This window comes from Chenopodium quinoa, unplaced genomic scaffold (assembly GCF_001683475.1).
Source record: "Chenopodium quinoa cultivar QQ74 unplaced genomic scaffold, ASM168347v1, whole genome shotgun sequence".
Classification (NCBI taxonomy): domain Eukaryota; kingdom Viridiplantae; phylum Streptophyta; class Magnoliopsida; order Caryophyllales; family Amaranthaceae; genus Chenopodium; species Chenopodium quinoa.
Window position 1 is genome coordinate 8,418,008 of NW_018744239.1, and position 72,089 is coordinate 8,490,096.

Sequence of the window (72,089 nt, forward strand, 5' to 3'; positions counted from 1 at the left end):
ATTTGATGTATTTAGAGTCGACTACTAGGTTGAGTGTATGTCTTTTAAACACACGAGTGCGTGAGTTGGGAGGGCATTGTTCACATTATAAGGATTGGATGGAGAGCGATTGAGTACATCTTTTACTCGCCACATAAATGAGAGTTGAGTGTGTGAGCACTAGTCTTGAATTCTATATGCTCTTGTGGTTTGCTCTATTTGACAATTGTTAGGAAGGATGAGTAGTTAGATGAATTTAATTGGTTAATTTTGATGCGTATTTGTTCGATTTTCCCTGAATCGGTTATGCTTGGTTTTGATTATTGATATTAGGGGTGAAGTATGTTTTATTCATTCATTGATGAGCTCTTTGCTTGGGGACAAGCAAAGGTTTGGCTTGGGGGAGTTTGATATGTTCATTTTATGTAGTATTTTATCCTCGTCCCTTGGTCATAGTTAGGAGTATTTTTAGCTCTTTAGAGGCACTTTTATTACTAATATATGTTTTCTAGTGTTTTCGTAGTTGTGGTTATTTTACAGGAAATTGCAGATTTGAAGCATTTTCCCCGTAATTAGTTGAGCCACCGTGAGCATTGGAGCAAAACGCATAACTATGATCATATTCCGGAGCCCAGGGCCGCGTTAGAGAAATCAACCCGGTGATTAAGGGCTCGGTGAAGAAAAGAAGAGCTCGAGCATTGGACCGTAATTCAAGACCCAAGGATGAAATCTTTTTGGGCCAAGAAAACTAGCCCAAAAGAGTTGAAACAATCCTTTGCCCGGGAGCTCTCTCGATCGGGCAAGGATTCGTCCAAAGGCGCGCCCGACCAGGCGAGAGAGATAGTAAAGGGCGAGCTTCGCCCGAACGCGCGCCCGACCGAGCGCGAGCAAAGCGTTAGAGAGGAAAAAGGCGCGCCCGACCAGGCGGTATCTCGCCCGACCGGGCGCGTGTTTACATTAGGAATTTTAATTTGTTTTAACTTTTTCTTCAATTAATATTAGGAGTTGACTATAAATACTTTCGGCTACTAAAATGGTAGCACGTTTTTAGACCGATGATCACGTTTTTCATTAAATTAATTTCCAGATTTTTGCTTAAGCTTTGTTCTTGATACTCTTGTTCACTCTACATTCTTTGATTTATGCAATTCATCCTTTCCATTTAATTTGGTAACGATTTCTTTCCTTTTTATTTTCAGTAATTTAATTGCTTTGGTTAATTATGTTTTGTTTAATTATTTTGTTTAGCTTTGATTTGATTATGAGTGAGTAGATTTATTTATAGGGTTTGTGGGGATCCATAAATAATATGAAGGGGTAAATTATTATTGTTGGTTGTTAATGCTTGATTAATTTCCTATTGATTGATTTAATGCTATACAATTAGATTTGGTCAGATTTAATTGTATGAGTTATGCAATATTGATTCGAGATTTGAGAGATGAGAATTGATGTTTAGGCTTAGTTTCAATAGGCATGTTAATCTATAAATGGTTAAGTCAAGATTCAAGAGATGCGATTTAATACCGGTAGATTAATTCTGTAATTATAATACGTTGCGAAATCCCTTTTTAATTTGATTAATTTATGCATTGATGATTGATTGTTATGTTTTACCCTGACCCTGGAATATTATTTATTGGTGAACCTATACCCTAGGCCTTTTATTATTGATTATTCCCTTATTTAATTTTCTTAGTTTAATTGTTAGTTTAATTCCCACAATACAAATTGGTTACTTGATAATTTAGATTATAATAATTGATTAGGAATAAAAGAACATTGTTTCCCTGTGGATTCGACCCTACTTCCATATCTACTTTAGTTAGAGGATTTAGGAATTACTTTTGACTAAGTGATACGACTAGAACCTGTCAAGTATTAACAATTATGGGTTGGGGTACACGATGGTAGCCCGTGACTTTCCGAGGCTTGTTTGATCAACATGTTCTCTTTTCTTTTGGTATTAACAATTTTATTTTATAATATCGCGCCCATTCTTGCATCGCGCTATATTTTTATTTTAATTGGTCATTTGGGACCAAAATGATTTGGTAGATTGGACAACCTCGTCTATTGCTTATTCCAAATTAAATTAATTAAATCAAATATAAAGTGTCAGGTGGATTGAAATTGGTTAGTGAGTATGTTGAATTGATTGAATTATTTTAGTGTGGAGTCTTGGTTAATGAATTTATGTTGAATGTTATTTACTTTAATTAGTTAAGCATGTTAGGTTTGGTGCGTTGTAGCTTGTATGTACTTAGCTTTGCTAATTGTGTGCTTTTGTGAGTTTTCTTTTGGTCAATGGCCTTCGCCTTTCAATGACCCTGTGATGATGATCCAACTATTACACTTGTATTATTGGGGAGCAATAATATTGCACAAGTTAGCTTGATGATGTGAAGTTCAGTAGGGATTTGGCAAAAGCATTGTCAAGGGATTGGTGTGATTGTGAGTATTCGTTTTTTGTGTTGAACTTATTTATGCTTTGCTATTTCGTTCATGCTTTGGATTTTGGTTATTGATTTGGTTTTAAATAAGGGTCTTTATTGTTCCAGTTTGTAAGCTTTAACTTATTGTTTTTCTAAACTATTTATTTTAAAGACTTAAATTTGGTTTTTCCGCTGCGATACTTTCATAAAGCTTTAACGTTTTTACACGTGGCGGTAACATGTCAATGGTTCTCCTATATTTTATTTAAAGTAAGTGGTTTGGAAAAGGGTGAATTATTGGGGTGTTACATGGAAAAATTACCTCCGTTCAGCTTTTCAATACCTTATTGCAACTTTCCAAACATGAGTACTCTAATTGCAACTTTTCCCAAACATAAGTACCTTGTATTTTACTTTACTCCATGATTATTCTCATTCTTGTAGCTTAAATCTATTGTTTTTTTTTTACTTTTTTTTTCCATCAAATATTTTTTATACATTTTTTGGACACTATTAAAAAAGAAAATACAAGTTTATCTCCTTGATAAATAAAATATGTTTATCAAATGGCAAAAAAGTAAATAAATCAAAATTGTCATATATGGATCCCACAGTTTTTGATTTATTTACAAAAATGCCATAATGACTAGACAAATTGTTGATGACAAGGAGATAAACTGTGACTTCCTCCTATTAAAAGCCAAAAAAAAAGTCGAAGAATAAAAAATAAAGGAAAAAAGAGAGAAAATCAATAACTATATACGGAGTACTAAAAGCAAAACTAAGCTCCTGGTTAAAACTTTTCCTGCCCATTTTACTTTTTTTTTTCCTCAAATTATTCAAGGAAATTAATTATTCATAATAATTCAAAATATCTTCCTTTCAATTAACATTCCTAACAATAATAACTCTCCATATACGCTAAACAAATACTCTATTTTAACATATATGCAATATTTTATACTATTAGGTAATCTTTTTTGAAAAAGGTAAATGTTATTAAACTATACTACCCTGTACACTAATACTATCAACTTTTTTTTCTTCCAATTTTGTTATTTCTGCAAGAATGTTTAATAATTCAATTAAAAATAAAATCATTTTGTTAACATATACTCTTACTTCGTATATGTATATAAACTTTAGTTTTCTACTCTTCAAAGTCGTATCAATAATAACACACCACACATTGGTACGATCCTTAGATTTCTATTTTTTTTTTTATTTAAACCTCATAGATCCTTTATTTTAATCAAGTCTAAGTGTCAATAATCTTTACAGGTATAAGTATAAATTCAAGTTATTTTAATTTTTGGATTAGTATTACGAGCATAATTTTTTTAAAAATTCAATAACAACCCTTTATAAAATTTAATAACAATCATGCTTTATATTGGACGGGACTTAAACTAGTTTTAGAATATATATAGAGATATATTCAAGATTATGCATAGTAATTAATCAAGAAAGAATTACAAGATCAAGCTTTGATTACATATTTTTTAGATTACATCGATAATTTTTTTTATTTTTTTGCAATATATAATTTTATATAAATAAATTTACTCCCACCTTCTTAAATTACAACTTATTACATGCCAATTTTAACTTTTGAGACATTAAATCATAAGAATTTCTCTTTCCATTCATTTTTTTGAGATTTGTGTTTTGAACTCACAATTTGTTTTGTAATTATTTGTTGATAATCTTGGGTGCATGAGCATATAGGAGAGAGCTATTTTCCACTAAATGAGAATTGAAAACAAAAGGAAAATGCTATACATAGCCCTTAGGGCTACATATGAGCATTAAATTTACACACTAGAAAATCGTATAAATTTAGGAAATCATAAAAATATAAACATTAATTACACTGATTTGGGCGTGTTTTTCTCATGAATTCCTAATTTTATACAATTTTCAAGAGTGTATTTAATGCTTATGTGTAGCCCTTAGGGCTAAATATAGCATTACCCTAAAATAAAATAAAACATAAAAAATAAAAACTCTTTCTACAAGAAAAAAAGGGGTAAAATGTCATAACTTGTTAATTTTTCACAATTTGTTAACTTTTATACTAATTTGTCGCCGGTGTTAACTTTTATACCAATGTGTCACGAAGGTGCTAACTTTTATACCAATGTGGTCAACTGAATGGGCCGGGGGCTGCGCCTTCTAAATAAAGGTTTTAAATTACAATATGTATTATTTTTATCAATACTAGGGATTCTATCGCGTGCCTTGCGCGCTATGCCTAGTCTTTGACAAGAATTTTACAATTGGCCCTAATGAATTTGCATGAAATTTTATTATAATTATTTGCATATAGACGAGAAATGTGTTAGATGTTGTTTTGGGGTTTTTTGAGGTGTCCTACGGGAGAGTTACAGCACCGGGAATGCACGCTTGACTTCTGTACCTGCAAAACCACGAAACTCCGGTTGGGTGGAGTTCCGCCTCCGAAGGTCAAGTTAGTATGATTCCGGATGAGATTACGTGCGGAAAGTAAACTGGTTGTTCTCTCGAATTCCGGGAGATTCCGCAATTAATATTGCTCGGGTTTTGTGTGTGTATTTATGAATGCCAATAAATGAGGTAGATTTCTCTATTTATAGCAGATGAGGATCTGCTTCCCTATTGGGGGTACCATGCCACGTGGCACCCATTGGTTGGATGCCCATGGTGCTATAGGGAGGTGACACGTGTCGGGCCTTTATTGGGCCACGTGTGTAGGGTAATTTTTACCCTAAACAGATGTTATAACCGTACAATATTTTTCGAAACTTTAGTAGAGTTAATTTAGATGTAGTGAGGAAGCGACAAAAATTATCAAGTTCTAAATGTTTAGATTTAGAAATATAAATGTTTGATAAACTTATAAATGAGGGCAAATATGTAACCAAACATTTTTTATGTAAGAAAAAAGAGCTTCTTAAACTTAAAAAAGGGATAAGTATATAACCAAACATTTTAAGGGGTATAAATGACCTCATATTATTCATAAGAGCTCTCTCATATCTTTTAAAAGGTAAGGATGAGAAATAATTTGTCAAACATAATGAATAGAAAATATTGTTTTTTTTTTTTTATAATTTTGTTTGATTGGAAATATTAAATTTGTTTCTATTGTCTTGTATTTTTCAGTATTGAGATGATGATTTATAGTTCAAATAGAGTCTACTCATAATGAACTTGTTTGAGATGAGGATTTGGAGTAAAAGTTTAATTGATTTTCAGATATGAAATAGTTTCGTATACTCTATATGAAATTTAATGTTTCTGAAAGATTGATTTTATTCGTAATAAAATACGTCGTTTACATTTTTTTTTTTTTTTTCATTCATACACTTTAATATTAAAAAAATAATATATGTTATTTAGGCTACAATCTATCTATTTGTCATAGGGCACCAAAATCTCATAATCGGGGCTGTGTGTGTCACCGTGTCGGTGTAGTAGATGGTGTTGTGGACCGAATATATGTTGTTGCTGCTGCTTCTTCTCATTCTATATTCCTCCTCTAATTTCAAACCCAGTCTATAATGAAGGAATTTGTTATAATATACTCAAGCGGCCCAATTAGCCTTATTCTAATTTCATGATCAAGAAGCACAAATCATTCTTGTATTATAATTATATTTTATTTAGTATTTACTAATGATTCAAGGAATTCCTAAGAGTAGAGCAGAACAACTTAAAAGAACAGGGTCTTAGTTTTATTTGAATATTATTTATAAGTTATTAAATTTTGAAAAACTTTTCCTAATAAAAATGGGTTTAAATTAGTTTTATTGATATAAAAATATTACATTTTATATTAGCTTTGAAATGGATTTTATTATCTAACTATTGATTTCTAAAATGATTTAGTGAATGTTCTAATTGCTTTACGTGAGTAAATCGATGATACTATTTATTGTTATTATAGTTTGAGGTGAATGATTAGTGATGAAAGTTGAAGTTCAAACAAAGGAGTGTTTGATATTGAGAAATTATGGTGGTGATCGGATTGTGAATAAGAGATCGTGTATTTAGAGTGTAATTGCCATATGGACTAAGGTACACACTTGTTTATTCACTTTCTAACTAGATTTAATTTGCAAGTGTTTACTTCACTTATGAAATGTTTGGAAATGCAAATAGATTTTTGGATTTGACATGAACTATGTGTGATCAAATAGATTGTAAAAATGGTTTGAAATTGTGATTTGAAGAATGATTGATATCTAAAGTATTAAGCTAAATTTAAGAAAATAATAAATATTGTGTTTGTGTTTAAAAGAGTGGAATTGTTTGAAAAGCCAAATTAGAAATTACAATGTTTGATTTAAGATCATGTTCGGTACGAGGTTTTTTTTTTTTTTTTTTTTTTTTTTTTTTTTTTTTTTTTTTTTTTTTTTTTTTTTTTTTTTTTGGCTTGGGTGGTAACAATTATCATTACCTAAGGGTCATGATTTCCACTCATTTGTTACCTCTCTAAAACCTAAGGTAACAATTACCCTTTCTCTCCTCAATCAAAAATAAAGGGAGACAAGTTCAAATTATTCATTTCCATGATTAAACCAAACAATAGAAAAGGTAAGTGTTAGGGAGTAAATGATTCTTTTCATCCCTCTTATTTGTTTCTTTCCACTCCAATTTCCATTATTCATATCAAACGCCCCCTAAGAACAATTTGACTCATGTCTATAATTTCTAAATGAATTTGAAGAAGTATTAATATTGTGTTTGTGTGTGTGAATTGAGTTTGGTAAATGATTGTCTTATGATCTAAAGCCTTGTGCTTGAATACTTTACTTTCTGACGTTTGACGTTTTTATTGTTATAAAGTATATATTTTGAGACATGTTTTAAGAATTACTTCTTATATTAGAGTTTCTATCTTATTATGATTTAATTGTATCTTAAATTATATTATTATTTTGAGGCATACTAAGCTCATTAATACTTGAATAAGATATTTAAGAGCATATGATGGAATATCGATTTTAAAGAGATGAATTTAACGTGCGATTTTTTGATTTTTCAAATGAGAATGTTTAACGGAACTAGCTTTTATTTTATTCCAATTTAAATAATTAATTATAACTACTTTAGTTTAAAGGTGAATGTTATTTTGATTGAGTTATTTAATAATGTTGTCTTGATAAAACGAACTTAGGATTTACAAGTAACATTTAAGACCTTCTTCTCCTTCTTAGAAATCAATGTAAAATCTTTTAATTTGTTTCAGGATCTTGCTAACGAATGTTCCAGGCCGTTGGATAAGCATTTAAAACACTTCCTAAAGTGGTATTAATTTGGGAATACATGTCAGAATCACGCTTCAATCGGTGTAATTAATGTTCATTTTATTTTAATATTTCTATATTTAGTTATCTTATTTAACACCTCCGAGACGTTCGTTGGTTTTTGCCTTTGTTTTATTATGATGAAAATAGTTATGATTATAAAAAGGGAATCCTAAAAGTTACAATTGTTTTGAGTGTTGTAAGTGTAATTAGATGTTATAAAATCATTTAGCTAAGTGGCATGTTTTAAATTTACTAAGATTATTATTTTCTAACGGTTATGTTTGAGATACAAAGGTTAATATAAATGATATTTACTTTGAATTGATCAATGACCAACAGTTTTAATTTGTGTATTTTATCTATAAGTAACTTGAATTAGTCATTAATGTATACTAAGTGTTTCGGGTGAAAACAATGGGACCTTGCCGAAGGTCCGCTGAAACGGAGAAGACTGGATTCGGTCCAAGTTATGCTGGGCCGAAGGTTTCCTGCACAGTAAACACACGTAAACTAGCCTCGGGGGTGTTGCCGAGGAAGGCCCCTCCGATACTAAAGTCAGTACAATGTGTAGAAAGAGAACACTATGCAAGAGAATTAGTTGCTTGAGGCTTTATTTGAGTATATCAGAATATATGAATCTATGAATATATGTGAATCTGTCAATCTGTTAATAATGTGCCTGAATGTATGAATATTGATGGCTTTTATACCTCTTCATACATGGAGAGGTTGGGCCTTAGCCCAATTGGCTTGCTTTGAGGGCTGACCTTTGACTTTAGCACAATTGGAGAGTTGAACCTTGACCTTGGGCTTTTAATTGGATCATTTAATGCCTAGGCCCAATTGGACTAAATTGGACCCAAACAACTTGCCCCCCAGACCCGATTTGGAAGGATGACGGGTCGGGTTTGATTTAATTCAGAAAAGGGAGGGAAGTAAATGATTTAATTAATCCAAAAATTTGAATTTAAACCGTAATTAATGAGATAACAACGGTTAAGGCGGATGATGGTGGAAGTTGGACGGATAATGGGCAGTTTAATCGCAAGGTCGTGTGTTTAACGGTTACTTAGTGGGGTATTTAAGAGAAATTGAAACGCGGACTCCCCGTATACCCATTCCTGGAGATATAAACAGAGGCGCGTCATCTCTCCTCACTTATTCACCAACACAAACCCAGAATTCTCGAGAGAAACCAAGAACCCGCATCAAAACTTCGCAAATTCCCCGAGCATTAAGCTTAGAAACTGAGACTTGCCACTACGAACTCGTAAATCGGCAACTTTCGCTTCAGATTAAGGTAAATTCCTTTGATTTCAGTTTATTTTTCTTCGAATTCGAACTCCTTCCTTTTTTTTCGACTTTTTTTCTTCGAAATAATCAATGGCAAGAGGAGTTAGAGGTAGAGCCCGTGCTCCAAGAAGAGCAAGGCCAATTCCCGATCCTAGGAACAGGATTGGGACCTGGAATGGACAGAGGCCAGAGTCTGACCCTGCTGAAGGGATTAGGGCGACTCCAATTTCCTCGGCTCCTCCTCAGAGAACGGAGGGGCCAAGCGCTTCTGGACGGGACGATGAAGTTCCCGCTGTCCTTTGGGATATCCTCCCCGGGTTTTCAGAGTGGGAGAATGCCGAAGTAGCTTCGGCCATGATAAAGAACCGCCCCTACTCATGGTGGGTGGAGAATGCCGAACAATATCGGTTTGCCGAGCAAATTGAGTTGCATTACGGCATTTTTGAAGCTGACGGGTATTGGTGCCGAATGCCCGCGGCATCCGATAGAATCCATCGTCCACCCCCGGGGTATGTGGGGGTGTACACAAGACAGCTTCAGTACGGGCTGAGGTTCCCTTTGGACGTATTCGTCCGAGACTTGCTGATCCATTACAATATCTCCCTATGTCAGTTAACTCCCACCAGCATCCGAAGGGTGATGACATACTTATGGGTCTGCAAGTTCTTCAAGTATGTGCCGAACCTGCACTGCTTCAAAAAGCTTCATCGGCTAGTGCCAAATATTCAAAGTGGGCACGGAAGCCATGGTTCTGGGTGGTACCGAATTGAGTCCCGGCCCCAGTACCTAACCATGTGGCCGAACGACTCTTCAGACAAGGACTAGAGAGGTCAATGGATTTGGGTTAGGGCACCCACAGATTCGGGCCACCCTTGCGTCTTCAGCGCTCCCCGGTACCTTGCTGAGCCTGATCCCGACATGGGAAGTCTAGGTCCCCCCGCAGATAACGGGCCGGATCCGAACCTTGATCAACAAAATATCTTCGGCAAGCTGCCAAACCTGGGGGGCAGCGGCCGAATGCAGCATATCCCGGAGACTTGGCTCCCCGATACGCATTATGTTTTCCAAGAGAACATGCTAGCAGCTGTTGGCCTCAGCCGAAAGTTTAAAGATGGTAAGCTTCTTCGGCTGGGGCAGAGGCTTTTTAATTATCTCTTTTTCTTCTCACTTCGCTTTTTTATGCTGTGCCAACCTATCTGAAATGACCTTTCCCCTTTTCTTTTTCAGAGCGGGACGAGACCAACGTTGGCATTAACTACGCTCGTCTTGGTGTCAACCGAGAACGAGTTGTAACTGATCGGGCCCCGTCTATCACTGAACCGAGGCATAGGGAAGTTCATCTAGACTCTTCCCACTTCCAAATTGAGGCTATTGCTCTGTATCAGAGGCAGAAGCCTTGGTGGAAGAAGAGAGACCCCTGGTTTCAGCTGCTGGACGAAGAAGCTGAAGCTGCCCGTACAGCCGAAGAGGTTGCACGGGTTCTCGAAGCTTGCGAAGGAGGAGAAGGGTCCTCCAGAGCTGCTGAAGAGGAAGCTGCAGCTAGGGCAGCTGAAGAAGACGAGGCTTTGCTGAAGACCTCGGTGAGCTTTCAGACTTAACTTTGTCTTTCTTCTTTTTTCTTTTTTTTTTTTTTTTTTTTTTTTTTTTTTTTGTACTCACATTCTTCCTCCCCCCTGTCTGTTATAGTCTGAAGAGAGTAACAGACACAGAGAAGGGAAAGCCCCTGTTCGTCCCGAAGACCAAATACAAGAAGAGTCTTCAGACTCAGACATGGACGAGCAACCTCTTCAAAAAAGGCGCCGAAGAATGGCCATCATCGGCCCTCATGACTTTCAGCGGAGGCCGATGACCATCGGCGTTGAAATAAGGGAACCCGAGGAACGCAAAGGATCGCCGAGGGTTCCCCGGCCACCACCCCAATCACCTCAAAAGACCCCTCCGCCACCTCCTGAGATGGAGGTGGATCATAGAACTCCCGAATCTAAGGGAGGGGTCCAAGAAGAAATTCAGGAGAGTGCTACTAAGCACAAAAATAAGGATGCCGTGATGCCCAGTGCTGAGGGTTTCACGGCAGGCATTGCAAGAGAGGTTGAGGCTTTCGTCCTCACCCCTGAAGAAGAAGAGGTCATAGTAATTGACTCTTCTGAGAAGGATGATGCTGAGCCATCCAAAGCTAAAGAAGCTCCATCATCATCCTTTCCTTCTTTCCAGACTCTGCAATCTGGAGAAATGGGTTTCTCGCCCCCCCGAATTCCAATCCCAGATCACATCTGGGACCTCATATGGGGTCAGAACCGTGAAGGTGCTGCAGCCTACTTCGGCGATTTTGCTGGCATGTCCGAAGTAGATAGGGCAAGAATCTGGTCGCTGAAGGCCACTGCTGGGATGGGCGAATCCAGCAGATCAGTTCCTGACCCAGCCAGGTCTAACCAACTGCTGATGATGCAGGTGATTTTCCTTGCCTTTATTTCCTCTAAAATTCAGCTCTATTTTTATTTACTTTTATTTTTTTTAACTTGTGCTCCTGTTTTCAGTTCGTGCACAATCAGACTCTCACTGTAGAGCTGATAGATACCCTACAAGATAGGGTAGACGCTGCCGAGCCCGAAAAGAAGGTAGCTGAGGAGGAATTAAAGCTTGCTAAGCTGAAGCAAGCAGCAGCTGAAGAGAAGCAGCAGAAGGGTGAGGAGTACGAGAAAAAAGCTGCTGAAGCCCTCAAAACCTTCTGCGACGCTATGGAGAAGGAAGTTTTTCCCCCACTGATGGAAGGGGAAAAATTCCTCCAGGAGCACATGGGAGTGGACGTCTCCAAATTCAAGGCTGCCGTTGAGAGCCGTATTCAGGAAGGAGCTGCTGCACAAGCTGAAGTGCAGCAACGGCTAGAAGCTCTTGAAGCCAGCAGAATGGCTGCTGAAGAGCTGCTCCAAGCCAGGGATGTCCAACTCTCAGAGGCTGCTGCTGCTGCTGAAGTTCAAAGAGCTAAACTCCATGAGGCTGAGGATCAACTGATGGCAAAAAAAGTAGAAGTGGCCCAGGCTCAGACAAAGGCTTCCCAAGTTCAGCAGGAGCTGAATGAGCTGAAAGGTTCCTCCTCCAAGCTCGCCGATGAGCTGAAGAAATCCAAGGAAGACTTGGAGGAGACCCAGAAGAAGCTGGCTGATGCTGAGGCTCTACTCAAAGTCCGTGTCTATACCCAGGAAGAATATGAAATGGGTTTTAGAAACGGGTTCAGAGTATGCCGAAGAGTCTGCCTTCATGCTGAGCCGAAGCTGGACTGGTCCAAATGTGCTGAATGGGTCCAGAATCCCGAAGACCCTCATATGAAGTATGCAACTCCAGTCGAAGCTGAAATTCTTAAGGCTGAGGAAGCCGAAGAGGAAGCTGAGAGAATGGAGTTGGAGGCTGAACAGAGGGAAAGGGAGGCTCGGCAGAGTGCAAAGCCTGCTTCTTCTGCTGCTGGGGCTGAGGCCACCATGGGGCTCAACAATGTTGATCAGTCTGATCCTCGGGCTGAAGCATAGGAACTCGGGAAGTCGTCTTCAGAATCTTGCGGTTCATCATGCGCTTAACTTTAGACTTGCCGCTTTCTGAATTTTTTGCCTTGTTTTTTGCTTCAGCTTGCCTTGTCGTACAACAGTTTATTTTTTTTTGCTTATGTACGTATTTCGGCAGCTGTTATTTTCCGCTTGTGGGCGGCTGCCGATACAGTTTAATTGAACTTGTAGCTCAATTTCTGAGCATAAATTATTAATTTGATGCTCTTTTCTTCAGCTGCTTTGTTTTTGAATGCTTTACTGTTTCTTTCATTCTGCCGAACATAAACTTGCACTGATAGTGCTTCTTGCCCCCCCAGAAATTGAAGTATGGCTTCAGCTGAATAAACAATTTCTTCACTCCTTTAAAATGGGTATCCGAAACATAGGGCCAACTGAAGGCAGTGCTTCTGGAATACAAGTCTTACTGAAGATTGACTTCAGCTGGAAAATGGATATCCGAAACACAGGGCCAACTGAAGGCAATGCTTCGGATATTAGCTTTCTGGGATACAAGGCTCAGTTAAGGCAATATCCCAGAATTGTCCATGGACTCATGACTTTGGAGAACAAATCTTACTGAAGTTGGACTTCAGCTGAAAGACCTGTGTTCTTTAAAAGACGCATATCCGAAACACAGGGCCAACTGAAGGCAATGCTTCGGATAATGGCTTTCTGGGATACAAGGCTCAGTTAAGGCAATATCCCAGAATTGTCCATGGACTCATGTCTTTGGAGAACAAGTCTTACTGAAGTTGGAATTCAGCTGAAAGACCAATGTTCTTTAAAAGACGAGTTTTGTCAGCAATCTGAAACCCAGTTACCCGAAGGCGAAGGTTTCAGACGAGGCTGATTAAACAATTTTCAACTGTTGCTGTTATCCTTGATTTTCTGTCTATCTTTGAAAAATGGATACCCGAAACACAGGGCCAACTTAAGGCAATGTTTCGGATAATGGCTCTCTAGGATACAAGGCTCAGTTAAGGCAATATCCCAGAATTGTCCATGGACTCATGTCTTTGGAGAACAAGTCTTACTGAAGTTTGACTTCAGCTGAAAGACCAGTGTTCTTTAAAAAGACGAGTTTTGTCAGCAATCTGAAACCCAGTTACCCGAAGGCGAAGGTTTCAGACGAGGCTGAATAAAAAACCCTTAAAGAGTAGATAGAACGAAGAAAACTTTGAAAGGATAAAAAGTTGTAAACATTTATATAAATGGCGGCTCCAAGGCCTTTCATTAATTCAAAATGTACTTACAAAGATTGTTCTGCCCCGAAGGGTTTACACATGGTAATTTTTCAGTACATCAGCGTTCCAGTGATTTTTCAACTCAGTTCCTCCAACTGCCGAAGTCGGTATGTCCCTGGCTGAAGCTCATCATAGATTTCATAAGGTCCTTCCCATGCAGCTGAAAGTTTCCCATGGATTCGGCCTTTCTGAACTGCAGCAGCATTCCGAAGGACAAGGTCTCCAATTTTGAGAGGCCTTACATGGACCCTTCGGTTATAAAATTTGCTGATTCTCTGCTTATAAGCGGTCATCCTGTCTCGGGCTGAGTCTCTTACTTCGTCGAGGAAATCGAGAGATTCCCTCATCAGTCGCTCATTCTCAGCCGAGAAGTGGTGCACTCGAAGGCTCTCAGAGCCAATTTCCACTGGAAGGACGGCTTCGGCACCATACACCAGTTCAAAAGGTGAATGGCCCGTTGCCTCTTTTTCAGTTGTCCGAAGGGACCAAAGGGTTCCAGGGAGCTCCTCCTGTCACTTGGACTTTTGATCTTCCACCCTCTTCTTGAGGGCATTTAAGATCTGTTTATTTGCAGCTTCGGCTTGTCCGTTACTTTGCGGGTGGCATACCGCTGAATATGCCAGTTTGATGCCGAACTGATCTGTATACCGCTTCAGCGGTAAGTTATCAAATTGCCTCCCATGATCGAAGACAAATACTCTCGGGATGCCAAAGCGAGTGATGATATTCTGCCAGATAAATTTTCTGACAGTTTGCTCTGTAATGTTCGAGGCTGCTTCGGCCTCGATCCATTTACTGAAGTAGTCAACTCCAACTATCAGCCATTTTTTCTGGTACACAGCCTCTGGAAATGGTCCCGGTATATCCAGTCCCCATTGGGCAAACGGGAGTGGATTAAGGATCGGCTGAAGATCCCTTGCTGGCTGATGGATAACTGGAGCGTATTTTTGACATTTTTCGCATTTCCGAACCAGCTCCTTAGCATCTGCGATCATGGTGGGCCAGTAATATCCAGCCCTCAATGCCTTGTGGGCTAAGGTTCTTCCCCCAATGTGGTTCCCACAGATGCCGAGGTGAATCTCCCGTAGGATATAATCTGCATCTGTTGGCCCCACGCATTTCAGCAATGGGGCTGAGAAGGACTTTTTCAGAAGTTCCCCCCTGAAGACAATGAACCTAGAGCTGGTTCTCTTCATCTTGGAGGCCAAAGCTTTATCTTCGGGAGTTTCTCCCCGAAGCTTGAAAGCTAGGATGGGGTCCATCCAGCTAGGCTCTGGGTCAGCGCAGCACACTTCAGGTGCTTCGTCGACACTTCTCTCTCGACGCACTTCTACATATACAGATCTGTTCAGCTCGATAAGAGATGAACTGGCAAGTTTGGAGAGTGCATCGGCTTGAGTATTCTGACCCCTTGGGATCAGCTGAACCTCAAAAGTTTTCAGCTCTGCAATGACTGATTTGATCTTGGCAAGATAAGCTATCATGGAGGGCTCTTTGGCCTCGTAGCTGCCACTGATCTGATATGCAACTAGCTGAGAGTCTGTTTTTAGGCAGACATGATCGGCTTCCAGGGAGATGCACAATTCTAGGCCGGCGATTGCTGCCTCATACTCGGCTTCATTGTTCGAGGCCTTAAAAGAAAACTTTAGTGCATACTCAAAGGATTTGCCTTCGGGAGAAGTTATCACCACTCCTGCCCCAGAACCGTTTTCGGTGGAAGATCCATCCGTAAACACGGTCCAGACTTTCTTTTCATTGTCTAGCGCTTCTTGGTATGAGCATTCGGCCAAGAAATCCGCTAGAGCTTGAGCCTTAATGGCAGCCCTCGGACGGTAGCTGATGCTGAATTCGGTGAGCTCAAAAGCCCACTTGGCTAGCCTACCAGATTTTTCAACCTTGCCGAGAACTTTTTCCAACGGCTGATCAGTTAAGACCACTATCTGATGGCAATCAAAATAGGGCCTCAGCTTCCGAGCAGCTACTACTACCGCGAAAGCAACTTTCTCGAGTAGAGGATAGCGAATTTCGGCATCCGTCAGTGTATGACTGACGAAGTAGATCGGTTGCTGACTTTTACTTTCTTCCTTCAGCAATACTGCGCTGATGGTGGCTGGGCTAACGGCCACATATAGGTACAAAGTTTCTCCTTCAGCTGGGCTATCCAGCGTTGGGAGTTGAGCCAGATGCTCCCGAAGCTGTTTAAAGGCGTCTTTTTGCTCTTCCTCCCAAACGAGCTCTTTTGTTTTCGGGAGTTTCAGGGCTTTGAAGAAAGGTAACCCCTTATCCGAAGCTCTGGAAATGAACCTTGAGAGGGCTGCCATTCTTCCGGTGAGCCGCTGAACATCCCGCTTCGTTTTCGGCTCAGGAAGGTCGAGCGCCGCTTTGACTTTAGAGGGATTGGCATCAATCCCCCTTTTGCTGACTATGAACCCAAGGAATTTCCCTGACTTCACGCCGAAAACACACTTCTTCGGATTCAGCTTCATTTGATGCTTTCTCAAGGTGGCGAAAGTTTCAGCCAGGTCCTTTACATGGTCCTCTGGGTTTTTGCTTTTGACGATCGAATCGTCAACATAGACTTCCATGTTTCGGCCCTTTTGATCGGCAAAAACTTGATCCACCAGCCTTTGATAGGTTGCCCCCGCATTTTTCAATCCGAAGGGCATCATTTTGTAATTGTACACCCCAGCGTTCGTGACGAATGTTGTCTTTGCTCGATCGTCGGGGTGCATAAAGATCTGATGATACCCCGAGAATGCGTCCATGAAACTAAGCAAGGCATGGCCACTTGTCGAATCGACTAGCTGATCGATCCTCGGCAAGGGATAGAAATCCTTTGGACAAGCCTTATTTAGGTCCGTGAAGTCAACGCACATCCTCCAGGTACCATTGGCCTTCTGAACCATCACCACATTTGCCAGCCATTCTGGATATTGGCAAGGTTCGATGAATCCTGCCTCCAGCAATTTTTTGACCTCGGCTGCGATGTCTCGGTTCTTATTGGCGGAGTAATTCCGCTTCTTTTGCTTAACTGGTCGACACGTTGGGTCAACATTAAGCTTATGGGAGATGAGGTCTGAACTTATCCCGGGCATATCAGCTGCCGAGAAAGTAAACACATCTCTGTTGTCCCGAAGGAGCTGAATAAGTTCACAACGGGTGTTCGGATCAAGGTCCATCCCCATTGTTACACATTTCTCAACGTCTCCTTCGGTCAACTCAACTGTTTCAGTCTGTTGGTCCATGTCCATTGCTGATGGACTGGACTCTTCATAATCTGGCCTGCTGCCAATGTCAGCAGGTGTCCCAGTCTTTTTGTTCTTCGGCTGGCTCTCTGAGTCTTGCGGCTCAGCTGAAGAGCTAGCCTTTTCCCTTTCGGGCCCTTTACCTCTGGGTACAGATCCTTGGGCCGAAGCACTTAGGCCTTTCGGCTTTTTTGTGCTCGGCTCTCTTTCTTTTTCTTTCTCCTCCTCATCCTTGTCATCTGGGCGACTATTGGATGGTTTGAGGTAGTTGCACCTTCGGGCGTCCTTTTGGTTGCCCTGTATCCTTTCGGGGAAGCCGGCGTCTGAGACGTAAATCATCAGCTGATGATAAGTTGAGACGACCCCTTGGATCTCGTGAATTATGGGTCTCCCCAAAATCACGTTGTACACTGAAGGAGCGTCAATTACCAAAAATTCAATCATGACGTTCCTGGCTGCCTTATCGCAGCCGATGGTGACAGGAAGTGTCACCTTCCCATCTGGATAAGTTGAAGCCCCGTTGAACCCGGATACCGGGTAGGGTACCGGCGTAAGATGCTTGGGCTTCAGCTTGATTTGATTGTAGGCCTTTCGGAACAGAATGTTTGCTCCGCTGCCACCGTCAACAAGGACCTTACTGACGTCGTGGTTGGCCACCATGGCGATGATCACCAACGGATCCTCGTGAGGGAACGTAATCCCCCGGCAGTCGGCGGCTGTGAACGTCATGTTCGGCACCGGCGACTGGGGAGATTGAATGTCAGCGTTGTTCACCTGGTGAGTCAAAGCTCTAAGGTGTCGCTTGTGCTCCCTCCGAGAGTATATTCCTCCCGAGATAACATTGATCGGAGGGAATTTCCCCTCCGGCTTTTTACTGTTTTTCCGGGGGAAGTCGAGGTCTTGCCGAGAGTCCTTTGCTGACTTCTCAGATTCTTTTTTCTCGCGGTGATCTGCGGTGTATTTTTTCAAGTATCCCTTCCGGACCATGTCCTCTATCTGGTCCTTCAGTTGGATACACTCCTCAGTGTAATGTCCCGAAGACTCGTGGAACTCGCACCACTGATTTTTATTTTTTCGCTGATACCACTCTGGGAGTGGTCTCGGCTTTCGGTAACTCTGCTCCTCCTTCGTCACGCTGTAAATTTTGGCGCGTGGAAGGAAGAGCGGAGTGTAGGACTCGTATCTGCCTGTGTATGAGGCAGATCTTTCCTTCTTTGGGTCGCTGGCCAAAGATTGCTCCGAGGCCTTTGACTTTCCCTTTGTCTTATGGCCTTGGCCTTCAGACAAGGGTATTTGCCTTTGTTTCCCTCCCCCAAATTGAGGTTGGGTTTTCGCTTTGTTCCATTCTTCGGCTCGGATGAACTTATCCGAGGCATTCAGAGCTTCCTCCAAGGTCTGCGGGGTATGCATGACCATGAAGTCTAGGAACTTTCCGGGCTGAAGGCCATTCTGCATTGCAAAAACGGCTAGCCCCTGGTCCAGCTGAGAGACGCTGGATGACTCGTTACTGAAACGGGTCAGATAGTCTCGGAGGCTTTCGGTTTCCCCCTGTTGTAGACTCATGAGCTCTGCAGTAGTCTTCTCTCGGCAGTTTGCCGTGGAAAACTTGCTCCTGAACTTGGAGGACAGATCATCCCACCCTGTTATGGAGCCTTGCCTTACTCCCTTGGAGATCCACGCTTGCGCGACCCCCTTGAGAGTGGTTGGGAAATATTTGCACCAAGTCGCCTCGGATCTGGGGCAAAGATGCATATGAGTCTCATACGAGGCCACGTGATCCTTCGGATCCGAGGTCCCGTCATATGTGATGTGCGACGGTATTTTAACCGTGGGTACGCGCTCTTCCAGTATCCATTGCTCGAATGGTGAACTGGCGGGTAGCATAACGGCCTTGCCCTTGTTCCTGGCCGAAGGGACCGCGCTCCGCCCTCTTAGAGTGGTAGGAGTGGTTTTCGTCCCTGGCTGGGAAGTCTGGGCCTCGGCTGCAGGGAACGAGAGGCGACTGCGCACGCTCAGTTCCTTGCCGCCGAGTCGGTCAAGGACGCTTCGGCGAACAGTCTCAGGTTCTCGGTGAGTAGATTCTGGCCGAGAAGCTGAGCTGCTGCTCTTATGCGCTTCTGGTCTTGAGGATGAGGATCCTTTTAAAAATTGAGGGTTCTTTTTCCTCTCTTTTTCATTTTTCCAGGAATCCTCTTCCCACTCTTCCAGTTCCCGGAAGGAAGGAAGCTTCCCACCATCATGGTCTAACTTCCTCCGCTGATGTCGGGTATGCGGAGGAGTTCGATCACGAGGTGGTGGCATATTTTGTGCCCTCATCGCCTCCATGAGCACTGCCAGCGCTCTTGCCACCTCTTCCGAGCTGGGCCCCGTCAAAGGGGTCCTCGGCCGAGTATGGGAATGAGGGCGCGCAACCGATGGTTGGCTTTGGGGCACTGAATGTGTCCTATGATCGGACTCACCCCTGCTAGACCGAGAGTGACTCGGCCTATAATGAGAGTCATGAATTACGGGAGAAAGGGAATCCTCCTTGTATGATCCTCCCCCCGAGCTGGCACCCTTGGGAGAGTTCCGGTCCGGCGAGGGTGATGGTGTAGGGGTTTTAGGCTTTTCGCCCGCTCCTTGACGGAGGCTTTTGCTCTTGCGGTTCTTAGCCATTGCTACTAAGATAATTGCAAGATGATCTTGGTTAGAAATTTGGCTTAAAGATTTTTGAAAGTCGTCCCCACAGACGGCGCCAAATTGTTTCGGGTGAAAACAATGGGACCTTGCCGAAGGTCCGCTGAAACGGAGAAGACTGGATTCGGTCCAAGTTATGCTGGGCCGAAGGTTTCCTGCACAGTAAACACACGTAAACTAGCCTCGGGGGTGTTGCCGAGGAAGGCCCCTCCGATGCTAAAGTCAGTACAATGTGTAGAAAGAGAACACTATGCAAGAGAATTAGTTGCTTGAGGCTTTATTTGAGTATATCAGAATATATGAATCTATGAATATATGTGAATCTGTCAATCTGTGAATAATGTGCCTGAATGTATGAATACTGATGGCTTTTATACCTCTTCATACATGGAGAGGTTGGGCCTTAGCCCAATTGGCTTGCTTTGAGGGCTGACCTTTGACTTTAGCACAATTGGAGAGTTGAACCTTGACCTTAGGCTTTTAATTGGATCATTTAATGTCTAGGCCCAATTGGACTAAATTGGACCCAAACACTAAGTTATTTTGAACTATATAGTTATATGACTTATATCGATCGAGAGTATTGATTTGTTTACTTATTATATAATTATGTTTGCAAATGTGACACTTTGATGGATAATTTGTGTTATTAAAATAGAACCATGAGTTTTTTTGGTTTTCTTGGGGAAAGTAGCTGGGCAAAGTGATGAACATCTAATCACAGCCTTTTGACGAACTGGCCTGCTGGTCATGGTACGGTCTAGGTCTTTAATAGACTCGTGGTCATCACGGGCGCTTAATAGGGCAAAATAAATGTGGTGCGAGCTTGTGGTCGTGGTTTCCGAGCTTATGCTCGTGGTCTATTGTGAAAGTCTTGCAAAGCTGTAAGCACTTGGTTTTTAAGAGGCGATAGCCCCTATAGTCTAGAAACTACGGTCTTGTGACCTCTTTTTATTCGCGTTCATTTTCCCCTACCTCTACAAAGTAGTTATGATAGATGATGATTTTAATCAAATGATATGGTTGTATATACATATTTTTGAAGTGTGAAATTGCTTGGAAAGAAAGCATATATTGAGAAAGAGTTATTGCTAAAAACATCAAACATCAAATTAGATCAGATTGCCATAACCAAATTAGATCAAATTTCCATTAACAAATTCAAAATAACTTAAGCAAAAAAGTAATCATCTTCCTATTAAAGCCTGTAAAAGCATACTCAATGAAGATGTTCAAAGCATCAATTGGTACAGAGCCAAAAAGCAGGGATAAACCTTTTAAAAATTTGTGATGCAAACTCAATAAACTATATTGAGTCGAAATGTTTTAAATAATACTAACCTTAAAAGGCGTAGTTCTTAAGAAAAAACATAATTTATAGTTATATAACATCATTAAACTAAATAAATACTAATACGATATTTTATCCTGATTAATAGTCACATGAATCCTAGTGCCTACATAACAACAAATGAATATCAATATGATATATGTCTTTCAAAATTCCATCACTCCTACCCGACCTAAATTGGTTTTTACTAAAAAGGATCGGAAAAAAGAACATATGAAGATAACACTCTCTAAGTTATCAACCCAATGAAAAGCACTTGGTATGTCCTGTGACACATCGAGCATATCATTTAGTGCTGTTAACACCCTGTCTAAAACCTGCTTTGTAAATTTGAAAATTGGAATGTCCGACGTGTCTACGAAGAAGCTAACTGATCAGTTAATTGAATAACTAATGTTGTCAACTTGTCAGTGAGACTATACATGGACATTACTTAGCTCCTTGTATTTCATTTTTGTATCCCACTATTTTTTCCGATACATGGGAATTTTCCTTATAAAGTGGGGTTCCTAAGGTTTCCCCCATTTTTCTTAACTTATAAAAATGATTTTACAATGTCTTGACCAAATTCTATGAATCTTACATAGCCTTTAAGGCATTAACTTGATTGCAATATATTTGTCCTATATTTGTGTTTGTGTGGATGAGTAACAAACACACTTAAAATTATCTTGCAACTACATATGTACTAGTAGTACGAAATCTCATAAAAAGAAAATATAAAATGGTGACATGTAAGAATTGTACAACAATATATGTGACTTGTTTGAGGTGGTCCTAATTAATACTAACCTAGAAAATTATTAATAATAAGACATTTAAAATTATGGGTATCATTTTCAGAGATTTATGTCATTTATATGGTACACCTTTAGCAAAGTGTGACTTGTTTGAGTTGCTTCCATTACCAAAAATAATTTTCCTCAGATCACCCTCAACTTTTTATTTTGAGCTTGATTTGCTTATCTATTATTTTTGAGTGGACCACTCAATCAATTCGGCATCTCAAATCAAATTATGAATGTGTTTATATATATACAGTAAAAAAATCGTGAAGGTTTAAGTCTGTTTAGGGTGATCTTTAGCATAAAATATAGTTCGTCATATATCTAGAGTATTCTAATTAATTAATAATATGCAAGTGGGGTATTATTATCAATTTAAAATTTTTATAAAGCATAAGTGTGAGAGAACAAAATAATAAGATATGAGAGTAGAGGCCATTAGGGAATATATACAAACAATAATGAATAGTGTAAGATTTTTAGAAATGGAAATGGGACATTTATTTTGGAATGGCGGTTTATATATATATATATATATATATATATATATATATATATATATATATATATATATATATATATATATATATATATATATATATAAAAGACGATTATTTTGAGTGGAAGTATAATTTTTTTTTCTAAAGAGTCGTAAAGACAAGTGATGAGAATCGATCCCAAAGAGTCACAAGGGCAAGTGATGAAAATCAATCCCTAAATCTCTTGAAATATCGGAAGCTCTAACCACTAGAGATTTGAGCTATCCCTTACTCTCAAAAGAAATATAAAATGTAAGCTCATTAAACTGATTCAGAGAAGAAATAAATGTTGTTTTGGCTGGAGGGCACTTCGAATGGCTATCCCTGTCAGAGCCAACCTGAAAAAGAGGAATTTGTGAAGATGACTTGTGTCCTATGTGCGGCGAAGCTCCTGAAACTATTGCTCATGCTCTTTTGTTATGTGATGTGGCCAAAGAAGTGTGGTATTTCTCCCCTCTTAGACTGGTTTTTCAAGATGAGAATTGTCAGTCTCTCTTGTCTTGGTGCAAGGCAAAAGGTGAACAAATTAAAGATAAACTCTGGTGGGATAATTTTTGGAGTATACTTTGGGGAATATGATTGAGGCGGAACTCATGGTTGTTTGAGAAGAAGGATACTCAGGTGGTTGATGTCATTAGGAAAGCAACAGGCATTGTTGGTGAGTATGAGAAGGCAAACTCCATTCTCCATTATGAGATTGCTAATAAAAGTCTGGTGTCTCAAGCTTGGAGCCCCCCAGCTGCTGGATCCTACAAACTAAACTCTGATGCTGCAATTTTCAAAGATGAAGCAATTGGATTGGGGGGCATTGTTCGTGACTGCTGTGGGGATGTTATGCTCGCAACCTGCTGTAGAGTTAGTGGCAGCTATGAAGTTGATATCGCTGAAGCCATGGCAGCAAGGCATAGCATTGGGATTGCTATTGATGCTGGCCTCATTAGACTCACTCTGGAATCTGATAGCCTGAAGCTGATTTATCACTTAAAGAGCAAGAAAATGGAGAACTCCTACTTTGGTCGTATTGTTGCTGACATTCTCCATCTTGCTAGGGCCTGTACGTTCTTTGAAGTGTCTCGTATTGGCAGGAAAGGCAACGGTGCAGCTCATAAATTAGCTCATATTAGAAAAATTATGTAGAAATGCGAGTTTGGATTGAAGAAGTTCCTGATGATGTAAACTCTGCTATTGCTTTTGATTCCGTTAGTGAATTTCCATAATAATATATGAGCATTTCCCGTCAAAAAAAAGAAAAAAAAAAAGAAATAAATGTTGCATATTTGACAAGATACATGATATAATTTTGTGAAACTATTTTTCTAATGTAGTGGGGTATATTAGAAACCTCCATCATGTTTACAGTTATATGTGGCTATTAATTCTCAATCAAATATACTAGTAGATTAGCTTGCAAGTGTAACAAGATCCGTAACATTGAAGTTTGTGTATAATGACAATAATATAGATGGAATATGTACTTATGCACATATGAAATTGAAGGCCATTAAGCATATTATTGGAAATTTTTATTTTTTTATATATTTTTTTCTATTTTTGACCATAAAAATCATAATTTTATTTTTACATATAGTATATTTGAACCCATTACCTTTGTCTCTTATGAGTCTTATCATTTCTACATTTTAAAAGCGGGGACTACATATTTATTTAAATAAATGTATAAATATGTCCTTAATTTATAAATTTCACTTTTAACATATTTAATTAAATAATTTAAATTTCTTGATAATCCATTAAAAAAAAATGAAAAGTCTAATTTACTCTAGAGCTTTACCAACCTCTCAAATGATTCAACTAGCTCTTGCCAAAATTGAAAAAAATAAATAAATAATTCATTATTCCTCATTTAAATAGCCCATTCTTTTTTTCTCTCCCTCTATTTCGCTCCCCTTCATCCAACCTTAAATGGATTCAGAGGTTTTCTCATGTTTTCTTTGCACTTCAACTTCCAAAACATCAAAAACAACTGATCAAATTCTAGAAAATAATGAATCAAATACATCATCTTTATCTTCAAACACCTTGAGAAGCTTATCAAAAATGGTTCTTCCACCATTGGGTGTTTCTGGCTATAACCACAATGATGTTGTCTCTAAAGGTTGGATCCTTTCTCCTACTAATTCCAAGTATAGGTATATTTATTACTCCCTCCGACCTTTTTTCTCTGTCTCATTTGAATTATTCGGTGTTCATATCATAGCCATTTACATTATAACATTAAAATAATAATAAGTTGATATATCTGATTACACAACACTTAAAAACTTCCCTATTTTTTTCAATGATATAAAGAATAGTTGGCTTAACTTGTAGGGCAATGATAGAATCGAGCACGGGCTTGATTGTTATCATATATTTTTCATTAACTATAAAAATTTGGGGTGGGTTGTTAAGTCATAGTTAAATTTTGTGTTCTTTAAATAATGTACAAGAATTTTATGTAAAACATATCTCATGATCTGATTATGAATATTGATGTAATTAGTCTATACACAAGTGGAGTAAGAATATTAAAAAAAATTCTATAAAAATATAAAATTTCTTTTTAACTCGACATTGTAAATGAGTTTATCACTAATATCAGTATTCACTATTGTCTTTACTTATTTATTTATTTTATTTATTTTTACAGGCAGAATTAATTATTGTCAAATAGGGGAATGTTATATTATTTTTAAATTCCCAAACTACATAGGTACTTACATATTAAAAAAAGGAGTAAAAAAATAAATAAATATCCGAGCCATGTTATTTGACTACTATTAGTTTTTATATGGTTGACACATGAATAATAAACTTAATATGAGAAAATGAGTTTCTTTTCAATCAAATTCGAACTTTCAACCTAACAAAAATTTGGAAATTTTATGATTATTGCAATCAATGTATTATTTTATTTGTTTATAAAAGACGACCACAAAAAACATAATGGTCCCTAAAGGTTGAATAATAATCTGAAGCAAAGGGACGTCCCTAGCTAGGTACTTAATTTCCCCACATCCGCTGGTATAGAAGACGATACTTATCTTAAGTACCAACCCACTTTTGTTTGTCCATAACTTCACTTTTATTATTCTTCTTTGCATCTTTATATACACGTATCTATAGATTTGTCACGTTACAAATATTTTATTCCATCTTTTGGCATTATAAAAGAAAATAAAATGCCATAAATTAATTTTTGTCTGATTTTTTATATAATATTTTAAGTAACTAAATAGATTAATCATTAACGTGCAAACGAAAAATTTTGAGTCATTTAAGATGTGTGACTTCCCTAATCATATCACATGGTTTCCTTGCTTTAGACCTATTTTTTTTGGTGATCTAATTTTTACTATTTTGAGTTCTAACGCACTAAATAATAATGTAGCTTCCAAATCCTAGAATCTTAAACTAGATAAATAGTTTATGCAATTATTTGAAAGCTATAGTGCAAATTTAAATAGTTTTGGTACTATAAATTTGAATAGAACATATGTGCATGATTGATTATTAAATTTACTTAATCTAGTTTTTAATTCTTTGATCAGATAGGTGAATATAGCTAGCTAAGAAAATGTGAATTATTACTATTTCAATTCATTAATCATCATAAAACTACTCAAATACAATTGCTATTAAGAAATAATAATCACATGTACAAATTTTAAATGTCGTATAAATTTTATATGTATTTTTTTTTTCTTTTTACATGCACCTTTTTTTACCCAAATTCCCAAATGTGGTCACCCTTTTTCTTTTTGCATGCACTATTTTTACCCAATTAAACTCCCAAAGGTGGTCACCCTTTTCCCATCTCCATTATAATTTAATTTTCAGTTTTATCTCTTACTCATCTAGTACAAAATTTAAACCATATATGAGTATACAATATAACCACCCTATTGATTCAAAATTACAACAATACCATATCCCACCACCCATACTAGGTAGCTAGACTAACTACTCCTACTTAATACTCACCTCAACTCACATATTATGTGCCCACAATAATCTACCTTTTCATTGCATCCAGCCTAATCAATGTTGCGAGTATCACTTTATTCTATAAAAGGAAGTTTTATTTATTTATTTATTTATTTATTTATTTATTTATTTATTTATTTTAAAATTAGTAAAGTTATATACTTTCGTTGTTTTTATCTACTTACAACACGCTTTGTTACACCGATTAAAAAAGGTTTATGGTTTGGTTAACCTATACAATTTAACCCATAACAAGCAGAAAATTCTATGATAGTCATCCTTAAAATGACTACTGTTATACTAATTTTTTATTGGCTGATTTTTAGTTTATTTATTATGTCAAAATTAATTGTAAATGTTTTTTCTTATTTTTAAAATTATTTTTTTTCTATATTTTCATAATTAATTTATGAATTATATTTTTATTTAAGTAACAATAAAAACTGAATTTTGTTAATTATTTAGGAAAATTATAAATGAGTTATTTCAAAATTAATAAATGAAGTTTAAAAATTAGATAAATGATTTATAATTAATTTTGACGTTAAAAAATAAATCAAAATTAGCCAATAAAATGTTAGTATAATAGTAGTCATTTTAAGGATGACTACCATAGAATCAACAACTTAACAATCGTTTTAATTAATTTTTCTGTTTATCTAGTCTAATATTTTCCGTAAATTGATGAATGCAGATGTTGGGAGACATTGATGGTTGGATTAGTAGCATATTCAGCATGGGTATACCCGTTTGAGGTAGCATTCATGAAAGCGTATCCAAAGAGAGAACTTTTTGTTACTGACAACATCGTCAATGTGTTTTTCGCCATCGACATTATTTTGACATTCTTTGTGGCTTATTTTGATTCTAGAACTCAGCTTCTTGTTTATAACTCCAAAAAGATTGCTAAAAGGTTTGTCTACCTTCTAATCTTTCTATTTTTTTTTTAAGTTTACAGATTTTTATAAACACATTGTTCTATCCTAACCTTTATTATCTTACAATTTAATCATATTTCTACTCTTGCTCGCCCTACTTAATCTCTACATTTTTTTTACACTGAACCTTTTTTTATGATTTGCACAAATGAATGTAAAATGAGTGAATTACAAATATTTACAAGTATACACTACCTCTGTTTTATATACTAATCATATATCGTATGCATAAGAATTAAGGTAAAATGAACAGATTAAGAGTATATAAAAAGATAGATGCGTGTAAGGAAAATGTGTAAAAGAAGTAAAGATAATAAGTGGAAATGTGTAAATGTTGTAGTTATGAGTCTATAAGGGGTAAGGTGATAAAAAGATATTGCCAATTAAAATAAAATAAAATAAATTAAATTATTATCAGAGAACATTATTATGATATAGACAACAACAAATTATGTACATTATGAAATGAATGTAGTATCGACCAAATGGGTGTCCCTTGGGTAAAAAAAAAAAAAAAACCATCCACTATATAATTTTCTATGTATCCGTTCTACTTTCATTCCATTTTGTTTTATTTTTAAAAAACTTTTTATCACTTTGTTTTTTTATTTTTGGCAAATCTAATTTACAACTCTACCCTATTTTTCACAATATATAGCTTTCCATTCACATTCTCTTACTTTAATTTATCCTTTCTAGTTACTTTTTTTCCCACTCTTTCTCTTAATTTAACTCACCACTTCAACACAGTCTCTTATTTTCTTAATTATGCTTACAACTAATTAATGTTAAGATTTAAATATAGTTGGAGGTACTACTTGATGATTAAATGAATAAACTTTCTATAAAGAAAATAAAATATAATATCAGCCAATATCACTAATTATTTACGACTTGTTACCTGTCAACCACCCAAATAAAAACAAATTTATAAAATTTATGCCACGAAAAAATATGATTCATCTCCTTTCAAACAATTTAAGTTTGTATGCTACTATATTTGTACGTTACTTATATAAGACCAAATACATACCTAACTTTGTAAGGATCTCTTCTATTCGATTTTTCTTCGTCGAATTGAGGATATTTTTATTTAATTTACTTTATCTAAAATTAATTTGCCAAAAAAAAAATAAGATTATCTAGAATGGCCTATATAATGAAAATTCATTTTCAATAATTGCCGTAAGATTGTCTTTTGCATGGGGTGAAAATGATTGATTTTGCACGTATATGGTGGGGTAGATAAACATGAAGGTCGGCAGAACTTATTATTACTTCTCAAACTACCTTCTTATATACTTCCAATTTTGATTAATATATCAATTAAAGATAATTGAAATAAAGAGTAATAATTGCGATGGTTATTGAATAAAAGGGGACTCATTGATTAATGACCAAGGTGATTTTCATTACTACATCTATTTTCAAATGATGTAATCATTTATTGCAGTGTCAATTAAAGAGATTAAAATCTAATATATATATAAATAAAGTAGGCATATTTGGAGAGCATTAGGAGCGCCACGTAAGAAATATACTTATTTCGACCAATAAGAAGAAAGATTTGTATTTAGTCTTGAATTAAAAAACTACGTTGCCACCTAGATAAAAGTAACGAATTAGATTTGATGTATCTAAAATTTTAATGCTAGATTATAATCCACGAATTGAATTATTTTAATGAAAAAAATAAAGTAAAAATATAGGAAAAGATAGATTTATTTATTCAATACTACGAGTATAAGAAATTCAAAAAAAAAATAACTAAAAAGTATATAAATGATAAACTCTTATAATAAATTTTGATACCTATCATTATAACATAAATTTATTTATAATTATTAGTTACATTGTATTTATTTAGGATACTTAACGATTATTTGTTTATATAATGACATACGATCAGATGTTGTATACTTAATATATGGATGACTTTGGTTATTTTTGGAGATGATGAAAAAATTCCAATGCATAGATTTGATTTTATATCACAACAATTTTTCATTTATAGGTAAATATATTGATTTTTTTTATATAAATGTAAAGATTTAACACAAAATCTCTAAAAAGACGGGTGCACGTTAATTTATTATAAAACGAGTTAAAGTTGTGTTAAAAGTACTTGAAGTTACCCTTTATACTACAAAAGTTATTATTTTTCTATTAATAAATTTTATCTTACAAAAAACTTGTAATGTATTAGATTAATCATATTAGTTTTTATAGTATTTTTAATCACGAATTTATAAGAAATTACAAATTAAAATAAAATTCAAACCAACGATAAATTAAAAGTTACCCTTTAAATAGTAAAAGTTACCATAAAAATAGTTAAAGTTATACTCAAACTGACCGTTTTACAATAAACTTAATGTACACTCGTTGTACACAAGACTTATTCAAGATTTAATTTATATCAATTTCAGTTTGGCTAACATTTCACGATTCAATTTATCCATTGATGTAGTAGGTTGGTTGTGGACGAGGTTGGTAATTTTATCGAAATAAAAGATATGGTAAATTTAAATTATTAAAAATTTATCATTTCACATTCAATATTATATATAACGGAAAAAAATATCATATTTACCATTTATTTATATTTAATAAATTCATTATCGATTATAGAAAAAAAAAATAAAAATTAAAATTTTGTAATTTTGTCTGAAATAAATACAGTAAATCAAATAATTAAAAATCATAGATGAAAAAACCGTACATCGCACGGGCTTCCATCTAGTCTATACTATAATTATTCGAACACCCAACCTCTCTCTTATAATAGGATGACTATATAACCATCTAAATCAATTACCAACCACATTATCAATATGTAAAAATAAAAAGTATATAAAGCACAAGGTTCAATTAAAAAAAATTACTCAAAGAATAAACTCAATAAGTATCAATGTAACTATTACCTCATACCTCATAGGGACAAAAGCCTGACCAATTCATTTATATAAGTATAATATAAAAACTATAATACAATAATATATAACGTATGACCTGGGACATCGTCCGGGCTAAACACTAGTTTAATCATGAATTCATGCTAACATGTAAGAAAAAAAAGTCATGTATCGACTTATAATTTTCAGATAGTATCTTTTTTATTATTTTTGATACTATAAAATTGAAGATATTGACGCTCACAAAAGTGTAATGAAAAAAGTTTTTTTTATTTTTTTTCTTAAAAAAAAAAAAAAAAAAAAAAAAAAAAAAAAAAAAAAAAAAAAACTAAATCAAAAGAAAAAACTAAATTAAAAGAAAACCGAGAGAATATGTGTTTATGAAACGGTTTTTTCCGTAAATAGCAATGCTAATATAGCTTTTGGCGTGTGTAGTAATGCACTTGTATGAAGCAAATCAAGAAAAAATAATTAATCTTTAAATAATTATTTACTTTTTTTGTAAGAATGATTAAGAGTTTTGACATATCAACCTTCACTATTTATATTGACCAGAATATAAAAAAATCATTAAAAAAAAAAAAAAAAAAAAAAAAAAAAAAACCCTCTTATATCCTTTATAATATCACAATGACTTTTATTTTAACATAATAACCTTTATTTTAATATAATGACCTTTTTTTTTATTAAAAAAATCATAGTGTTTCTCATATTAATGCTCCACAATAAATTAGTGTGTAGCAGCTCCATTTAAGAGTTTGTATAGATTAGAGAAAATCAAGGTGAATGCTTATATATATTTATAATACAATTTATATATTTTTTATGAGAAAAGTATTACAAGAAAAGGCCTAAAGAAAAAGTTTAAATGAATGTACTTGTAGGTATGTATCGACATGGTTAATAATGGACGTGGCATCAACAATACCATATGAAGCATTAGCTTTGATGTTTACTGGCAAATACAAATTTAGCCTTTCTTATTCTCTCTTAGGATTGTTTCGTTTCTGGCGACTCCGACGAGTTAAGCAATTCTTCACCAGGTATCTTACTCACTCTATGTACCTTTACTTATATGGCGGACTAGGGTGCAATACACCCGATCAAATACGACAACCTTTATTTAAACTAAACTTACGCTGGATTTCATCAAAGATTGATTTTAAAAGGTGGTTTTCAACAATGACATAGATAAGTTGAGAGTTGTTGATGGTAAATATATATAAAGGTTTTGTGCCTTAAATCTATGGTTGACATTATATATTTTAACGGCTTGCATTGTCAAAGATTTGATGAAAATTCGTGTCTTAATTTACTGTTGAAATTACAAAATTCATTTAGATAAATAGAAAGAAAGAATATGAGGGAGAGAAATGATGAGCAACTAGCTATATTAATGTGGATATAAGTTGGATTATTGGATTTGAATCATACTCCCTCCGTTTGATATTGATCTTTTGAAAGTGATTTGATCGTTGATCTTTCCATTGATTATCTTTTGGGTATAAATATACAAATACAAGAGATAATCTTGGCAACTAACTAGCTACAATTAAGGCTATAAACTAGGCTAGGAAATATACACTAACCATAATTAGTTATATACAATGTCAGACTAGAATATATTGCCATATATTCTAACACTCCCCCACAGTCAAAGCGGGAGCACGGACGCTAAGACTGGCACGAAAGTCATCAAACAAAACCCGGGGAAGACCCTTTGTGAAAATATCGGCAATCTGATAACGAGAGGGAACATGTAATACCCGGACCTCGCCTTTAGCGACTTTTTCTCGAACAAAAAGAATGTCCATTTCAATGTGTTTGGTACGCTGATGTTGGACCGGATTTCCAGAAAGGTAAATTGAATAGGGAAATAGAGCTCAAGCAACAAATTTCGGATCCAACAAGAATCAGAGACCACATTAGCAACCCCACGATATTCGGCCTCTGCACTGGACTTAGATAACGTAGGCTGCCGTTTGGATGACCAGGAAATCAAGTTGTCGCCTAAGAATACACAATAACCTGAAGTAGATCGCCTGGTGTCGGGGCATCCCCCCCAATCTGCATCCGTATAAGCAACAAGCTTGTTGATAGAGGACTTATACAGATGCAAACCAAAAGACTAAGTTCCCTGTAAGTAGCGTATGATACGCTTCAAAGCGCTCATGTGTGCATTGCACGGAGCATGCATATGGAGACAGACCTGTTGAACTACATAAGAAATATCAGGTCTAGTAAAAGTCAGATACTGAAGAGCTCCAGCAAGACTCCTGTACTTAGTTGGATCCTCATATGGAGCATCATGAGAAGCACTAACTTTGGATTTCGTGTCAACAGGTGTAGGACAAGGACTACAGTTTGACATGCCTGCTTTTGCAATGATGGAGGTGGCATACGGTTTCTGAGACAAGAACATACCATTAGCATCACGAGTCACTGCAATGCCCAGGAAAAAACTCAGAGGACCTAAATCCTTCATGGCGAACTCGGAACTCAGAAGACCCATGATATGAGTTCGGAGATGAACAGAAGAAGATGTAAGAATAATATCATCAACATATAACAGAATATAAGCAGTATCACTGTAATAAACAGAGAATTATCAGATCTACTGTTAGTAAAACCAATAGAGGTGACAAAATCTACACACCGCTGATACCAGACTCTAGGGGCCTGTTTGAGACCATATAGAGATTTCCGCAGAAGACAGACATGATCAGGGCGACTTTTGTCGCGAAAACCTATTGGATGATGCATATAAACTGTTTCATTGAGATAACCATGCAGAAAAGCATTCTTGACATCCAACTGATGGATCGACCAAGAGTGTGAAATGGCAATGCTAAGAACAGTACGAATAGTAGCCGGTTTGACAACCGGACTGAAAGTCTCATCATAGTCAATTCCCTGTTGTTGTGTTTTTTCATCACTTACAAGACGAGCCTTATATCGCTCAAAAGAACCATCAGACTTTCGTTTATGACAAAATATCCACATAGAACGAATAACATTCACATTAGGAGGCCGAGGAACCAAATCCCATGTATGATTACCAATAAGAGCATTAAATTCTTCTAACATTAAATTTTTCCAATTAGGGTCACGAATAGCACTAACCGGGTCCTTAGGGATAGGAGAAATAGTGGTAGTGGTCATCATGTTTAGGCTGGAAAAATATTTCGGGTTAGGTTTTATAATGCCGTCTTTGGATCGGGTGGTCATAGGATGGGAGTGGGTAGTTGATTAGCTGAATAGGGGTGGGGTGGAGACGGTACTGCCTGTGGCAGTGGGGTTGGATGGGCTGCTGGCAGATAAGGAGGAGGAGGAACTTTCACTTCGTGAGGAAGTGAGGAGTGGGCTGTCCAAAGGGGGAGGGAGAAGGACTGGTCTATGCTGGGCCGTCTGCTGGGAGCCCACAGACTGAGATGTGGCAGGAGGAGGGGAGTGTGGGCTGGAGTCAGTAGAGAGCCCAGAAGAGATGGGAGATGTTGGCTTCCCATGTGAGGAGACGGGCTGGGCTGGGGATGAGGGAAAAATGGGTTGAGTGGTGCGCAAATGGTGGTAGTGATTTAATGGACTGTAGTCCAAAAATTCATAATCATCAATTTTCGGGGTGTGATATTTGGAGAACGAAAACTCGTTTTCAATAAATATCACATGCCGACAAATGATGATTTTACCATTTGATAAATTATAGCACTTCGAACCACGATGATTAGGCGTAGGGCCAAGATAGACACACGGGGTGGACCGTTCTTGCAACTTGGTTATAGAAGTGGAAGGGAAGAGGGGAAAACATAAGCAACCAAAGACTCGTAAACCCGAATAAATGGGATCACGGTGGTAAAAAGCTTGAGTAGGAGATTTATAACCTAAGACCTTGGTTAAGAGAATGTTTAGGAGATAGGTAGCCATGGCTAGAGCATGATGCCAAAAAGAATGAGGCAAAGAAGCATGGGCAAGAAGGGTCCGTATAATGTTATTGATTGATTTTATGTGACGTTCAGCTTTTCCATTTTGTTGAGATGTGTGTGGACAGGAAAGACGAAAGAGAATGCCATGATTTTCAAAAAAATCTTTAAGAGTACCATTAACATACTCGGTGCCATTGTCACATTGAAAAGTCTTAATGTTACGTTCAAATTGAGTTTGGACTATCTTATGAAAGGTTTGGAAAATATGTTTAACTTTAGATTTCTTTGCAATAGGATAAGTCCATAAAAATTTGGTGTAGTCATCAAGAAACAATAGATAATAACAATGACCAGAAGAACTGATAATTGGAGAAGTCCATAGATCGCTATGAATTATATCAAAAGGAAAAACAGTGTGCAACATAGAATCAGAAAAAAGGTAGTTTAACGTGTTTCCCTAAAGGGCATGAAGAACAAAAAGAAGTACAAACCTTATTACATTCAATAAAATTTTGAGTACTCAATTTCCTAAGAACAACATCGCCAGGATGTCCTAGTCGATTATGCCAAAGATCGGAAGAGATAGCAGTAAAATTTGAATGTGTGACTGAGTTGGCTTGATTGATTGGGAAGAGAGGATATAGGTCACCGGTACTGTCAGATCTCATTAGGTGGGCCCCCGTCTGTAAATCATTCACAGAAAAACCATAAGGATCAAAGGAAAGAGAGACCATATTGTCAGTTGTGAATTTTCGGACGGATATCAAATTTTTAATTATTTTGGGAGCATGCAAAACATGATTTAGGGTAAAAGGTGGGTACGGGGATGGCAAAATAGCACTACCATGACCAATAATTGGAACTAAATCACCACTACCAACAACAATGTTATGATTTTTAATGCTCGAATTTACATAGGGTGAGAGAATACCTTGATCGGCCGTCATATGAGATGTGGCGCCGGTGTCCATATAATAATTGGTATCCGGACGATGTGGATTAGCAAGCATTTGCATAGCAGCAGCAATGTGGGTAGGAGTAGGATTTGGACCATTGTCAAGAGCACTGAAAGCTTGAGGAGGTGGACCAAGAATCCCGGGCCCAATTGGCCTTGAGCCTGTTGAAGAGGCAGCTGTCCGTGGTGTCCAAGACTGAGCTGGATATGGGCATGGTGGACTAGGCCACTGGCCCAGCCAAGGGTTCCAGGCAGGCCACGAGTACGGGCCTGGATGAGGCTGACAGGGCTGTCCAGTTGTTGAGCCAGAAGGCTGCTGGGCTGAACCAGAGAGGCGCCCTTTACCAGAAACCTTTGAGACTGACTTCTTCGTGTTGAGCAACTAGCTATATTAATGTGGATATAAGTTGGATTATTGGATTTGAATCATACTCCCTCCGTTTGATATTGATCTTTTGAAAGTGATTTGATCGTTGATCTTTCCATTGATTATCTTTTGGGTATAAATATACAAATACAAGAGATAATCTTGGCAACTAACTAGCTACAATTAAGGCTATAAACTAGGCTAGGAAATATACACTAACCATAATTAGTTATATACAATGTCAGACTAGAATATATTGCCATATATTCTAACATCTTTCTATTTTGACCAATTTTGTACGCATGTTTTATTCGAGGAATGGTGTATTTTTTTCTAGGAGTACCTTCTAACTCTTGGCCAAGTTTTTTTTTTTTCTCTAATTACAAAATATAATTGTTTTGCGAGTTTTTTTTCAATTTTTTTTTAACTGGCTTTAAATTATAATTGTAGGCTTGAGAAAGATATCAGGTTCAGCTACTTTTGGGTCCGATGTGCTAGGCTTCTATTTGTAAGTAAAAGCATCCTAGCTATGTCGTGTTAATGCTATTATGTTCATGTTTGTTTTGAAAAAAAAAAAAACATTTTTAATTTTTAGAAGAAAAAACAAGATTAACATTCAAAATTATTATTATTTTTTATCTAATATAGACACGTTTATGTAGGTGACATTGTTTTTAGTACACTGCGCCGGATGTCTATACTACTTGCTAGCAGATCGATACCCTCACGAGGGGAAGACATGGATAGGAGCAATAAATCCAAACTTCAGGGAAACAAGCCTTTGGGTTCGTTACATTTCCGCCATTTACTGGTCGATCACCACTATGACCACAGTGGGCTACGGCGACTTGCATGCCAATAACACCATTGAAATGATTTTTATCATCTTTTATATGCTCTTTAACTTAAGCCTCACAGCCTATCTCATTGGCAATATGACTAACTTAGTTGTTGAAGGAACACGTCGTACCATGGAATTCGTAAGGCCATCACTTTCTTTAATAGTACTATGGAACAAATCGAGTAATACAAGTATATAGTTTGTGAATGACTCGGTGTTAGAATTTTTTAACTGCAGAGAAGTAGCATAGAAGCAGCATCAAGCTTCGTAGGAAGAAACCGGCTACCAACAAGGTTGAAGGAGCAAATATTAGGGTATATGTGCTTGAGATTTAAGGCTGAAAATTTGAATCAATTCCAACTAATTGAACAACTCCCAAACTCCATCTATAAGAGCATTTGCCAGCATTTGTTCCTCCCAACTGTTGAAAATGTATACTTGTTCCGCGGTGTCTCAAGGAAAACTCTCCTACAACTGGTATATACTTTTTTAAATGCATCACTTTTTTAAATTAGCCATTTTTTTAAATGAATTTGGGTGAGTATATACAAGATCTATGTTAACAAAATATACTTTTTAATAATAATCTAAAAATTTGACCATATGTATGCTTCAAATAAGGTAGCAAGAACAAAGGCAGAGTACTTGCCTCCAAGAGAAGACATAATATAGTATATACAAGACCTATATATTGCTATGCTCTTTTTCTTTTACGAGCAGTTTCTTATGACGATTCATGTTAGTCAATCCATATCATTAAATCATTTTGGTACTAAGGCTTTGTTGTTATTGTTATTGCTGTTGTTGTATCTACAGTATGTTAAGTATACTTTTAAAGACTTAATTCATAGTCCAAATAATCTAAAAATTTGACCATATGTATGCTTCATAAAACAAGGTAGCAAGAACAAAGGCAGAGTACTTGCCTCCAAGAGAAGACATAATAATGCAAAACGAAGCAGCAGATGACATATACATTATAGTATCTGGAGAAGTGGAGATGATAGATTATGAAAGTAATCAGAGAGAGATTGTCGTCGGAAGTTTGCAAGCCGGAGATATGTTTGGAGAGGTTGCTGCTATTTGTTCTACTCCACAAGCCTTCACTTTTCGTACGAAAACACTTGCACAACTTCTCAGATTAAAAACTTCTAATCTTATTGAAGCAATGAAGATTAGACAAGAAGATAATATTGTTATGGTTAACAACTTTCTTCTGGTTAGTATTACGTACTCCATCGATTGTTTTCAGTTAGTTTACGCGGTTAGTTTGTACCTTTAGATATGGTGATCGAGTTTATTAACATGTACACGTATGCATAATTCCATATTATTGACAGCATAATAGGAAGCTTAACATATTGAGAGTGGGAGAATGGCTAATTGAGAATGCAGAAAGAGATGGTGAATTAGTCAAAGCATTGATTTTATTGAATGTTTCTGCTGCTGGAAATAGCATTTTTCTTGGCAAGCTTCTCAATGCAAACTTTGATCCGAACGTTTGCGACTCTCGTGGAAGAACTCCATTGGTAATGTTTAAGTCCATTTTAAAGCCTCAAACATTTGGGTTCATTTCATCTTTTAGAAGTTCAAAGTGAAGAGATTGTTTCCTCTATTTTAAGTAGCTATAACACAACACTTTGACATAAATGTTATTTGATGAAATGATTAGAGAAAGTAAACAAACAAATTAATTTGAATAAGTTTAATTATAAATTAACTCTTTTCTCTTATTGATGAGTGGTAAATTTATTTTGATTAACTTGTCATCACTATGATTTATTTAGCATGAAGCAGCTTCAAGGGGACATGAAGAATGTGTTGTTGTGCTTCTAAACCATGGATGCAATGTACTTTTACAAGGTATATATTACAAGTACTTTGGACTTCTTAGTTACATGGACGAATATTAAGCATTTTAAAAACTCTCCTCGTAAGGAGGGTCTCCTAATGTTTTTTTTTTTTTTCTTACCTTTAAAAAAAGAAGTTACAGATTTACGTGTACAATAGCTATGGTGTCCGCTGTTAGTTTAAAATCCTGGATCCGACTGTGCTTTATTAATTTCATATCACAGAATTAATGCCTACAAACCAACTCGATATCATCTAACATATCATGAATTCTTACAGATGTGAATGGCAACACAGCTTTATGGGATGCTATAACATCAAAACACTACAAGATATTCCAACTGCTATACAATTATGCTACTATTTCTGATCCACATGTAGCAGGCGATCTTCTTACCACAGCAACTGAACGCAACGAAATCGAAGTGATCAAGGATATGTTACAATGTGGATTAAATCCTGACTCGAAGAATATTCATGGCTTAAGAGCTCTTCAAGTTTCCTTAGCAACTAATCATCTTGAAGTAGCAAAGTTACTAATAGCCCATGGTGCAAAAACTAGTGACCTTAATGGTCACACATTTTCGTCGATTTTCACCGCTGGTGATCTATGCGTGCTACATAATAAGGTGCAAAAAATAAATCCTGGATATAAAGAAGTAAACTTAGTGAATAGGCAGAATGACCAGTTTTGTGCAAGGATAAATTTATACAAGGGGCATCCAATTATAAGCAACACATTTGATAGAAATGCAACTGGAAGGCTTATTAAATTGCCAAGTTCTTTTGAGGAACTCAAAAGAATTGCAGGTATGGTTTCTAGCTTAATATTCTATTCCCTTTTGTTAGAAAAATATTATTAATTGGTTTTTTCACCATTAACGTATTATATTTGAATTCTAGTTAGTAATAAAGCTAAAATTATACGAAATAATGTGAATGTCAACTACCTTTGTTGGTTAAAGTCTTTTACTTCCTCCGTTCTTTTTTTATCGCATCACTTACTACTCTAGGAAGTTTACTTATTATTACATCATTTCCTTTTTTGGATAAAAAATATATATGTTCACACTGCAAATACCCAACATACCCTTACTTTTTATTTTATCTTACATTACATTGACAATTTTGTATTTTTACGTTTCTCTCTCTTATTTTTTTCCACTACTAAATTTTGCCTCCAAAATCCTATGATGCAATAAAAAAAACGGAGGAAGTATGTGGTATTCAAGACATGAAATCAAATCCCTTCTATATCAGTGTCTTTATAATACATCTTTTTTCACATAGAGTTATTACATAGTAGAAAAATCAATAATAGTTGCGAAATTAAATGTTAGCGCCAATATAAGGTCCGGAGAAAATTAATGAAAAATCAGGTAATGCATGAATATAATAGAGGAAACTAAGCGAAATTGGATAATCAATTTTTTTAAAAAAAAAAATTGAAATTAATTTAGTGTAGCTTAACAAAAAGGGTACCCTTGCAATTTTGGTATTTTCTTCAATCTGCTATATGAAAAAGATGATTTAAATATGAAAAAAGATGTATGTAATTTATTCAGTTTTTCATTGGATCAAATAAAACTTATTGGTCTTTGATCATTGTGTATGACTTCCTTATGATACAAGTTTGTCCTTTTTTTTTTTTTTTTTAAATTATTGATTGTAATTAGTGATTTGATTTTGTTATATGAATGACAGGGCAAAAGTTCGAAGTTAATGCAGACAATATAACAATTGTAAATGAAGAAGGGGCAGAGATTGATTCCATTCAAGTGATTAGAGACAATGATAAATTATATGTACTTGAAAATGAAATTTCATGACACATTTGTGTGTGACAAGAATTAAAGATGCATCAATGATTAAAATGAAATACTTAGTATTAAAATTTTCGCTTCAACTAGAAAATTGTAAATATAGAAATTATATTTAGTTAAGACAATCAGGATACAGAGTAATTTCTGTGTGACCGGAGTATAATTTCAAGGGTCATAAGGAAATGAAGGAATCATAAATCATTCTTAATTATCCTGGTTATTACATAAATCATTTTAATAATTATGCTTAATTTTGAAGCAACATAAGTACTATGCCTGCAAAAAATTAAGATTTGCTACAAAGCTTCAGTTGGTCTAGGTAACATGCTATGCATCACTTGGAGCCCGGTGTATACCGCACCCCCCTCCCCCACAAAACCACCTCTTCACCAATCCATTCCCACATCGGCACAATATCAGTGATCTAGCCTCATGCTCTCGCCCTTCACCCCATGTCACATGGTCGAGTGGAGATAGTACACTTTCATGTCCTCTATAATCTCTTCTGATATATGGCAAGTGTAACAGACTAACAACTTAAATTTTGTCAGGAATATGATGCCCACTACATGACATCTCAGGCCAACCATGCTTACCTATAGGTAAGTAAATCCATGAAGTGGTACATTAACAAGGTAGACATTGGGTGATGACGGGCACAGCCACACGGGCAGAGTTAAGAAAGGCCTATCAAAGTACTAAGTGTCACGGAGACAGAAACACTTGTATTTGTAGTAGCATAATAACACACATATCAATAGACTGCTAAAAATCGAATATTGAAATATAAGAAACAGAGCAAGATAAGTTTATACAAAAAGGTTTTATACAATGCACAGCAAAAACCTGAGAAGTATCGTGTGAATGCTACAAATGGTTGTACCTTCACCATGGATTAGAGATTTTCTGCTATAATATTTGATTGTTCCCCATATCATCATAACAAGGATTTAATCAAATTTCTAATGAGGTTAAAAAGGTTAATTAACTTATACTTGAACCAAGAAGTTTGCAGCAGATCTTCTAAAGCTACTTCACAATTCGGAACATTTATTTGGTCCCCTTAACTTTTTTGCCCAGTCTGATCCATCAATTTTTGAAGAATGCTCTGCGCGCATGAACAGCATTTTTGTATATCAGATGTTTTATAAAGCTATCATTTGTCGGACATAACCTTGATGTCAAAACATTCAGAAACAGGGCATAAAAAAGAAACGAACCATTAAATATGTTTCTGCACCAGAGAAGCAGAAGTACTTAACTACTTTGCAGCATTTACTTACAGTGTGTTTGGATAGATTATTGGGAAGGAAAAGAAGGGCAGAGAGGGGAAGGGGTGGGAAGGGAAAGGGAGATCAATTTTACAAATTACCCTCCATTTCTCTCCCCTCCAATTCCCTTCCTTCCTCATTTGTTCTCCAAATGAAAGATACTCTATCCTTCCATTTCCTTTCCTTTCCCTTCCTTTCCCTCCATTTCCTTCAATCCAAACAAAGTGTTAGTTAGAAATTAATACAGCAAACACGATTGAAACATTTAAACTTACTGGGCAACTTTGATTTTCCTTCAAACCCAATTGGAGCTCATATGGTGAGATTAGTAGCTTCACTGGACGAAATTCATTGGATTGGTTGTACCCCCTATTGTCCATGAAGCAAACTAATTCACATTGGATAAGATGCTCCAAAGCCTGAAATTATTGACCAGTAGATAATCAAAATAGTTTAGATTGTGCAAGTAATATTAATAAAAGCTAAACCATGCTCACCCTTAAGCAGACATTCCGTGCATAATAGTCAGGAGTCTGGAATGAATCATGTATAGCTTTGTATTCTGCCACATAACCTACAGTAAGTACATGGAAATTTTAAAATGAAATGCAACTCGTAGATCTTTAATGTGTACCTTTAATGACAGAGTTGAAGTTATATGAGTTCTGCTCTTTAACTTCTAGCCTTTTCATACAGACCAGTATATAAAGTTCTAAGACGGAGCAATCTGTGAAAACAAATTGATACATGTCAGAGAAGTCAATAATAATTTGAGGGGAAATCGATTAAGGGAGTGAGAGCTTGGAATGCAGCATTGGCCAAATAAACATTAGTTCAAAAGACAACTGTCCAAGACTACTCAATGATCAGTACCTTGCACACCTAAGCCTGAGCTACCACACACACACAAAAAAAAAAAAAAAAAAAAAAAAAAAGAAAAAAAAAAAAGAACAGACTTGAATCTGGGGAACTCCCCTTCTAAACCTTCAGCTATTTATCTTACAAAAAAATTATACCATGCACATATAACTAAATAACATATGAAAGAGGGCTTCTTAAAAAAAATTATGTTCCCAGTGTGAATCACTAGAATTCAGAACAAAAGCATTAAATATACACTATTCAACACTGCAAAAAGCATAGCTCGTCTCAAAGAAAGAAAAAGAAAAAATATTTCAGGCACCTTTATATATTTACCCCCCCCCCCCAACCACACACACACAAAACCCTTTCTTCTGCTCCAACTCCTAACATTCAAAATTCGCCAAAAAGGACCATTTAAACTAAACCTTTTTGAAAAAGGTCCTTTTATATAAAAAGTGGCTAATCAAGACCTTAAATGAAAGTTTTGTTGTGAAGAAGGACAAAAAGGTCCTTACCTTCTGCCTTTAATATGCCATTAAAACCCCCGCATAAAACATATGAAATCGATTGAATCAAATGAAATCCCCCTCTTATGAATACTACATGAAAGCTATAAATCACATCCAAATGAAGATAATAAGATGGAATGAGTTGCGTTGGGTAGCGGCTGGGCAATGGCAGTTCGCTAATAGGTGGGATGAGTGGCACTTGAGGTAGTGGCAATTTGTAGTAGGTAGTGGGAGGGGGTGGCTGGCGTTGGGTTCAGATGATGAGAGGAGAGAATGAAGCAAAGGAAAAGGGAGTGAAGAGGTAGGGGATGTGGTGTTGGATTTTGGTGTGGTGGTAGAATATTGGTGGGATGATGGTGGGCAAGGTTTTAAAAAAATTATATACACTTGGTTGTAAGGTGCACCTAAAGGTATTTTCTACTGAATTTATATTTGTGCACATTTTAAAATCTTAAAATGAGCAAAAAAAATATCAAATGAGCAAAAAAATACCCTTGGGTGCACCTATCTCTATGTGCACCCAAAGGTGTAGGGCATGGTGGTTGGGAAGGTGAGTGAGAGGGATGAAAATGAGGCGAAAAAAAAAAAAAGGCACATGCTCTGCATACGAGGGTCAACACCGGAAAAATCAAATCAAAGCTCAAAATCTGGCTGAAGGGCTCTTTTCACACAAAATAAATAAGATAAAAAATAAAAAAATAATTCATATAAGGTACTAATTTTACTTTTTTAAAATAAGAGAACCTTTCTCATAACATGTCTACTTTTAAAAGGTCCTTTTTGACAAATTTTCGGATTTTCCTATTAAATTTGTTAAATACCAAAAGACCCGATAAATCTTCAGCCTTCTTTCCACGAAAATACTACACTATGATAAACAATAAAGTGGATGACGGATATTAGAGACCAAGATCATGGTTCTCCAGAATATATACTTATGTTTTATAAATGATGCTAATATGTGGAGAGAGTAGGAACAGCGGTGCATATTACATACTGGATGAGAAAAGTACATACTATCAGATTATCGAGTCAATCACTATCAATTTGAAATGGAACAAAATGAAGTACATAAAATTGGAGAGGCTGAGGCCTACAAAATCACTTCACCTTTTAGATACTCCAACTTTGGCTGTCTATTTATTCTCACAACAGCCCTTTTGAAGTTCTCAATTGAAAGGATGCCTGTCTTCATGTCCATGGTGGAAACAGATAAAAACCTGGAAACATAGTAGGTATATAACATGAGCAAACAGGTTTTGTTTTTGTTCAATTTAAGTATTGCTAGACCCCACGAAGGAAGACGGATATGCAGATTGATGCAGGCAAATATTTTTTAGAGTATTTCTACACAGTAACCCTGTGACCATTAGGTTTTCTCAAATGTGCCCCATGTTTTTAGATTCTACACACGGTAACCTTCAGGTGCAATTAGTAAGTCAACAGTAACCTAACTACGTTAGCATTATTTATGGACGTTAGACAAACGTTAGATGCTTACTCTAGGTTCTTTCTCCTGTAATTTTTCTCACAATCTGAAAGATGGAGAATGAGATTGAGAAAGTGACAAAGAAGCAGAAAAAGAAAGTACCAGGTTTGTTAAATTCCTATTTTCTCCTCCCTGGATTTTCATCAATCCTCCGTCGCCAGTACCACCACCACAGCTCCTCCGCTACCTCCACCGCCTTATTCAGTTGCCGGATTCCAATGGCATTTCCACTTCCTCTGCATATCCTCCCCGAGGAGATCTCTTGCCAAGCTCAACTGTCAAGAGAGGTTTCTCTCTATATTTTATCAGTAATTTCAAACCTAACCAATTTTTTTTTTTTTTTTTTTAAATTGATTGAATTGGTAATAGATGTTGAAGGTGATAAACATGAAGGAAAAGCATTCATGGGTCTTCCTGATGCACATGCCATTCATTCTACTCTGTGGAAGGTTACTCTCCAATCAAATAATTTCTGAATTAGATAATTAATCAATTGGGATTAAAATCCCTAAAAATAAGAATTCAACTTTTACAAGGGTGTATTCGCAGGAGCAATGCAACCCTCATAATTAGCCAAAAAAATGTCAATATACTAGCTAGAGTTAATAGGGAAGGGAATATAACAATGGATGCCTATGGATACAATATAGAAAAGGGGGTGTTAAGTACGAAGAAGAGGGAGGCCGAGAGGCTACCCCTGTTCATTTGGAGGAAATTTTTTCACCAAAACGAAAAATTGGGGTTATATTTTTTGCAGGCATAGGAGATAAACCTGACAGTCACAGAACTCCCATAACAGAATACTAACGGCAAGGTTACTGTTGATTTACTAATTTAACCTCAGGGTTACTATGTGTAAAACCTAAAAACATAGGGCACAACTCAGATCACCCAATATTATAGGGTTACTATATAGAAAAAACCCTTTTATTTTTTTGTGGTTCTCATGGACAACCCCAAAGCCTTTCGCAGCTTAGTATATCTATCATAAACTTATCAAAAGTTAATTAATTGACTTGAAATCACAAATTATAGTAATAACACTGATCTGTTCCTTAAAGAAGAAACTACTTACAAGAATCTCATAATCTGGTCAACTGTTGAATCTGAACTCAACAATGTGTTCATAGTGTCATTGAATTTCTTGTCAGCCAATATCTTCTACGTAAAATCAAGGAAGAAAACATAGAGTAGATAAAAATAGCTGGAGTATTAATATAGCTTTCAAATTAAACCAATTTGCACATATTCAAACCTGGCAAATTGTTGATTTGGCATAACAATGCGTTACATGATAGATAGTCAATATCATTCATGTAGATAAAATAAATTGGTCGATTCCAGGACTAAATGATAATCAACTCAAGAAAAATGATTATTGTTGTTTTGTATATAATTACGAAGCTAGTTAGCTATACTTAGAATATTACTCTATGCAACATTAGAATATTACTCTACGCAACATTGCAACCACATATGCTCTGCAACTCTGCTAAATCATTGAAAGAAAATTTCAAGAACAGTCATGTTATCTGTCTACATTTTCTAATTGACCTCCCAGACTTCCACTTCCTTCCACGCTTTTTCCACCATGTTAAGTCTAACACTAACTAAAGAAATGTACTGTAAACTCAGCTCTAGTGTCTAGTCTCATGAGAATGAGATTGAGGTTCAATCTTATCTCAAAAAATGGGCGAAAAGCAACGCATACCTTCAGAAAGCATACCTTCAGAAAAAGCACCAAAACCCATTGCATTACAGGTTTAAATTCAGGAATCAAGACAGGAGAGCCCAAGTATGAATACTTCTATTACGATGGTGGAACCAAAAGATCTTTTGTATGCAATCAATGCCTGCTATATGGCTATTTGCTGCTACTTAATAAATCCTCTCAATCATCCATTACATCCCTACTTAGATATATGTGTCAAACTCCAGTACCCCAGTCTCCTCACCCAAACAGAAGTCTATAGCTGAGGCTACTCCAGATTGCTTATTCTGTAACTTGAGAGTAAAAAATAAGTAATAAATATACCATTCTTTACTGAATATCAACATTTATCCTCCACATAATAATATAGAGCTCTATAGCATTTACACGGAGTTAAATACCAAAATTTAGCAACATATTTTTCACAGTAGCAAGTAATCCTAGTTACATTTCATAAGGTCAATATACTGCAATCAAAACTTTGAAAATGCATTGACAAGGGTACTATATAGCTTGATAGTAGATGGAATCAAAGTGATAAATATAACTTCAAAATGGTATAATCAGAGAAAACACATGAAAATATGAACCAATACAATAAGAAGCACAGACAAAGTAACAGTCAATGCACAACAAATGTCTGCATCAAGTGTAGTACACAGACCAAAATGATGTATCTAAACAGAAAGGATACACGAAGCTCTTTATTGAATTCAACTACATAACTTTGAGGAAGGCTCGAATTTACCGGCAAAGATAATAGAAACTCCAGCAACCTGTGTACCGCCACTTAAACAAAGAATCACTTCAGAACATGCATGAAACACTAACTGCAGAAAAAAAATTGCGACTATAATCTCTAAACTTGGCTAAAATTACCTTTCCAATTCATCTTTTGAGGGAGGACAAAACAAAAGTTTTCTCTGTGATAAACGGGATCTAACTCTTTTCTCTAAAAGTTGGTCAGCATCCTGCAAATAGAATTGGACAAAATATGCAATTTCAGCCTTTCAGGGCATTATAATAGTGATACAATAAATGATTATTTTTCTGTGTTTTTTCTTTTTTCATATGAGATATACCATTAAAATAAAAACTTGTGAAATATATTGCAACTTCCCTAAAACTAATTTCATAAATTTTTAAACAAGTGTATTACAAATTCAGGTACACAGCAAAATAAAAACAGCTTTTTCTTTTGGGAACTAATAATGAATTAATCTCATGTATAGTTGATGAGTAGAAAATAAATCCCAACAGTTAAATGTGCACAAAATATTTCAAATTTTCAATTATGCATAAAAAACCATTCCTCAAAGTTTTGACATTTTCAGGTACCCTCACATAAAATATCTATTTAGGGACCTAGGACAGCCATTTTAATTCATGTAACTTGTTCTTGGTACTATCAATTTATTTTAAAGAACTAGCTAGAAACCATACAAATAGCTAGTGAGTAGTGGAATTTATTATGAGCTCAAGTATTGGCTTCCAGCTTCACCAACTATATGCTTGAATGATTTGAAAAGAAAGAAAAAGAAACTAAGACAAACTATGCTCCCTCTCCAACTTCCACAAGTCAACAAAAACCACTAAGTCACTGACTTTACTACCAACACTTCCCCCACCCCCACCAGTACCATCAGTCTTTCATCCATCGCCACCAAACTTGCTTCCACCCTCCTTTAACAATTAGCTTACTCTTATTGCCAACCCTTCCCTCTCTAGTCCGTTCCTTTCCACTCTGCATCTATCCTCTTACTCAACCATATCAAAGTATAGAGGCGTTAAAGATTTTAACACTAAGTATCCACCAAGGCCACCATATATCTTTCTCACTAGTATTGGTGGCTTGCATGTATTGCATATAATCATACTTAAGTGTTTTAAGGGGAACTTAACTTTACACAAGATGACTTTCTCTAAAAACAACCAAAGCTTGACTCGTATAATCATACTTAGGAATATCTTTTTGCTAAGTTTACTTTCTTATACGAGACAGAAAAAATCATCAATGAAAAAGGCAATATAGCTTAATAACTAAAGTTCGACAAACACAGCTTTAAACATCGACATGAACCTCCAATAAAAATATCCCATTGAAACACTTCCATCCTGCTCAACAAGGACAAGATCATGTGCAGAGAAAAAGAAAATTCTTACAAAAGCATACCAATCTACAGCTTACGCCAATCACAACAGCTTGTGACGTCACAGATTGCATTGCATCTAACAAGCTATAGAGTAACCGTTGTTTACCCTGGAAAGTGAAAAACAAACGGTGATGATAAAAAATTTCAATACACATCACTTGAAATTTCATAAAAAATGATTTAAGAAATAATCTCTAATCTTTGATATAAGGAATTAGGAAAGATATTACAGAGCTAGTGTGTACCCAAGAATGAACAATGCAATTGCAGAGTTAAAAGAAGGCTTCAAGATTACAGTGAAGTTAGAAGATAAATGCATACCTGAGCAAATATATCAAATTCGTCCAGCACAATAACAATGGTCTTATGGGCCAACCCACACTCTCTAAAAGAAAAAACAGAAGGTAAAAAGATTGTTTTAAGATCAATTCTAAAGGCATCCATTGACCAATAATTAAATGATGTAATATGATTACATATGAAAGTTACTGGAAGTGAATTTAAAATATAAGCCACTCACCGCAACATACTAATCACAAATTGAGTATTGTCATCAAAAGAAGCCTGAGCACAAGTCAATCTCTTGAATAATTATTTTGTAATCTCATATGGAAATCAAATCAGAAACAAATTGTATAGATGTACGCAGTTTACCATTTTTGAGAACGACAACTGATGCTCCACACATAATTGTCGGGCGATTTCCTATATCGTAAAGTAAGGTTAAATAATATATAATAAGGAGAATCTCTATGCAGAGACAAACATAGAAGAAACTTTTAAAACTCAGACAACATCATCTACAGAAGACGGAAGGGCAAATCACAGAAGCAGTAACAACATGAGACATTAATGCAGTAAATATACTGATCTTGATTACTTTTCTTAGCTAGTGGAACTGCACAGATAGAGTGTACCCAAGAAGGACCAATGCCATTGCAGAGTCACTAAAGCTAGATAATGATGAGTCATAAGTTGTGCAGCGTTGGATAGTCTTAGCTTTAATAATCTAATAAATCACAAAACTAAATGGAAATATATTATTATAAAATTGCATATTTATACATTACACAAATTCCTACCTAATTTAATGGGAAAATAAATCCAAGTGATCCAACATTAAAGTCAACGTAAAGGTGCCCAAACAAACCAATGACTAAGGCACAGTCCTCCTCAGCTTATTGTTGCTGGGAAAGAAAAAAAAAAACACTATTTTTGCAGAACCTTTACATTTCTGCTAAAGTATTGAACTTTGTATATTTTTGCTGAAACTTAAATTACTAAATTGAGGAGAACAAAGCCAAAAACACCCTCCCCTAACACCGATATCAAGAGACCAAAAAGATTCTGTATTAAACATCATCACTTGATAGCATAACAATGTAAAACACTCAAGCTTATGGTATTTACAAACATTGAGAGCAAGAATGTGAAAGATGTGTAAAATGTGCAGCTTATAATATACAATCTAACAAAAATGAAAAGAAATTAAACTCAAAAGCAGCCAAGTATTGTAAAGTACTAGAACATTTGGTTAATAGCAAAGACTTTTTAGCCGTACCTTGAGGGCACAGTTATCATCACTATGCAAAAGCCCGTTTAATTTTATCTGCAAAGAGTAAAAGCTATACTTTAACACCCAATGCCATATTCAATCCACCAAATGGAAGGAAGAACCAACAGCCATTTTCTCATAATAAAAAAAGGAATATCAATAACTAAATAATATTAGGATACCTTGAAATAGAGCACTAGTGAATTGCTGAAAAACAAGACCTTTTTCTTTTTAGGAAAAATTGCCCGGAATAACCCCACCTTTGGGGCGTCCGCCAAAAATAATCCCACCTTTGGGTTATTTTTTAATAATCCCACCTTTAATGTCAATCCACTTTAATTGGTCCCAGGTGACCAATTACCTATTAAATAGGTAAATATTTTTTTTTTAAAGTTTAAAAACACGTGTCACTACGTGATTCATCAAAAATTTAAAATAAAAAAATAATTGAATTTAACAAAATAAAAAATAGCCCTCAAAAAAAAAAACAAAAAAAAAAACCCGGCAGTCCCCAACCCCAGCCACCCCTAACACAGCCCCAACCCCACCACTTGAAGCTGCAGTTAACGGGGGGCCTGAAAATGTTGACGGAGACAAGCTGCTGCTAACCGGCGGCCAAAATTGTTGGACGGGGACGATGAGTGGAAGGGGGATTGAGGTCGAAATCAGGGCGGGGGAAGGAGAGGGAGGCTGGAATTGGGACGGGGAAGGGGAGAGTGCTGAAATCAGCACCGGGAAGGGGGAAGGAATCGGGACGGGGTTGGTATTTGCGATGGTTTGAAGGTGTTGGGGTTTGAATTGGTTGTGATTGTGCTTGGTATTTGCGGTAGGTTCGAAGATGCAGGGGGTTCGACAGTTCAGCGACGGTGATACTGCTGTGGTAGGAGTTCGGCAACGGTGGTGGTAGGGGCTGGTGGGGCTTGCGCAGCGGGGCGGCCTGGTTGGGCTCGCAGCAGTGGGGTAGGCCGGCGGTGGTGTTGGTGGTATTGGTGGCTGGGTTTCAGGGTGAGAGGGAGGGGAGTCGGCGGTTCGGGGGAGGGGGAGGGTGTTGGCGCGGCGCTCCGGCACTGGTGACCAGGCAGGGGGTCAGGCTGGTGGGGCTGCGCGGCCATGGAAGGTGGTTGGGCTGGTTAGGGTAGTTTATTAATTAATTAATTAATTTTTTTATTTTATTCTTAAAAAAAAAAATTACCAATCAGATGTCGACACGTGTCATGTAACTTACTATAACAAGTTAAATGACCGATTAGAACCATTTAAAGCAGATTGATATTAAAGGTGGGATTATTAAAAAATAACCCAAAGGTGGGATTATTTTTGGCGGAAGTCACAAAGGTGGGATTATTCTGGGTAATTTTTCCTTCTTTTTATTAATTCGAACATTGGTACAATTGATGACTCTACTTAAACAAATCTAAATTCTTAAAATATAGAAAGGAGTATTAGTTGATCTCACATAATAAGAAGAAATGTATCATACCAAATTAGTTAATCTCACAAATGATAAAGCAAGGACAAGTAATGTATCATATCTAAACTATAGCGTCAGCCCTACCCCATTTCCAGTAACCCTGTCCATCACTAGTTCCATACACATGCCAGTTTTGAGGAGCATGAAACTACTTGAGTTTTGGCAAATGCACCTATCCCTTAATTTCAAATTATACACCAACTCTTTAAATAATAAATATCAAAATTACAATTATAAATATATGTATTAAATTTGTTAGACAAATACAATTAGTTTGTTTTATTTTCGAGTTGTTAACTTTATAAATTAGTGACAAACCATTTTTTGTTGATAAAAATTTGCAAAAAGTTAGTAAGTATATTTCAAGACAGGGTACCCTGAATCGGAACCGGAACCTATCCAGTTCTGAATTTCTAGGAACCTGTTCAAAAGGTTCCGGTTCCAGTTCCAATTCCCATTTTGAGGTTCAAGTTCCGATTCCAGGAATTTTAACAGCTTACCCTATTATGCTCACCCCTAATAGGAATTAGGAATTCGAGATATAGACATTACCACAGATATCATATCTGGATATTCCACCGATAAATCTCTAAGAACTACCTCCAAAACCTACACACCCGCAAAATTGAAACATCATCAAAATCCGCGAAATCAGATAAATCCAGAATTAATTAAATTAAAAACAATGGAAGAGTAACTAAGAACAAACCGCAGTTTTGCTACAACCACGGGGACCAAGAAGCAACACCGAATTATTACATGCTTCCGTGATTGAACTAGATATCAAAAATTTCAATTTACTGCAAATTTGAAAAGCGGACAAAACAATTTGAGACCATTACAATTATAAGATACAAGTACAACTTTGAACAATTTAATACAAGTATAAATAGAGACGAATGGGAAATTGGGGAAGTGGAAGAATTACCTAAAGTTGGTATCTGAAGAAGAAGGGAGGAGAGAGAAAAATGCATGAGGGTCACATAGTCTTCTTCTGAGTAGCATTAGAGCTTCTTCTGCGGGATTCTTCTCCATTTCTGAATAGCTTAAGTTTCAACAATGGCGGGAACCCTAACAATAAACCATAGATTGTGAAATCGATATTTGAAGAATACAAAAGGAAACAACATTTTTACCTTAGAAGGTGCTTCAATGGAGGACAGAGGATTCAGAAGTCGCGTCACCGTAGAAAGTGGAGTGCGCTTCAATGTTAAACCGAGAGAGTGAGAGTTGAGAGCGGGAAATTGAGGACAAATAGCAGCACCGAGGGAGGTTCAAGTGATGGAGCCGACGGAGCAGCCTCCACCAAATTATTTCTGGCGACTCAGAGTAGTTACAAGGGAGGTTCGGCGCTCCGGCAAGGTTACGGCGCTAAGCAGGGGAGAGGACCATAGTAGAGTAGCTTTTTTTTTTTCTTTTTGTTGTTGTTGTTCTGATTCGAAAGAATGGTTATTGGGAACCGCCACTTCAAGTAGTGGTGTAAGCGCTTCTTTAGTTCACCTTATTTTTACTTATTTCATAAAAAATTAAGTTCAGATTAGATTATATCAGAAAAATATGTTTAGATCAGATCAGAAAAATTAAGTTCAGATTAAATCAGACCAGAAAAAATAAGTTCAGATCAAATACAAATTATTATTATTATGATTAGATCATATCAGAAAAATATGTTTAGATCAGATCAGAAAAATTAAGTTCAGATTAAATCAGACCAGAAAAAATAAGTTCAGATCAAATACAAATTATTATTATTATTATTATTATGATGGTTATTATTATTATTATTATTATTATTATTTATTTTTATTTTTATTTTTATTTTATTATTATTATTATTATTATTATTATTATTATTATTATTATTATTAAATAGCACAAATAATAAATAGCACAAACAATAAACGATAATAATTAAAATTTCATTATAAGCTCCAAATCATAAACATTTACAAATATAATTTTCATTACAAGAAGTTCCAAATTTCCTTCGCTATATTAAGTTGTACTTCGTTCATTACAGCTTTACGATTCTCATTAAACAAATCATAATCTGCTATTGGTTCGATTTCTATACCACTATCAATGGGTATATCCAACTTATGTAATCGAATAAAATTGTGAAGTGTGAATATAGCAACCATAAATGCCAATTGATGTTTAGTGTCCATATTTGGCATCATTGTCAATATTTTCCGTCGAGATTTTAATTGTCCAAAACATCTCTCGATCGTTGTTCGAAGTGAAGAGTGAAGATAATTAAAAAGTTCAAGTATGCCTTGAGGTGGTGGACCATTTCGAAATTCGGGCATATGGGTTCTAATATCTGTATCTTTTATTGGACTCAAATATCCAACGGTATTCGGATATCCAGAATCTACTAGATAATATTTTCCTGTTACAAAATAAAGTTATACGGCATATTAGTATATTGTCATGTATGGAGTAAAACATACACTATTTTAAATTATACCTGGAGGTGGATGGGGAAATCGAAATTCTGGTACGGTTAAGCAATGGTTCCATACAGTAATATCATGAGCACTACCTTCAAATCCAACGTTGATAAACGTGAAAAGTCTATCAAAGGAACAGGAAGCCAAAACATTCCATGTTTTTTCTAGAACGCCCTCAGTATGCTACACCATCATCATCGCTTACAACTGCATTTATATGAGTCCCATCCAATGCTCCAACACAATCCTAATAGTTCATTAACATTTAAAGCTACATTTTATAAGTGATTATATATTGCACATGCATTAAATAATATAATGACAATGCAAGATAATAATAATGTTTCTTAATACCTTGAAATATGGCCAATATTTTGTGCTGTCACCTATTTTTTTGGCACCTCGCTCAAACTTTGGTATGGTCTTATGATCTTAGTAGACAAATGAACTTTTGCTTGCAGTACTTGTTTAAAGTACAACCCGATTGTTGCAATAGAGATCTGAAATCGACCGGCAGCACCACGATAAGAACTGCCTTTAGACATGATATATAAAAATATTCCTAATTGCTCAGCCACAGATATGTAACGACCATCCGATAATAAATTTTTATTTTTCATGCAAGTAACAAGATCATATGTTTCTATCTCATCTCAATTGTTCTTTGCATAAATCAGGATGGGCGTGTAGTAGTCTGTTTATGTATTCGCTACCAGATTCTCCACCTAACCTTAAAGGCAATCTCTCAATTGGTGTAAGAAGTCTCTTTAGCTCTTCCAATGCGATAATTGTCAAGCACAGGGGAAGTATGTTATCCATTCTATAACATAAATCAACAAAATACCAACATTATTCAATTTCTAAAATAAAATCAACAATGACTTTTAAAATAAAGGCTAAAGCTTCTTAATTAGATCACCTGAAAAGCAATAGCATCATATGAAGCTACTTAAGCCTAAAGGTCAGAAAAAATAGTAGCTTCATATGTGGAACCTTAATTAAAACTAGAAAAACATCAAATAACTAACAAAGAACATATGAAACTGCAAAACAAGTCATAGGAAAACATAAGACAAAGTTAACTCCGAATACTCATCACCCCAAAAAACCTAATTAAGGACCACCCAATGATGGATCTTGAAATGTCGTCTTCAAATACACGATCTTCTGATCATTAATTCGGAGACCTAAGAAGAAATCTGCATTATCGCCACGATGAAGAAAATTCATACATTGGTAAATAAATCCTTCTCCTTGTTGAACAATAGCCTCAATTTGTATAGAGTTTCTGAGACATCTTTATACTTATTACCACTCCCTTGCTTACAATTAGTTTCAATAGACATTTTCAACAACTCTATACAAGAGTCAATGTTACTACTCTTGTTTTTTTTTTAAGTTTACTAGTACACCCATCACTCTTACGTTTCCCCAATGAGGTACTTTTAGGAGGTGAAATGCTCTGTTCATCATCCGAATTATTTATTCCCCTACTCATTTCCATAGCTACTATATTTTCATCACTGTCCCCAGACCTTTCCTCATTTTCTTTACCAATTTGTTCCCCACCTAATCCTGGAGAAAAACTCCATTTTCTAGTAGCAAAAGACCTTGAAAAAAGTGCTCGTAGCTTCTCTAGATGAGGCAATGGCCTCCTTAGGAATCTCGCTGGTATACCTTTATGTTTTTGCATAAATGCACAAGATTTTGATTAAATAAATTTAAAAATAATCTAGCATTGTAGAGGTCATAATGCAAGAAAATGGATAAACAAAATGTCATACCTTCACAAATATATTCCACCTATCATCTTGTTCACCTAGAGGACAACCAGTAATAGGATCAAATGTAAGACCAGTCCAATTGAGTTCCATTTCATTCCAAATTTTGAACTTTTTCCTTAAATCATCCCAATGATTTCTTGCTTGTCTAATATTGAAATTCTTCCCACTTTTTACGTTCAAAGTACTCACTATTCTATCCCAATTAACCTTTGATAGTCCACCTGCTTTCATCTCCAAGCATATGTCCAAAAAAATTTATGTACTGTCATCAGACCATGCTACCCTACCAGCCATTACACTATGATCAAGAACACTTTGAAATTATTAGTTTCATGCACGAAATATTTAAGTAACTATAATTTAATTTATGTTATCAAAAAATTTTGGTCAATCAATTATGGTTCACAACAGTGGCGGATCTTGAACAATTTTCTATTGGGGGCCAATCATTTTTTAACATAAATATATGTCTAAAACAAAAAACAATAAAATAAGTACTAGTATATTAGAATTATAATATGAACAAAAACAAGAAACTAGTGGTTGATAAATTTCATCATCCATGCTAAACATTTTACGTACTATGGAGGCTTTTTAATTGTGATTGAACAATATTTAGACAGAACATGAAAATTCATTAATTGCAGAAGCAATAAGAGTATATTACAATTTTATGCAACATGTTGCAAGCATTGCACTGTGACTGTTGCATACACAATCATATTTAACAACAATACATATCTATTTTAATTCTTGCGAATTTCATTGCTATGACCAACCTTATTGCAAATGAGAATAGTCGGAAAAATATTAAAATAAAAGCCATAATATTTAAGCAAAAGCTCGATGAAATTGGCTAAAATTAATAAATGATATCGATCAATGCATATATCCTCCATGAGCACCCCCTTCACGCCACCGGCCCCACCCCCATAACCACCAGCATAGTACATGACCCAACTCTAAACAATTAAACCCATAAAGTAATTATTGAATAAATATGCCTTACTTTCATATGTTTAGCATTGACTTAATTTTAGTTATTATCAATGCATCACAATTCACAAATCACAAGTATTGTAAAAGTTAAATAACAGGTTGACAATTGATAGATAAATTTTTTCTAAAAAATGATATATCGAAGGAAAAAACTTATATTCCTAAGTCAGCAATCTATTACCTCAATATCATCTTATCACCTACTATACAATCATCAATTTGTTTTCAAGTGTTAAAATTAGTCAGAGTACTAATTTGACTACACAAAAAAATTATTGAAAATTAAATAATTACTCCTTAGATAAAAAAATTGAATTGAAACAATAATATACTCCGTAACTCGTAAATTACCCTATAAAGTGATGATTGTAGACGAAATCATGAAAATATAATAAAAATAACAACAAAGAGTTAAGGTATTTACCTGTCGACGAGATTGTATACGAGCAAGCTACTAAAATGAGCAACAAAAGGACAAAATTTGGGAGAGATTGATGTGTTGTAGGAGAGAAATATTGCAATACGAAGGATTATATATATACAAAAAAAAAACTGTAGTACCAAACTACCAATACTCCCAATTAATGTTTTTGTCGGTCAACCATGCAGATTAGGTCTTTACTTTTCTAGAAATAAAACAATACTTGATATATAAAGAGAAAGCAACCAACCATACACCATGCAAATACATGTCAGTATTCATTTCCTAGGATAAAGTCAACGTGTCATTAATTGTCGGTTATCAGATTAGATTAATTATTATAAAATGATGAGATAATTAGAGAAAACCCAGTTCAGATTTCTAGAATTGACAGACAGTAAAAATACAGTACAGGGTTTTAAGTACCGAGAAAACCCAGTTCAGATTACAGAAAAAGTAATTAAAAATAAATAAATTAAACAAAAGAAAAATGTGAGTGTAATTGATGTAGCAAATTCACAAAAAAAACTAAAATAAAACACCCAAATTGTAATATTGATTCACACTAATTTATAATTATGAAAAAACAAATAAAGTAGAAAAATGAAGTGTAATTAGAGAGAAGAAGTACCAGCAATGGTGAAGAGTGTGAAGTGAACATAAAAAACAGAGAGGAGAGAGAAAGTGTGAGTAAAGAGAGAAAGTGTGAGTAGAGAGAAAAAGAGAGAGACGGTTGTGATAGGAAAAAGAAAAGCAACGGTCAAAAGCTGGAAAAGTGAAAAATTAAAGAAAAGAAAATACATTACTAAAAAATTAGGGGGGCAATAATAATAAAGGAGGAAAAGTGGTCAATGTGTCATTAATTGTAATTCCCACACAACCATACAAGCATCAAATATCAAGAAGTTGAAAAGTGAAGTAATCCTAAATAAACCACAAGCAAACAATCAGCGAGTTTAGATACAAAAAAAAGGGTTTTTTTAAAAAAAAATTTAGCCGGAGGGAAATAACAAATGGGATGAACATTTTGGGACTAAAATTTAGCCAAAAAGGACTATCAATAAGGGACGAAGGGAAAACATAATACTTTGCTTTTTCCTAGAAACACCCTCTTCAGATCAAAACAATAATACTTGATCAAGTGGTTTTAACAAAAATATTTGAATATCTTCTTACAAAATATTACTTTTTTTCCTACAAAAAAAAAAAATAATAATAAACGAGCCTAACCTTTCCTATACAAAAAAATTAATATCTTCGTACAACATATTATGTATAACTTTTTTTTAATTTCATATTTTTGATAACAAGCCTAACGTTTCCCATAAATAATATTTTTTAAATTTCATATTTTCTTTCCTCCTATTCTGTCAAATACTTTTGCTTTATACAATTTTTTATTCTTCCACTTACCCCACAAGCTCCATATATTATTACGTTTACCAATTTCTCCTAAAACTCCCCACATGTAGAAATGGAGAAGGTATTTAAAATCGAACGGAGTATATGTATAAGGTTTTCAATAATAATAACTATGCATTACTATAATTAAAATTAGTAAAAAGTAACATAGAAAATGTTGCTAGTTCAAACAAACGATAAAATCAAATCCGATACATCATAAATCCATATTATTATTTAAGAATTAAGGTATTTAAAAACAAGTCAAATCTCCTTTTTTCTATGTAGTACATCACATTTTCCAAAATTAACAAGTTCTAAAATTTAGTATTTTTTAGGATCCCCATTTTAATACTTTCTTATAAAAAAAATTCATTTATGAAGTGGGATATTGTAAATAATAAAATTATCAAATAGTCCAATTCTATTACCTTATACTATCCAGCAATTTTAATACTTGATTAGGGGATTTTTATCCACCAATCACCATCTGACACGTGGACCAACCAGGTTCCGCCACGTGTCCTTCACGTAGGCCAATAGGAGTCTGCCACGTGTCAACCAAATATTCGTCCACCATGGACCAGCCGCGACGCGGCGCGTGTCCTTCCCATGACACATGGGAAAATGAGCCAACAAGGCCCAATCCTTGTTGGAGGCCCAGTCAGCCCTAGGTTTAACCTAAACCTAGAGAGTGGCATGCTTCCCAAGGTTATAAATACCTTCTTTAGTCCTCATTAAAGGGGATTACGCACATTAAACACTCTCACCTAGAGAGACCAAATTACATTATTTCTGCATTAATTACTCCTTAATCAAGTACTAACTTGACCGTTGGAGGCGGATCTCCAATGATCCGGAGCATCTGTTTGTTTTGCAGGTACAGGCGTCCGGTTCCAGTCTCAGAATTGTAACTCTCCCGCAAGACATCAAAAAACCCCGAAACATTTTGGCGCCGTCTGTGGGGAGAGTACTTTTGAGATGGCATCCACGTCTTTACCGACTCCTGAAGAGAGGCGTCCTCTGGACGACCCTCAAGTTCAGTCGGACCATGATACTGAAGAAGAGTTTGAAGTTGAAGCTCATACAGCTTCAGACGGGACCCTAAGGGCCCGGCGCACCCGTTATACTGAAAGGAGAGAACGGGAAGATCCTCAAATTGGACTCAGCGATCCAGTCGGCGCACCGCCTGCTCAGCAACATCCGGCTGATGGGTCTGCTCCCATTACAAGGAACGAACTCATGACCTTCATGAGGGGCTTCAAGGGAGAGATTCAGGAGCTGATCAATAAAAAGACACCTGCTCCGGCCAAGGAGCAGTCGGCTAAGAAACCTTCCTCTTCAGGGAAGAGGAAGCCTGTTCAAGGACGAGAGGCGACCCCTCATCCTAACTCTAGGAAGTGGGAGCCGCCTGTCCATGATTTCACGAAGTACCGTTTTCCTACTCCAGGAAAGAGGAAACCCGTTCGTCATATTCAGGCGGATGGGTCGAAGAAAACATATACAGATGCTCGGCTATTGCTAGAGCAGAAGAGGAACGACCGACTGTCAGAGTCGGCCTCTACTTCAGATTTTCAGGATAGTCTGCGCAATACCTCTATGAGGTATGCTCAGTCAAATCTGAGAGTCAGACAGGCGGTACCTCCCGTCGGTCTGATTTTCAGAGTGACCAGGCGGTGCCAAACTTACCCTTTGTACCGCAACAACAATATTTTCTGCAACCCCCTCCGTTTGGAGGACAGGCGGCAAAAAATGTCCAACCTTTAGACTGGAAGCTACGGCTGCTTAGACTTGGAGAACAGCCATCGGCTTTCTCCAAGGAAATTTCTGAAGCCGCTCAGCCGGTCAAAGTTAAAAATGTGTTAATAGGCGCCTATGATGGCACTACTAACCCAGAAGACCATTTGATGGCATTCACCAACCATTTGATGTACCTCCAAGGGTTGGATGATCCCACTTGGTGCAAGTGTTTCCCAGCGACTCTTAAAGGAATCGCATAACAATGGTTCGGCAACTTGCCGACTGGTTGTGTGAATAACTTCAGGACGCTTGCTTACCTATTCACCTCCAACTTTGCCATGAACATACCTGCGAAGAAGACGACCCTTGATTTAGGGACGATTCAGCAGGGTGAGAAGGAGGGGCTTCGTTCTTACATCAGGCGGTTTAACCTAATGAGAATACAGATTCAAGGGCTACCGGATGAGGTGGCCTATACTGACTTTTTCAGAGGCCTCAAAGACGGGTCGACCTTCAAATTTGATTTGGTTCGAAAGAGGGTAGCGACTCTTCAAGAAGCCTTGATTGAAGCTGAAGCCTATATACAGGCGACTGATCTTTGTAATACTGGAAAGCAGTCGGACGGAAAGAGGTTCGACAAGAAAGAAGGGCGACATAAGCAGTCGTCCAACAAAGAGGACAAGAAGCGAAAAGAGGTCTGGGCGGCCGATTCATCTAAACAGCCGGCCCAGAAGAAGAAGAAAGAATTCAAACCATACTCCCCAAAGTATGTGTTTAACAAGGATAGCCAAGCTATCCTAAAAGAAATCAAGGGATGGATCTCAATTGAGAAGCCGGCCCCCATGAAGGGTTCTGCGAGCAACCGGAACCAAGAAAAATTCTGTGATTATCATGAAGATGTTGGTCATCAAACCAACGAATGCATCAGTCTCATGCGGTATCTGGACCGCTTGGTTGAACAAGGCGATCTTGACTCTTATGTCAAGAAATCTAAGGGGAACACTTCCTTGAAAAAGCAGTCGGCCAAAAAGAATCAACAGGCCGAAAGCTCTGATACGGATGATGCAGTCGTCTACACCATTGCAGGCGGCTTCTCAGGAGGCGGCCCCACTATCAGGGGCAACAAAGACAATATCAGGCGGCTAGACGTCAATTATGTTCACCAAGAACGACCCTCCAAATATTCATTTCCTGAAATTGTCATCACTGAAGAAGATTTAGGAGGGGTAAGGGGGCCGCATGACGACCCTATTGTTATTGAATGTAAAGTGGCCAACCAGAGAGTTGGCCGAATCCTCATAGATACCGGCAGCTCCTTAAATTTATCAGTAGCAAATGTATGTCAAAGCTCAAATACGAGACTGATTGCCTACATCCGGTATCCCACCCTCTAGTAGGGTTTGGAGGAGGAGTCGTCCACCTAGTGGGATGAGTGGATTTACCCATCCGCCTGGGTTAAAAAGGGGAAGGTCGCCACATGGTGGTCCGATTCCTGGTAGTTGAGGAACTCTCGGCCTACAACATGATTCTGGGACGACCAACCCTGAATAATTCCAAGGCTGTTATAATCCCGTCTCTTATGTTGCTCAAATTTGAGAGGGATGATGGAACAATCGACTCCCTAAGGGGAGATCAGAAGATGGCCCGAGAGTGTTATCTGTCGAATATCAAGCCCATTGTCATGGCCGCTGGGTCAAGTGGTGGAAAAACAGACCTTGACAATGTCAAGGAGAGTGCGCCTTTTTAAGAAGCAGGCGGACAGAAAAGAAAGGCAGCCTAGATGAGGGCCGCAAGAAAAGAGAGAAAATAGCAATCATTGGCAGAGGAGCGGTCAGATGAAACTACTTGATGCAGGGTTCATCCGGCAATGCTTCTTCCCAGACTAGGTTGCGTATGTAGTGCTTGTTAAAAAGCCGAATGGTACCTGGCGAATGTGTGTGGACTACACGGACCTAAACAAGGCGTGCCCAAAAGACAGTTACCCTCTGCCTAAAATTGATAATTTGGTTGACTCAACAGCCGGTCATGCTTTGATGAGCTTTATGGACGCCTACTCTGGTTTCCATCAAATTCCTTTATGGAAGAAGGATCAGGAGAAGACGGCCTTCGTCACTGATCAAGGGTTATACTGTTACACGGTCATGCCGTTTGGGCTGAAGAATGCCCCGGCCACCTTCCAGCGAATGATAAATACTGTGTTCTTTGATCAAATTGGGAGGAACGTCGAGGCATACATTGATGATATGATTGTTAAGTCTAAGCTTCAGATAGATCATCTGTCGGACCTCTGAGAAACTTTCGCCACACTCAGGCGGCACCATGTCATGCTCAATCCCAAGAAATGTGTATTCGGAGTTGAGTCTGGGAAATTTCTCGGATTTCTTATCAATCAGAGAGGAATAGAGGCGAACCCTGAGAAGGTGCAGGCGGTCATCGACATGAAGTCGCCTCGTACCGTCCGAGAGGTTCAGAAGCTAACAGGTTGTCTGGCGGCCTTGAGAAGATTTCTAAGTCGATCAGGCGACAAATGCTTATACTTCTTCCAGGCCATTAAGAAAAAGGCAAGGTTTGAATGGGGGCCGGATGCTGAGGTGGCCTTTCGAAAGTTGAAAGTTCATTTGCATTCCTTGCCGAGGCTGGTCAGTCCTTTGCCCAAAGAAGTACTTTACATGTATCTGGCCATCTCAGATCATGCTTTAAGTGCTGTCCTTCTTGCTGAAAGAGACGGCTGCCAGCTCCCGGTCTACTTTGTCAGTCATGTACTGAAAAATGCCGAGTTGAGGTATCCCTTAGTGGAGAAATTTGGTCTCGCACTCTTCATGGCTTTTAAAAAATTGAAGCCCTACTTTTTGGCACATGCAGTCGTCGTGTATACAGATCAACCTATCAAGCGGCCACTGACCACCATGGAGTCGTCAGGCCGGATGATCAAATGGGCCATAGAAATTCAGAGCCTCGAAGTCACATTCGACCCTAGGAAAGTAGTGAAGGGGCAAACCTTTGCTGATTTTATTGTTGAAATGACTCGTTCCCCTGATTCTCAAGTTCCAGACCAAGTCTGGAAGGTATATGTGGACGGGAGCTCTACTTTAAATGGTTGTGGAGCAGGCGTCATATGTCAGTCGCCAGAGGGCAACAGGTACGAGTATGCTCTACGTTTCAATTTTCAGGCCTCAAACAATGAAGCAGAATATGAAGCCTTACTAGCCGGAATCCGCATGTGTAAGGCGGCAGGGGCAAGAAAGATAAACGCATGTTCTGATTCACAATTGATAGTGAGTCAATACAATGGCGAATACAAAGCAACACATCCGGCAATGATCAAGTATTTACAGGCGGTACGACAAGCAGTCGGATCCCTTGAAGATTTTCATTTGACTCAAGTGCCGAGATCAGAAAACAACCAGGCGGATGCTCTTTCAAAATTAGCATCCTCGGCCTCCTGTGATACTCCACGAACTGTTTTCTGGGAGGTGATGGAGAAAAGAAGCATTGAAGAAGACTCTATTGGAATCTTAGACAGAAGTTCAACCTGGATGGATCCAATCAGGGCGTATCTGACAGACGGCACCTTGCCGGATGATCAACACCAGGCGGCTGCACTGAAAAAACGAGCAGCCAGCTTTGAAATGATAAAGGGAGAACTTCACAAAAGAGGATATCTTCAACCCTTCTTGAAGTGTGTTACTCCGGAAAAAGGACGAGAGATCCTAGAAGATCTCCACTCTGGTTACTGCGCTTCCCATGTAGGCGGCAGGTCGCTTGCTCAACGGGCAAGGCGGCAGGGTTACTTTTGGCCTACTCTGGAAGCAGATGCAATGGAGATGGTGAAAAAATGTGATAAGTGCCAAAAGTTTGGCAAGCTAATTCACCGTCCAGCTACCGACTTCACTACCATTCATAGCCCACTACCGTTTGCTAAGTGGGACATGGATATTCTGGGTCCCTATACGCCTTCTACAGACGGTAGGAAGTATATACTTGTGGCAGTCGACTACTTCACTAAATGGGTAGAGGCGGAGGCTGTCAAGGGAATCAAGACGAAGGATGTGATTTCATTCGTCTGGAAAAATATCATCACTCGGTTCGGGGTTCCCATGTCTATGGTTTTTGATAATGGTCCCCAATTTGAGACGCCTGTTCTCAAAAGCTGGTTGGGTGACCAAGGTATCTCACATTACTTTGCATCAGTCGGCCGTCCACAAGCAAACGACCAAGTAGAAGCCTTTAATAAAATCATCTCAGACGGACTCAAGAAAAAGATTGAGAGAGCAGGCGGCCTATGGGAAGATGAACTACCACATGTTCTCTTGGCCATTAGGACGACTGAAAAAGGATCGACTGGAGAGACCCCTTTTCTTCTAACCTATGGGGCAGAAGTTGTTCTTCCAATTGAACACTACGAGCCGACCCTTCGAGTAATGTTATATGACGAAGAGGCAAACTGGGAATCCATGCGCCTGGCCTTGGACTCACTCCCAGAAAGGAGGGGCAATGCAGTCTTGCGCCATGAAATTTACCGCCTGAGAATGACCAGATCATACAACAAAAAAGTACACAGGCGTCTACTCAAAGTGGGGGACTTTGTACTAAGAAAGATGGAAGCAGTCGGTAGGGCTAATGAGTCTGGCAAATTAACTCCCAATTGGGAAGGACCCTACCGAATCTATGAAGAGATCAGGGATGGTACCTACCGTCTGGAAACACCAGACGGCCAATCGTTGCCTCGAACCTTGAATGTAGATAATCTTAAGAAATATTGTTTTTGAATGAAGTAAATTGCCGAGAGCTACTTAATAAAAATTTATGTTTCATTCAATTTTGTACTAAGAGGGGCATGCTTACTGACAAACAGTTGGCTACTCTCCCATAACATAGTTCACCAAGAACTATCAAAGGCTCATGGCCGAAATGATCAGATCAGGCGCCATGCCAACTGATTCAAATGTTAAACTAATCCGACCTGTCCCAACATCATAGCAGGCGTCCGGCGGCATCCATCCGGATGAAATTCGTCGCAGAGAGCAGCTCCCTTTTGGGTGGAACATTGTTCTATAAAATAATTACACGACACCTATACGACTATCTAACCAAGACAACCACGTAGCCGTTTCTCAGACAAGGATACCTCTCACTTAATCGACTAATCAGGTCCAACAAGTGTTTGAAGTAACCATCCGTGTCAACCAACCGACTGAACTACTTGGGATAAGAACATTCGGTACCTTATGAGTTAATAGCCAACAAACATTGGCGAATAAAGGGGAACAATCGGTACCCACCGCTTGAAGCCCCTACTACTCAGTCACTCGGCGTCTAAGTAACAACCATGTTTACTTGGTCACTCCTTAAAACTTGGTATAAAACTAAAAAGGTGTTCATATATCGCCTGTTCTCACTAAGTTAACACAGCAGGGACTAGCCGGCCCAGACCGCCTAGTTTCTCTCGCTTAAAACCATGGCAGGTAAGAAACCACCTTCCTACTTGGTTAATACAAAAAATGACAGGACCGCCCGTCTAAAGGGGATCCAGTCTTCAAAATGAGTCAGACATTTGGATAAATGGCCGACTGTTCGCCTAACCTGGAAACAGACAACCAATTGTCCAGGGGCATAGGCAGTGTGGCTACCTCTTACCTGTCTACAACTATCGACCATGCAAATAGTCGGTATAGTATGCAACTGGATATCAGAGTTTCGATGCTTAGAATAATAAAAGCAGAAATTTGAAAATTTGAAACATTTTGGCAAAAAGGCGACCTAAAATAATGGTCACCTAAGTTATATTAAAAGCCGGCCATAAAGACCGGCATAAATATTCAAAACCCCGACCCCTTGGCTGGGTAAAAGATACAAAAGAAGCCGGCCATAAAGACCGGCAAAATATTCAGAGCCCCGGCCCCCTGGCCGGGTAAGGAAAAACAAACGGCACGCAGGCCGAAGAAATAAAAGACAAAAGCTTAAGATGGGGGCAGATCTTCAACAGTAGCAGCTGCCGCCTGGTCAGCATTCTTCTTGCTTGACTCGGCCTTAACTGCATCTTTTTTCGACGCATCCACCCCAAGCGGCACTAGGGCCACTACCGGATCCTCCTCCTCCAACGCCACGTCCTCAGCAGCCGCCAGGATCTCTTGATTATATCTTTCAGAGCACTGGCGATATGTTTTTTCCCATGAGGCAAAGTCGGCATTGGGGAAGAGACGGCCCCAGGTCAGGCGCTAGATCTGAGCCGAGTCTTCCATCATCTCTCGGACCAGATCCTGCTTTTCCTTCTCGGCCTTTGCCGAGAGGTCCGCAGTGAGACTCTTCTCCTGAGTCGCCAAGCGCTCCTTAACGCGCTCCAAGGATTTCTCCAAGGAGTCGTATGAGGTCATTTTTTGGCGAAGAGGTTTCAGCTCGGCCTTGAGATTGTTGATGGTCGTCTCCAGCTCATTATTTCTCTTCTGGGCCGCCTCCAACTGAGTCCGGATAGCAGAGGTAGCCTGAGCCTGATAATAAAGAATATCAGTTGTCAAAATCTCATTTTGGGCAATTTGAAACATTGCCTTATCACAGTCAGAGGCGGCCATAGCTTTAGCAACCTTTACCTCTTTGTTCTTCCTATCAAGCGGCTTGCGAAGGCCGTTCACTCGGAGCAGAGATTGAGTAAAAGGAAACAGGCGTCAGGTTTCAAACAAAAAACAGGCGTCCTGGAATCAAACAACAAATATATACTAAGTAGACCTCAGCAAGGAGCCCTGCAATTCCGTCTAGGTCAAGGGTGCCGACACCCCTTACCGCCTCTCTCTCAGCTGGAGGGACGGATTTGATCATGGACTTGGCCACCTCGACCAGGTCCGGTTCCTGAGGACCGGCTGCATCAAGCATAAACAAGCACGTTAGACATAGTAAAAAGGAAGCAAGTCCGAATTCATAAGGACAGTTCCATACTTCTAGGCGACATGCTTAGAGTTTGAGAAGGAGTTGCCGGCTGTTTCTCAACCGCCGCATGTTTCCTGGCAGCACCAGGAGAGCTCCCAACAGTTGTCTTCCGGGTCTTGGAGTCCGGCTGTTGGGAGGAAGAAGTTCTTGGGGTGCCCGTCTAAAAAAAAAAAAAAAAAAAAGCACACGGTCAGTATCTGTATAAACCCAACTTCAAAAAGGAGAAAGGGTGAAGGGCTTGCAACTTACCAAGGGCTCCTCCTTGTTAGGAGAGTCAGCTGAAGATTGTTGCATGATAGAGGCACGCAACATAGCCGCCGCAGTCTTGGAGGCGGTAATTTTGCTCATGGCGTCCGCTGCAAGAACAAATACCAAAGTTAATAAAAAGTCATAACAGTAATGCATGGCAAAACAGAGTATTCGACAGGCTGGCTACCTCTTGAGCACCGACTGCTGAGGCCACAGGCGACCAAAAAGTACTCATCATAGAGCCATTTGAAGCTTGGGACGCAGTGCAGGGGTACTTGCTCTCGCACCCCTGTAGTAGAGTCGACCCTCGTCTCTACTTTAAAGAGTCCTTTGTCTAGGATCTCTTTCTTAGCTCTTGGGGGAACAGGCGGCATGCTGCGACCGCCTACCAGAAGAAACGGATCCCTGTTCCATCTGTTGAAGCGTTGGTTCAGCTCCGTGTCTGACTTCTCAATGATAAGGAAGGTGCTTCGCCAATCCTTCCACTTGTTTTCTTTACCTCTTGTCATGAGGTAGCCTTTGTGGCTGGTCAATTGATACCATCCGGTACCGCCTGCCTTAGGGGTCCGGCTGAGGTAGTTCATGTGGGCGAAAGCCTCGAAGTTTGGCTCCACCCCGTGCAGTTCGCACCCGGCCACATAACCGAGAACGTTGAACCAAGAGTTTGGGGCTAACTGCCATAACCCCAACTCATACCCATCCAAGATCCGCTGAACAGCCGGATGTAGTGGGAAGCGCAGCCCAGCTCTGATGGCCGCCTCGTAGCAGCCGAAGCAGGCGCTATCGTAGCTGGTACCGGTCGGCTAGACGATTGTGTCCTCTGGATCCGACACAAAAACTAAAAAGTCGGGGCCCATTGTGTGGTTCGCAATAAAGCTCCCCACTTTCTCTTGCATGGCCTTGATCCGGCCTTTTGGGACAGTGCAGTAGTAAGGGGCATTTTGCTCTCTATAAGAGGCGGACGGCTCCGCCCAATTGTCCCTCTTCTCAACTGCGTGAGAAAGCCTCGCCTCTTGTAGGCGGTTGTTTTTCTCTTCTGTGTCTAGAGAAGTATGACCAGAAGAACTAGACTCGGACTCGTCCTCTGACGAATCCGAAGAGGACGACTCCTCTCCTCTCCCAGAGGGGCCCGCCTCCTCTCCTTCGATAGGAGCGGGAGAAAAGGTAGACATGTCAACTGTAAAATGGGAAGGGACCACCTTGACCCCTCCCTTAGAGCTGTCGGCGGTCAAGCCGCCTTGGTTTACTTCAGCATCTGGCGCCTGGTCAGATGTCTCACTAATCGGCACCTGGTAGGAGGAGCCGTCTGAGTTTGTAATCCTAGCAGTTCTTTTTGTTCTTGCCATTATGTTCTGCATAGACACAGAGACAGTCGGACTTTGTATAAAGGGAAAAGATTGGTTCGGAAAAGGGCAAGCGACACTCCTAATCCTAGATTCAGCCGTCCCCGATGACCGGCTGATCACTAACCTAGGTCGTGTCGTGTGCTTCCGTGGTGCCATTTCAAAAAGAAAAGGAAAAAAAATAAAGAAAAGATAAAAGAGTGAGAGAACCGACGGTTACCTGAACAAGTGAAGTTGACAAAGTTCTGAAAATTCTGAGTAGCCGGCTTGTCAGAGCAGGCGGTAGGCAGAAAGAGTCCGGAATGTCAGAGCAAGTTTAGGGGTCCGAATGTTCTCTTCTAAAGTTCTCAAGTGTGAAAATGATTGAAGTCAACACACCCTTATATAGGCGAAAATGAGAAGGCGAAGGGTCACTCCCAAATTCAAAATTTGGGTGGGAAAGTCTCTCGGCCTTTCGCCGAGTGACACTTGTAGCAGGCCGTCGCCTGTTACGGTGCGACACCTGTCACAGGTAACACGTGACCAGTCACGTGCCACCTGTGAGGGGCAAATGATTAGGGGATTTTTATCCACCAATCACCATCTGAAACGTGGACCAACCGGGTTCCGCCACGTGTCCTTCACGTAGGCCAATGGGAGCCTGCCACGTGTCAACCAAATATTCGTCCACCATGGACCAGCCTCGACGCGACGCGTGTCCTTCCCATGACACATGGGAAAATGAGCCAACAAGGCCCAATCCTTGTTGGAGGCCCAGTCAGCCCTAGGTTTAACCTAAACCTAGAGAGTGGCACGCTTCCCAAGGTTATAAATACCTTCTTTAGTCCTCATTAAAGGGGATTACGCACATTAAACACTCTCACCTAGAGAGACCAAATTACATTATTTCTGCATTAATTACTCCTTAATCAAGTACTAACTTGACCGTTGGAGGCGGATCTCCAATCATCCGGAGCATCCGTTTGTTTTGCAGGTACAGGCGTCTGGTTCCAGTCTCAGAATTGTAACTCTCCCGCAGGACATCAAAAAACCCCGAAACAATACTTATAGGTTTCTTTAAAATATTTGTAATAATAATAATAATAATAATAATAATAATAATAATAATAATAATAGTAATAGTAATAGTAATAGTAATAGTAATAGTAATAATAATCATAACGATAATAATTAAACATTAATGTTGATTAACATTAAAAGTAGAATATTGAAATAATTAAAATAAGTTCAAATCAGAAAAAATAAGTTCAAATTAGATCAGATCTAAAAAAATAAGTTCAGATCAGAAAAAATAAGTTTAGATGAGAAAATATAAGTTCAGATCAGATCAGATCAGAAAATATAAGCTCAGATCAGATCAGAACAGATCGGCTTAAATCAGGTGAACTAAACAAGGCCTAAGTGAGAGATAACCACGCTTTTTCTTTACAAATCGTAAAATTAAAATTTTTGCTTGAACCGGTGACGTGGACGGTAATATGGGAATTAAATAAAAAGAGATGGTATATGTTTCGGGGTTTTTTTAGTGTCCTGCGGGAGAGTTATAACACCAAGACTGACCCCTAGACGCTTGTACCTACAAAACAACGGAGACCCCTAGTGGTGGGAGCTTTGCCTCCGACGATCAAGTTAGAACGTGTACGAATGTAATTAGTGCGGAAGGGAAACGGGATCAGGCTCCTCTTAGGAGTGGAGTGATCATCCGGCTGTCTTAGACAGCCTCAATATCTGAGCTTTTAACTCCCTGATTTGTGAGGATTGAATGTGTATTCAATTGAGGTTTTTTTCAACTGATGTAAATGATCAGTATTTACAGAGTCTTTGGGACAGGTGCCTCTTAGGTTATTTAACCTAATTTGATGGGCTTCCATAGATTTACGGTTTCTAGGGTTATGGGCTTAAAGCCCGTTTTCCCCTTTGAATGACACGTGTCATGCTCTAATTGGCTCATTAAGCGCTGAGCTTAGGGACACATGTTGCATTAGCATAGGTTCATTTGTCAGTGGTATTTTTACCCCAAACATTAGCCCCTTAGAAGGAGTAATCTCTCTTTTAAGAGGGATTGTTCCTTTCGAAGATGAGACCTTTTAAGCCTCTTTGGTTGGCATTTGTCTAGTTCAATGAAAGAGGGACTTGATTAACTTGGAAAATTTTGATACCTTGAACGGTATGATATTTTCAAAGTTAATCAATCATAATAATGATTGCCGCTGAACTAGACAAATGTCGACTCTTATTGCTTTTAGCCATACTATGTTGATTGCCCCAGATCAGGCAGACTGTCGATCATCGAGTAGGGGGTAAGCGCTCAGTATTATCCGGCCATTGGCCTCTTTAGGGTGTTCTTAATGAGAGCAACACTTAGCTGCTAAGTTTTTGGACTTAGCTTATGTTTTCTCATGTTTGGAGCAGACGGTTTTAAATATAATCTGGCCATTGGCCTTATAGAGTTGTTCTAAAAGGGATAACACTTAGCCGCTAAGTTTTTTGGACTAGCTTATATCGTCAAATTTAGCCGACGGTATTGCTTTTGAGCAACAGCAGGCGGCATCTGACCAAGATAGTAACTGGGTACTGTGAGTATTTAACAGCTGGCAGTTTTGTTATCTTAGTCTCATTTGATCAATTCAAACGGTTGCGAGCTTGCCTTTTTTGACAGTCGGTAGGGCCATTTGTTTTAAGTTTATAGAGAAATGTGCCACCCGAATGGGAGATTCTCTCTGCGACGAAATCACCCAAATGGGTGTGCCAGATGCCTCCTCATGTTGGAGCCGACGGATTGTTTAGTTTATTAAGATTGTTTCGGGGTTTTCTGATGTCCTGCGGGAGAGTTACAATTCCGAGACTGGAACCGGACGCCTGTACCTGCAAAATAACGGAGACTCCTGAGAGCTCCGCCTCCAACGGTCAAGTTAGTACCTGATTAAGGAGTAATTAATACAGAAATTAAAGTAATAAGGTCTCTCTAGGTGAGAGTATTTAATGTAGGTAATCTGCTTTGCTAGCGAGATCAGCCGGTTATTAGTGTGTTCCGTAAATTATTCGGTCCCTCTGTTCCGTTAATTATTCCGTCCCTTTGATTAATGAGGATTAATCGAGTATTTATAGCCTTGGGAAGCGTGCAACTCTCTAGGTTTAAGGTAAACCTAGGGCCGATCGGGCTTCTAGACTGAAATGGGCCTTGATGGCCGGTTGTCCCATTTGGCATGGGTGGACACGTGGCGTGTCTTAAGTGGTCCATGGAGGACGCGTGGCGGAACCTGGTTGGTCCACCTGTCAAACGGCGCTTGGTGGATAAAAATCCCCTAATCATTTGCCCCTCACAGGTGGCACGCGACTGGTCACGTGTCGCCTGTGACAGGCGTCGCACGGTGACAGGCGACGGCCCGTTACAGGTGTCACCTTGCAGACGGCCGGAAGATTCTCCCGCCCAAATTTGAATTCGGAGGCGACCCTTCGCCTTCTCATTTTGCCTATAAAAGGAAGTGCTGACTTCGGTCATTTTCACATTTGAGAATTTTTGCGAGAACATTCGGACCCCTGAACTTGCTCTGACATTTTCGGACTTTTTCTGCCTACCGCCTGTTCTGACAAGCCGACTGACCCGAACTTTCAGGACTTCATCAACTGTCATCCGTTCAGGTAACTCAGTTCTCTTACTCTTAATTTTCTTTTTATTTTTTGAAATGGCACCATGGAAGCACACGACACGCCCTAAGTTAGTGATCAGCCGGTCACCGGGGACGGCTGAATCTAGGACTAGGAGTGCCGCCTGCCCTTT

At 37.8% G+C, this 72,089-nt stretch overlaps 2 protein-coding genes, 1 long non-coding RNA gene and 1 pseudogene across 7 annotated transcripts; 1 reads left to right on the forward strand and 3 right to left on the reverse strand.

Annotated features, from left to right (window-relative positions):
- The first annotated feature begins 24,101 nt into the window (after window positions 1–24,101).
- On the forward strand, window positions 24,102–40,182 carry LOC110694454 (potassium channel AKT2/3-like). Its single transcript, XM_021871626.1, has 11 exons — window positions 24,102–24,527; window positions 27,059–27,277; window positions 31,102–31,260; window positions 35,910–35,967; window positions 36,122–36,439; window positions 36,538–36,777; window positions 37,199–37,519; window positions 37,641–37,829; window positions 38,088–38,163; window positions 38,431–38,961; window positions 39,856–40,182. The coding sequence occupies exons 1-11, from the start codon at window positions 24,301–24,303 to the stop codon at window positions 39,978–39,980; spliced, it is 2,463 nt and encodes an 820-aa protein (XP_021727318.1). The 5' UTR covers window positions 24,102–24,300; the 3' UTR covers window positions 39,981–40,182.
- A 550-nt stretch (window positions 40,183–40,732) lies between these two features.
- LOC110694455 (origin of replication complex subunit 4-like) lies at window positions 40,733–52,682 on the reverse strand. Of its 5 annotated transcripts, none has more exons than XM_021871630.1 (18): window positions 52,134–52,681; window positions 51,926–52,068; window positions 51,707–51,797; window positions 51,550–51,606; window positions 49,533–49,580; window positions 48,626–48,676; window positions 48,492–48,535; window positions 48,293–48,356; window positions 47,992–48,078; window positions 46,698–46,789; window positions 46,513–46,594; window positions 45,183–45,268; window positions 43,729–43,838; window positions 41,880–41,972; window positions 41,743–41,807; window positions 41,521–41,664; window positions 41,258–41,453; window positions 40,733–41,082 (listed from the first exon to the last, which is right to left on the reverse strand). In XM_021871630.1, exons 2-17 carry the CDS (start codon window positions 52,030–52,032, stop codon window positions 41,409–41,411), a joined length of 1,266 nt encoding a protein of 421 aa, XP_021727322.1. In that variant the 5' UTR covers window positions 52,033–52,068; window positions 52,134–52,681; the 3' UTR covers window positions 40,733–41,082; window positions 41,258–41,408. The 5 variants fall into 5 exon arrangements, with proteins under 5 accessions (XP_021727322.1, XP_021727321.1, XP_021727320.1 ...); XM_021871629.1 differs by having other exon boundaries at window positions 41,195–41,453; XM_021871628.1 differs by lacking the exon at window positions 41,258–41,453 and having other exon boundaries at window positions 52,134–52,678.
- Window positions 52,683–53,325: 643 nt separating this feature from the next.
- On the reverse strand, window positions 53,326–53,846 carry LOC110694561. The gene is made up of 3 exons (XR_002505905.1): window positions 53,805–53,846; window positions 53,468–53,697; window positions 53,326–53,389 (listed from the first exon to the last, which is right to left on the reverse strand). It is a non-coding gene; the product is annotated as an uncharacterized LOC110694561 (long non-coding RNA).
- A 399-nt stretch (window positions 53,847–54,245) lies between these two features.
- LOC110694562 lies at window positions 54,246–55,528 on the reverse strand (annotated as a pseudogene).
- Window positions 55,529–72,089: the final 16,561 nt, after the last annotated feature.

What these genes read in the sequence shown, in the direction of transcription:
- LOC110694454 (XM_021871626.1), top strand. Translation starts at nt 24,301, where the DNA reads ATGGATTCAGAGGTTTTCTCATGTTTTCTTTGCACTTCAACTTCCAAA. An exon ending in GTTAAGCAATTCTTCACCAG is followed by an intron (nt 31,261 to 35,909) that starts GTATCTTACTCA and finishes TTATAATTGTAG; the next exon opens with GCTTGAGAAAGATATCAGGT. An exon ending in CACGTCGTACCATGGAATTC is followed by an intron (nt 36,440 to 36,537) that starts GTAAGGCCATCA and finishes TTTTAACTGCAG; the next exon opens with AGAAGTAGCATAGAAGCAGC.
- LOC110694455 (XM_021871627.1), bottom strand. Translation starts at nt 52,032, where the DNA reads ATGGAGAAGAATCCCGCAGAAGAAGCTCTAATGCTACTCAGAAGAAGA. An exon ending in GACCAGATTATGAGATTCTT is followed by an intron (nt 43,839 to 45,182) that starts GTAAGTAGTTTC and finishes CTATGTTTCCAG; the next exon opens with GTTTTTATCTGTTTCCACCA. An exon ending in CTTCAACTCTGTCATTAAAG is followed by an intron (nt 41,808 to 41,879) that starts GTACACATTAAA and finishes GTTATGTGGCAG; the next exon opens with AATACAAAGCTATACATGAT.